Source organism: Oncorhynchus masou, chromosome 4, assembly GCF_036934945.1.
Source record: "Oncorhynchus masou masou isolate Uvic2021 chromosome 4, UVic_Omas_1.1, whole genome shotgun sequence".
Lineage (NCBI taxonomy): Eukaryota > Metazoa > Chordata > Actinopteri > Salmoniformes > Salmonidae > Oncorhynchus > Oncorhynchus masou.
The window spans coordinates 12,180,522-12,252,610 of record NC_088215.1 but is presented as its reverse complement, the minus strand read 5'-3'; the positions used below and the strand labels follow the sequence as shown (position 1 = coordinate 12,252,610).

General features: G+C 45.3%; 2 protein-coding genes and 1 pseudogene across 2 annotated transcripts in view; 1 reads left to right on the top strand and 2 right to left on the bottom strand.

Annotated features, from left to right (window-relative positions):
* Positions 1 to 20,920: 20,920 nt before the first annotated feature.
* Positions 20,921 to 22,914, bottom strand: LOC135520668 (C-X-C motif chemokine 11-like). Its single transcript, XM_064946390.1, has 4 exons — positions 22,647 to 22,914; positions 22,200 to 22,317; positions 21,951 to 22,034; positions 20,921 to 21,591 (listed from the first exon to the last, which is right to left on the bottom strand). The coding sequence occupies exons 1-4, from the start codon at positions 22,717 to 22,719 to the stop codon at positions 21,537 to 21,539; spliced, it is 330 nt and encodes a 109-aa protein (XP_064802462.1). The 5' UTR covers positions 22,720 to 22,914; the 3' UTR covers positions 20,921 to 21,536.
* A 1,302-nt stretch (positions 22,915 to 24,216) lies between these two features.
* On the bottom strand, positions 24,217 to 27,197 carry LOC135520408 (uncharacterized; annotated as a pseudogene).
* Positions 27,198 to 59,638: 32,441 nt separating this feature from the next.
* Positions 59,639 to 72,089, top strand: part of LOC135524086 (neuronal vesicle trafficking-associated protein 1-like) — a 13,684-nt gene continuing 1,233 nt past the window's right edge. The window contains exons 1-5 of the mRNA XM_064951287.1: positions 59,639 to 59,755; positions 69,209 to 69,356; positions 69,794 to 69,913; positions 70,118 to 70,231; positions 71,906 to 72,089. The exon at positions 71,906 to 72,089 is cut by the window's right edge and continues 1,233 nt beyond it. Coding sequence (XP_064807359.1) covers positions 69,228 to 69,356; positions 69,794 to 69,913; positions 70,118 to 70,231; positions 71,906 to 72,089 — 547 coding nt within the window. The 5' untranslated portion in view covers positions 59,639 to 59,755; positions 69,209 to 69,227. The remainder of the gene's footprint in view (positions 59,756 to 69,208; positions 69,357 to 69,793; positions 69,914 to 70,117; positions 70,232 to 71,905) is intronic.

The window sequence follows — 72,089 nt, the reverse complement described above, 5'->3', positions numbered from 1 at the left end:
AATCTTTTGCCCTAATTACCGTAGTCTGTCTGAGAAATACTCCAGCTTCTCCTCTTCCTAATCTGCATTCTGGCGGTGTCAAGTAGAATCAATGGATCTCACATTATAATTCCTTAAACGTAATTACTCAGATTTACATCTGCCGTTCTAAATTCGAGTCACACTTTGTGGCGAAGTTTATCGATTTGCACCCCAACAATTAATCTGCTATGTGACCATTGTAATTACCAAGGACAATTAGCACTCACTTAATGTGAACAGTTTCAAAAAGTGTGTTGAAAGTGTTCATCGATATTGTGATCTTTGCAGAAAAATAGAAAAACAATAGACAAATAATAACACGAGACACAAATACACAAGTAACGATAATTTGTCTATGTACACGGGGTACCAGAACTGAGTCAATGTGCAGGGGTACGCTGTACTTGAGGTAGACATCCTGAGGGTGAAGAGGCATTGTCGTGCCTTTTTCATGACTGTGTTGGTGTGAGTGGACCATGTTAATTCCTTAGTGATGTGGACAACGGGGAAATTGAATCTGTATTGATGCTTCATGGCTCGTCCGAGGTCATAGCGGGATTTCTTATAAACGCCCGAATTAGTGACCCGCTCCTTGAACGCGGCAGCTCTAGCCTTTAGCTCAGTACTGATGTTGCCTGTAATCTATGGCTTCTGGTTGGGAAATGTACGTACGGTCACTGTGGGGACGGCGTTATCGATGCACTTATTAATGAAGCCGGTGACTGATGTGGTAAACTCCCAATGCCATCGGATGAATCCCGGAACATATTTCACTCTGTGCTAGCGAAACGGTCCTGTAGCTTAGCATCCGCTTCATCGGACCACTTCTGTATTGAGCGCGTCACTAGTACTTCCTGTTTGAGTTTTTGCTTGTAAGCAGGAATCAAGAGGATAGCGTTATAGTCATATTTGCCAAACGGAAAATATCACAACAATGGTTTCTCTAAAAAAGCATTTCAAGGCTACATGCAAGCACAAAAAAAATCCAACAAATATACCCCAATGGGAACTAACCTCAACAGGCTGAGATATGAGACATCCTCATCTTTAACTTTAAATCAATAAACTATAGAGAAGATCTAAGCTCCTATCTGACAGGCATCTCAAGTGAATTGCCATTGTATAGTAGTACTTTGACAACCTTTTGCTGTGATTTCAGTTTGACTTTAATCATTTAAAAGTCAGGGTGCTGCAGGCACACTAAACTCTCATCTGGCATTCTCCCTGCCAAGAAACCGGGAACTTTTATGTCCAAAATGTATGATCGCCAATTTTTTGTTATTACATTATATATAAGAAGACAGTCATTAGAGACTGCATCTCGGAACATCATTTACCAGAATCCTAAGTAGAAAGTAGGGACTTCCAAGCAATCTAAGAAGTCATTTGAATAAAGCTGCTGAAAGTAGACCTAACTAGGATTCTTGTAACTCTGAGGTACAGTATTCAAACCCAGAGAAGGTAAGCTGACAAGCACCAATTGTAAACTGCTAGGAAATTATTTAAGCAATAAGGCACGGGGGGGGGTATATGACCAATATACCACAGCTAAGGGCTGTTCTTAGGCACAGTGCATCTTGGATTCAGCCCTTGGCCATATACCACAAACCCCAAGTTGCCTTATTAATATTATAAACTGGTAAAAAGTTTGTTTTTTTTAAACAGTAAAAATACATGTTTAGTCATACCAGTGGTATGCAGTCTGATATACCATGTCTGCCAGCCAAACAGCATTCAGGGCTCGAGCTATCTAGTTTATAATTATCTTCATTCACTTCCTAAAACTCTATAGTTTTAGTAATTTCACTCCAAGCCAACCGTCATTTCCTACACCTGACAGTCCCATGACATCCAAATAAAACCATCCAATAAATAAATAAATCAACTATAATGTACAGCATCTTTCAAATGGCACGCGACTGTGATTCAAAACATAACCTCAAGAAACCTTGCCTGCTATCCCTCTCCTCTCTTCCTCCCCTCTCTACCCTTCCTCTCTCTCTCCCTCTCTCCCTCCATTTCTCCCCAAACAACGTGAAGGATGCTGAACAGAAAACAGTGGGTATATACACGAGAACAAGATTTAACATGTTCATGAATGGGTCCTAGGTCGTTTTTAAAAGGGAGGCAGAGAATGGAATGGAGAATCACACACTTTCAGGGAGTCTATGAATAAAATAAACTCTCACACGTGAGCATGCTAAGACAACAACATGTAAAGCTGTTGGGATACAAATATGAATAATGAAGAAGATAGTTTTTAACTCCAACGATGACATACATAAAAAGATGCTGACTCCTTTGTAGACACATCAGATCATGTGGTTGTTGGGAAATGGCCATATTGCAAACAAACAAGGCAGGGAAGGCCGGCGGCCCTTATCACAATATCCACTCATTTCAGCGATCCATTTCATGTCGTGCTGTTCGACGTTTTATAGACTTTCCGATGGGAACCTTTTTACAATAAATGTTACAGTTGCATGGCTACAATATCATTTCATTTGTACAGGGCCAAACAAGGTCTCTCCGGTTACTTGACTCAGAGCATAAGATTTGAGAGTGTTCAGTCCAGTGGCTGCACCGCTAATTGACTGTGAAATACCCCACTCTTGGTTAAGACCAGACCGAAGGAGCTTTATCTCTCTTTTCATCAGCCATGTTTTCAAAGCAAATGGTTTGAAGCCACTAAAAGCCTATGGACTGTAAATTGTACTTCTTTAGCATTGTAAAGAGAACACATGTAGTTACAAATGTTAAGATTATGACATTTGAGGTGCACAGTATTTACCTATATACCATCATACCATAGAGAACATTGAACGTTAAGGGCCGCCACCTGCCCTGGGTTAACTCTGCCTTAATACATCTGTTCAGAGAAAGGGATAAAGCCTGGACTAAGTATCGTAGAACCAAAGATCCAACAGATTGGAGTCCTATAGAAAATGAAGAAATGCCAGTAACACTACAACTATAAATGCAAAAGCCTCCTTCTATATGCATAGTCTTCCAGCTCTGCCAGAGTCTCTCTCCTGTCCGTCAGGAGCTGCCAGAGCTGCCCGTCTGTCCCGAGCTGCCAGAGCCGCCCGTCTGTCCCGAGCTGCCAGAGCCGCCCGTCTGTCCTGAGCTGCCAGAGCCGCCCGCCTGTCCTGAGCTGCCAGAGCCGCCCGTCTGTCCCGAGCTGCCAGAGCCGCCCGTCTGTCCCGAGCTGCCAGAGCTGCCCGTCTGTCCCGAGCTGCCAGAGCCGCCCGTCTGTCCTGAGCTGCCAGAGCCACCCGTCTGTCCCGAGCTGCCAGAGCCGCCCGTCTGTCCCGAGCTGCCAGAGCCGACCGCCTGTACTGAGCTGCCAGAGCCGCCCCTCTGTCCTGAGCTGCCAGAGCCGCCCGCCTGTACTGAGCTGCCAGAGCCGCCCGCCTGTACTGAGCTGCCAGAGCCGCCCGTCTGTCCCGAGCTGCCAGAGCCGACCGCCTGTACTGAGCTGCCAGAGCCGCCCGTCTGTCCTGAGCTGCCAGAGCCGCCCGTCTGTCCTGAGCTGCCAGAGCCGCCCATCTGTCCCGAGCTGCCAGAGCCGCCCGTCTGTCCTGAGCTGCCAGAGCCGCCCGTCTGTCCCGAGCTGCCAGAGCCGCCCGTCTGTCCCGAGCTGCCAGAACCGCCCGTCTGTCCCGAGCTGCCAGAGCCGACCGCCTGTACTAAGCTGCCTGAGCCGACCGTCTGTCCTGAGCTGCCAGAGCCGCCCGTCTGTCCTGAGCTGCCAGAGCCGCCCGTCTGTCCTGAGCTGCCAGAGCCGCCCGTCTGTCCTGAGCTGCCAGAGCCGCCCGTCTGTCCCGAGCTGCCAGAGCCGCCCGTCTGTCCCGAGCTGCCAGAGCCGACCGCCTGTACTGAGCTGCCAGAGCCGCCCGTCTGTCCTGAGCTGCCAGAGCCGCCCGTCTGTCCTGGAGCTGCCAGAGCCGCCCGTCTGTCCTGAGCTGCCAGAGACGCCCGTCTGTCCTGAGCTGCCAGAGCCGCCCGTCTGTCCTGAGCTGCCAGAGCCGCCCGTCAATCAGGAGCTGCCAGAGCTGCCGGAGTCTCCCATCTATTCGGGACCCGCTGCAAGGGTCCCCAGTCCGAGGTCGGTGGCGAGGGTGGTCTGGTATGTTTCTCAATCAGAGGCAGCTGTCGATGGTTGTCGATGGTTGAGAATCATACTTAGGCAGCCTGTTTTCAGTTGTGGGTGATTATTTTCGGTTTAGTGTTTTTCGTCACCTTACGGGACGGTTCGTTTGTCGTTTTTGTTGTTTTGTTCAGTGTTCAGTTGTTTTATTAAAATAAGGGACACTTACCACTCTGCGCACTGGTCCTCCTCTCTTTCCCCAGGCGACAACCGTTACAGCATTTCTCTTCTATTAGCTCATCTGTTACATTTCTGATAATCATTTCACCCACAATTCCACCAATGCTAGGTATTACATGAAACCAGGAGACCAACACCCCAAATCCGACATTTAACTTTAGAAAGATTAAACCAACTGATATACTGCCTCTCCTCAATCAAATAAATACTGTATTTAGAAAGGATCTGGCCTAGATGGACTGGAACCCACATTTATAAAGTGGTCTGCTAATGTTAGAATGTATCCTCGAGCAGATATTTAACGACTGGTGAAACACCTTTTGTAAGGAATTGTGCCCGATAGACCCCTCTTCATAAAGGTGCAAACTCCTTAGAGCCAAATAACTATAGACCGATATCTATAATCTGTTCAATAGCATTATCAAATGTATCAGTACCTGGATTCATTGAATTGAATTTCACCCTGTCAATCTGGCTTTAGACCCAACTATGAGTGATACTCACTAATGATATAAATTCTTCATCTGACCAAGGCAAACTAACTGGTGCAACCTTTATATTTATTGATTTATCAAAAGTATTTGATTTAGTTGATCATTCTATCTTACTAGGACAACTTCAAACCATTGGTTTCAGTAACAGATCACCAAACTGGTTCCATGCAAATCTCAGCAATAGAAATAAACATGTTTTCATAGAAGGACACAAATCACAACTTCTTCTTCTTGGACTCAGTATATTTATAATTGGATTTCCTCTAATTTGTAAGAATATACATGTTCACTTACACGCTGATGATACAGTGCTCTGTGAATCGGGTTGAGATACACGCAACTCTACAAGATGATTTTAACATCACTTAAAAAATGGTTTCTAGCAAATGATTTGGTTATGAATCAAACCAAGTCCTATATCATGCTGTTTGGTACATGGCGAAGAATAAGCTCATTCTTGGCGAATTCAGAATTCATTCAAGTGATGAAACAATGCATGAAAGTGTTGATTGTTTGAAATATCTGGGTTTGAGGATAGACTCTGACTTATCTTTTGGAAAGCATATTGATCATTTTTGGGAAACAAATACTATAAGCTTGAGTTACTATACAGATCTAATAACAGATCAACTGCTGCTTCTTATCCTAGACTATGGTGACATCATCTATCAAAACACAACCAAGACATTACTTTGCCAATTAGATGTCATTTATAACAATGCTTGCAGATTCATACTTGGATGCCATTATAAGACACGAAATTGTCTGTCACTCCCAAACAGAAGACAACTGCATTGTTACCTGTTTCTTTTTAAATGTATCATCTTAAATGTCCCTGTATATACTAAGGAACACCGAACTTTACAAGACTCACGCTACTCAATTCGACAACAGCAGCAAATTTTTTCAAAGGGTACATCATGAGGATGGATTAAGATTTTTCAGATACAAAGGCCCAACTGACTGGAATCATTTACCTATAGAAATCAGGGCATTAAAATCACACAGTACATTTAAGAAATCCCTTTTTTAAATGTTAAGAACAAACTGTTTGTGTCACATGAAACATCACAATGTGAAGATATTTGTAAAATATATGTATATATAATAGGTACTTAATTTTATTAGTGGAATAAGTAGTTGTAGCTGTAGTTTGTATTAGTTGTAGCAGTAGTTGTAGCAGTAGTTTGTATTAGTTGTATTAGTAGTTGTAGCAGTAGTTTGTATTCGTTGTATTAGTAGTTGTAGCAGTAGTTTGTATTCGTTGTATTAGTAGTTGTAGCAGTAGTTTGTATTCGTTGTATTAGTAGTTGTAGCAGTAGTTTGTATTCGTTGTATTAGTAGTTGTAGCAGTAGTTTGTATTCGTTGTATTAGTAGTTGTAGCAGTAGTTTGTATTCGTTGTATTAGTAGTTGTAGCAGTAGTTTGTATTTGTTGTATTAGTAGTTGTAGCAGTAGTTTGTATTCGTTGTATTAGTAGTTGTAGCAGTAGTTTGTATTCGTTGTATTAGTAGTTGTAGCAGTAGTTTGTATTAGTTGTATTAGTAGTTGTAGCAGTAGTTTGTATTAGTTGTATTAGTAGTTGTAGCAGTAGTTTGTATTCGTTGTATTAGTAGTTGTAGCAGTAGTTTGTATTCGTTGTATTAGTAGTTGTAGCAGTAGTTTGTATTCGTTGTATTAGTAGTTGTAGCAGTAGTTTGTATTCGTTGTATTAGTAGTTGTAGCAGTAGTTTGTATTAGTTGTAGTCTTTTTTATGCTGCTAATCTATGTTTTTTAGTGTTTGTATTATTATTATTATTTAAATGTTATTATTATTAGACAGTAATTTTATTCTTGTTACAAATTTGTATTTGTTATTTGTTATTTTAGTTTATTTGGACACAATATCAAGATATCAAGATATTTCGTCCTGCAAAATTTCAAAGAAATAAATACCATCATTGTACAATATACATTTGGTCAGAACTTCACTGTAATCACTAGTGTAATGTTCTTTTCTGTCTTTAGTTTAAGATTTGCAGCCAAGCCTTTTAAAAGATATACCTCACTTGAGCCATACAGTAGAGAGACAGAGACAGAGAGTCATTAATTGTACTGATTAGATTGCCCAACGTGGGACAGATGAAGTGTCTGTTCTCTGATTGAGAGAAAACAGAACGTGGGCCGAGCCGCTCCAACGCATTACATTAATTGTGCTTTAAGTCCGCTAGCCCGTGGCGCTGCTAACACTCCTCTCTGCCCAGCATGCAATTTGTGTGTGATGTCTGAATGTCTGCTCACTGTTGCCTCACACACACACTCACACAGATGGAGACATACAGGCACAACCACACACACACTCAGGCATACACACTCCCTCCCTCCCTCACACACACACACACACACACACACACACACACACACACACACACACACCATTACTACCATCACACTGCTGGTGGTGATTAGGGACTGGTATAGCTAGTGGCTTCAGAATGGGTGTTCCACAGCCCTCGCCTGCCGCAGTACTCGAGTCCAGAGGCCATAGCATTAATCAAATTCTCATTGCTGATAGCCATCTTGTAAAAGTCTGTTATATTGTAATTGCACGGCACAGTGGTAATGCTTGTCTACGTCCCAAATGGTACCCTATTCGTTATGTAGTGCCCTATTTTTGTCCAGAGCACTTTGTGCCCTGGTCAAAAGTAGTGCACTAGGAAGGGAATAGTGTGGCATTTGGGACACATCCCTTGTTGCAGTTGTAAAGGAGTCAAGCCTCTTGTTCAGCTTCACCAGCCTCCTGTTAACAACTTTGTTTGTGTTGAAGATATACTACACTGTTGTTCGCCTGCCTCTAAATGCTTATTATATTCACAGATGCTCTAAGCACCGAATCCTATTATAGGATACTGTACAGTAAATCAAATAATGCATTGATGTCAATAGGAGCTCGGAGTGAAATGGGGTTACACACACATATCAGAAGTTCGGCCACAAGCTATTGTACACCACTCAGTTCAATCATTCAACTTCATCAAGCAGGTTACTATCCAAGCTCTGACTTGTTTTTGTTCTAGAAGTTACTTACAGAGTCTTAAGTACTATAGTACAATACAAATAAGTGGTTTAGAAGACAGATGGTACATGTAGCTCTCCAACAATGCCTGGTACTTGTCCTGATACTACAGTCTGTACCAGTAGCTATATGCAGCTCAGGGAGCCACAGGTGGTAAATTGGGCACAGAGGGGCTCCAAACCAATTATGGGTGTGGTTTACTTGTCAGTCAACAAGTGTTGCTATATTTAGCCTGTCTGTTGCTCACCAGCAACTCAGTGAGACTCATTTAGAAGGAAGGGCTGCAATGCAGTCAGGTAGCCAATCGATATTTTCCCTTTGAGATTGGCTTTGATTGTTTTTTGAAGACTCTTTTGTGAAGTTAAGTTTGTAAACTCTCTACGTTAAGATTTAACAGTTGAGTATAATAATAGAATATAGCTATCTGGTTGATTGTCTGCCATACATGAGCTACAGTAGTCCCTGAATTCCAATCAAAAGTTTGACTTTACAAGGGACAGTTTCTATTCTGGTGCCTCCTAGAGTCTTCTCCTCCTTGATCTCTCACTCCTCTCCTCCTCCTCGCTCATTAAATCCTTTTCTCTCTCGCAGGTTCCTACCTATTAACTCTGGAGCTGGCCTCTGTAACTTCAGTTCATCTCTCTCTTCTACTCTGTTCTCATTCCCTTAGCACTCCATTTTTGATCTCTCTCTTCCTACTCTCTTCTCCATGTCCCTCATTCACCAGAGGTTCCTCTCCTTCTCCGCTCTGGTTGTAATTCTTCTTGATCTCCCTCTCTTTCCCTCTCTCTGTCACTCTGTGATGTGTGTTGAAATCAGTGGATGTGCTCCTCAGAGGAGGAAGGGGAGGACCACCTTCCTTAGTGAATTTCATAAAAATAAAATAGTGAAACATTTTTAAATGTTTTAGATTAAACTATACTAAATATATTCACGTGCTACCAAATAATTGATTAAAACACACTGTTTTGCAATTTATTTATTTATTACAAAAGTAAGGAGAAGCGAGAGAGAGAGCTAGCTATATTTCGTAGTATATTTTTTAACTTTCACTTACTTAGCTAGCATCAAATGCAGCTAGCTAGTTTAGCCTACTCAAACAACCAGCTCAAACAGAGAGGGATGCTATGTTAGCTAGCTGGATATGGCTATCCAACACTGGAAGTCTTCCAAGTCAAGGTAATCTTTTGGTTTAATTAATTTACTGCCACCAGGACCTGCCGGTGTATCTGTGAAACTGCTTGCAGCTGACTGTACACTGTACTGCCAAATTGTAGAGGGTTTACTAACGTGTTAGTTCTCGTATATATATTGACTATGACCTGACAATGGTGTAGGCTGTGTGTAGTGGTTAGCGTTCATGATATGAAAGTTTGGCTTGGAAAGGTTTTTTCGCCTAGTCACATACAGCACTTGTGTTGAGCACTTAAGTCCACAAGCGAAGGAGGAGGAGGAGAGACTGTAGATAGATGCGGGAAGGAATTATATATACAATGAGCTGTTTGTATGTGGCTGCTATGAAAGTGAACTGTGTTTGCGTGGGATCAGGGGTGTATTCATTGTGCCGATTCTGTTGAAAATAAGCAAACAGAACAAAACGGGGATAAATTTACCTGAATTTGTCCAGTAGAAACTCTTGTTTGCAACTGTTGGACTAATGATTATGCTCTAGATCAGTAAGATGCAGGCAAAAGTGTGCAATGCGGTATTGAATGTGTCACTGTCTCACCTTGATTACTCAAAATACTCTCGACCTGTGCACCTACGTTGTAAACTTTCATTCATAGACTAGGTTGTAGCAACCTCATGGTGGGTACAGGGAAAGTTTGAGCATCATGTAGTACCCTAAACCTATTAATGTTACATTGAACTAGATGAATGGAATATGAATGACAGTCCTCCAATATGCTGTAATAGAAATAAGGCCATGTTCATAAAAACATGTATCATTCTCCCTCATCTTAAACGGCTCCAACCACCACTGGTTGAAATGCCTGAGGTCATATTGACTTGGTTACCACAGTTCACCGTTGAAACTGAACATGGTTGGCTTTTTTGGCTGCAGTAATGTAATAGTTGTGCCACTGTGCACTTCCTTGCTCATCAGAGCACCGAGCTCCCTCAGGCAATCTAAGTTGTCTGCTTTGTGCTGCTGCACATCACATATGGCATTTGGAACTGGAAGATTTCAGGGTTATCTTGAAAATGTTGATCAGATATTGCATAAATTATCGTCTCCTGCCTCGTTGTTCTGCCAAAATCAGACGTCAATATCTGAACTTTCACAGCGTTTTCGGCGCTCGTTATTGGTAGCCAAAAAAAGTTACATCCTCCTTGCTTTAACTTTTGGAAACCTTTCATTTACACATAATATTTAAAAGATTAAGATTCTATGATTTTATGATTTTCTATGAATATTCAACTTTAGGATGAAGCGATCTCTACCTCCATCTGTCTTTCCCTTAGTGGGCAATAAGTGGGGATTTACCTTAAATATGATACTCTGAGCTTTTTAACATACAGTATGAAGCTGTCAGTGATAACAGAATATGACATACAATCTAATGATCTTACACAAATAGAATGTTCCTCAAAGACTTCATGCCGCACCAGGATTGAGCAACACCCTGTTGTTAAGAAGTCAACATGCTCAAAGTGATCCGGCCAATAGCAATCGCCCGAACCCATTGAGATGAACTTGTCTCTCTCCGAGCCGAAGCCTCTTACTCCTTATGATGCCACGCTACACTGACTAACCTGACACAGACGCTAGCTGAACACTCCCTCTCAACTCCAGCGCCCCATCAGACGTTCTCCAGTGAGACAATTACCAAGTTTTTGTTCAAATTTGTCTCTTGTCCAAAAGTAGCACGTCAAGCGCAGGTTAAGGGGACGATAATGGGCGACGTAGTCGCTCCTATTATCGCACGGTGAGTTGCTGAATAACTAACCACCTGATGCAAGATGACACTTTTCGGATAAGTAACAAATAAGGGTGAGCCCCTTCTTCAGCCCCTCTTCTTCCATCCGTGACCCTTTCAATAAACTGTTTAAAGTGCAGAGGGGGTTATTTCCAACAATTGCGGTCCTGCTCCCATTTTGGACCAGAATGGAGAAAAGGTTAATGAATTCAATACTGCTGTAAGCCCTGTATCCTCCTTAACGGTGGGCACAACAGGAGTCCGTGGGTACAGGAGAACGTTCCAGCATGCTGATAAGGGGGACTAGTAGAGGAGAGTGTATATGCTGCCCCCTGTAGGTTAAGATTTGTAACTGCAACAATCTACTTTATTTCCAAGAAACAAGCAAAAAAACTAAGCAATGTCTGTGTTCGGTTTAATGTATTAGTTGAGGTTCGACCCACGAGCTCTGTTCAGCTGATTGCTTGTTCCCTTGTTGCGACGCAGGAATTAAACTTGCCTGATTGATTCTAACTACTGTGTCTCTTGGAAATGTGGATTTACCTACTGCAACTACTGTTGGGGCTATGGGGCTGAATACATTTCAATGATGTTTGGCTCATTCCTTTCGGTGTGTATCTCAGCAGAATGTTCCAGTGACTTTGTGATAATTAAATGGCACAGTGCAATCCCAGCTCTATGACCATATGAAAAGGATTAGCATACAAGCAAAGTATGAATATACCACAGTGTGGTGAGATCACCTCACACTCCATTCTCATCCTCCTGTAATCTTGTCAGTGAGCAGCATATGCAAATTTGCAACCAGCCTTATCCTCTGTGAGAGAGAAAGTGCGTGTGTGTGTGTGTGTGTGTGTGTGTGTGTGTGTGTGTGTGTGTGTGTGTGTGTGTGTGTGTGTGTGTGTGTGTGTGTGTGTGTGTGTGTGTGTGTGTGTGTGTGTGTGTGTGTGTGTGTGTGTGTGTGTGTGTGTCCATGTTTGTGTGTGTATAAGCTCCTGACACTGATTCTCAACACTTGACAGACAGAAGAGTTCAGTAGTCAAAGACCTGGACCGGTGTCCAGAAACAATCCCCTAGACAGACTTTGTATTTCTGTTTTCCAGGTGGTAGTTTCTCCCTCTCCCCTGCAAATGACAACCCTACCATTCACTCTGGACTTCAATGTTAGATGATCAGATGGAAGAAAATCCCATTTGTGTAATATCTCAATCAAAGATCCTTTGTCACAGTCCATTACCACGATGAATAAAACAATCGTTTAAATACATTTCTGTCCAAACCAGCTAGAGCAAAGTCATGTTTTGACGTATTTTCCTCAAATCTCCTATTCAAGCCTAACAAAGGTGAAGTATCAGAGGACATTTCATATCATGCCATGTTCACGCCATTCACCTCGATTCGTCTAGATTTCACATAGAGTTCAGTGTTTGGATTGATGGGACAACAGCTTGATGTATTTAAGATGGAGTTTCCCTGTGGTGGGTGCTGCCTTCTACATTAGCTCCTGTTCTGTTTATGCAAGTTACTCTGTGATATGTTCTCTCTCCCTGCCTGTATAGTAACCTCTATCTGCACTGAAAATGACATGTGGTCTGCATCTCTGCATCTGAGGAGCGGTGGGCCTTGGGCAGGCAGGCAGGCCCACTAGACAATGAGAGAGAGTAGCTGGGTGCGTGTGTCATTCTTTATTTCTGGGTCGAAGCTGGGTGATTGACAAGAAGGGACATGAGTTGTTTTCCTCTTAACCCTGAAGCGTCATTCATATACCCATGGTGACACATAAAACACACACACACACACACACACACACATGGATGTGTACAGTGTTTCCACACACACACATTACAGTGTACACACATATGGTTGTATACAGTGTATCCACACACACACACACACACACACACACACACACACACACACACATTGATGTGTACAGTGTTTCTACACACACAGACACACACATGCCAGTGTACAGACATATGGTTGTACACAGTGTATCCATGCACACAAACAAACACACACACACACACACAGTCTTTGAAGAGAGCCCCTAGCCAACATAGTCAAAGCAGGGCTTTCTAGAGTCGTTTGGCACAGTTGTTTATTTGTTTGTGTGTCGTTCCGTTCTTCACAGCGTTCTCTCTTGACTATTTTCATATAATTGATGCCCACTCTCTTCACGGCCTGTAGAGCAACAAAGAGAACTCATGAAAGCCATGTTATAGCAGTAGCTGTATGAATATTGCATGGGGATAACGTGTTAGGGGCAATTTACCCTCTTCCCTTTGTCTGACAGCTACATCAACAAGTGAATGGGCTCCACATGTATAAATAAAATATTAGGTTGCCATTTTTTATTTTTTATTTTTTATTTTTTTTACATCTTACGAACAGCATGGGTTTGTTGGATTCCAACAGAAGCCAGGCAGTGGCAGCTCTCACACATCTTTGATTTTAACAGCCGCTGCTGTTCTCCTATACGAGAGAGTATTACACTGTGGGAGACAGCCCAGTCCTTTTATAAAAGCTATATATAAGCTTTAAAGCAGGCGGGAACAACACATATCATGGAAATAAAATGCAAAATATTTCTCTCAGGATTTGTGTCTTTGCCGCAGAATGTTAAAAAATTTAACACACTCGACGGTGGGAGGCTTCTGCAAAAGTGCCAGACAAATTATTAGTAGCAATTTTGCTGAAACATGAAACGCCACCTATTGAAAATCCTACTGCTTTGTTGACAACATGCAGACGATAAATTGATGATGTATTTGTTGATCTAGTTTCTTAAGGAAAGGTTCTCTTACTCGGAGTTTCTTCTGTTTTGACAGCTAGAGTAAGGAACATCAGGCAACAAATGAAACAGCATGTAACCAGATTTGAAGCCTTTCTAACATCAAGTAATGTTTTCCACTTACCTAACCATGAACCTCAGGTGGAGATGATCAGGTGGAGATGATCAATGACCTATCAATGATCCTTTTAGTAAATGTCCATTTCTATCTTGTGTTCCAAATAGTATGTTGACAACAGTTCATAGAGGCCAGATCCCAAATGGCATCCTATTCCCTACATAGCCAATGGGTCCTGGTCAAAACTAGCTCACTAAATAGGGAATCGGGTGCCATTTGGGATCCAGCCATAGTAATGTAACAGGCCTCTCAGGTCTTCTCTCAACAACTTCACTGAGATATTGCTCATATCTGTCTTAACAGATGATTTAATTCCAGGAGATACTGTATATACTGCAGGGTATGCCACAGGCAGATATGCCTAAGCACTCTTACATCTGCCATGTTTCTAGGCTTTGTTTTTGGTTTATGATCTCATGCGGCAGGTTTTATTATAGAGCTTGTGTGTGTGTGTGCGTGTGTGTGTGTGCGCGTGTGTGTGTGCGCGTGTGTGTGTGCGCATGCGTACGTGTGCGTGTGCGTGCATGCGCGTGCGTGCGCGTGCGTGTGCGTGTGTGTGTGTGTGTGTGTTTGTGTGTGTGTGTGTGTGTGTGCGTGTGTGTGTGCGTGTGCATGTGTGTGCGTGCGTGTGCGTGCGTGCGCGTGTGTGTGCGTGCGCGCGCGCGTGTGTGTGTGTGTGTGCGTGTGTGCATGCGTGTGCGTGTGCGTGCGCGTGCGTGCGCGCGCGTGCGTGTGTGCGTGTGTGTGCGTGCGTGCGTGCGTGCGTGTGTGCGTGCGTGTGTGTGTGTGTGTGTGTGTGTGTGTGTGTGTGTGTGCGTGCGTGCGTGCGTGCGTGTGTGTGTGCGTGTGCGTGTGCGCGTGCGTGTGCGTGTGCGTGTGCGTGTGTGCGTGTGCACTCACACAAAAGGAAGCTCAGCAGCCTCAGAACTCTGGTATGGGAATAAGAAAGCTTATGGAGGATCTATTCTCTCCCACACTCCTTGGCTCTCGCTGACCACCAGCAGCACTTTGATTTCCCCCGAGTGAGAAGGCCAGTTCTGACACCCTCCAGCAAAGTTTATCTCCACAGCAAAGTAATGGTCAAAACGCAAGAAGTGTTGCCTTGGAGCTCATCACGCTGGAGAAACATAGTACGTCCCAAATGGCACCCTATTCCTTTTATAGTGCATTACTTTTGACCAGAGTCCTGGTCAAAAAAAAAGTGCACCATATAGTGAATGGGGTGCCATTTGGGACACATACATGGTGTATCTAGAAGGGAAGAAACTAAGCCGCTGCAGCGTTTCAGAAACACTTCAACAGCTGAAGTCGGAAGTTTGCATACACTTCAGTTGGAGTCATTAAAACTCGTTTTTCAACCACAAACTACAGTTTTGGCAAGTCAGTTGGGACATCTACTTTGTGCATAACAGTAATTTTTCCAAAAATTGTTACCAGACAGATTATTTCACTTATAATTCACTTTATCACAATTCCAGTGGGTCAGAAGTTTACATACACTAAGTTGCCTGTGCCGTTAAACAGCTTGGAAAATTCAAGAATGGCTTTAGAAGCTTCTGATAGGCTAATTAACATCATTTGTGTCAATTGGAGATGTACCTGTGGATGTATGTCAAGGCCTACCTTCAAACTCAATGCCTCTTTGAGAAAATGGGAAAATCAAAAGAAATCAGCCAGACCTCAGAAAACAATTGTAGACCTCCACAAGTCTGGTTTATCCTTGGCAGCAATTTCCAAATGCATGAAGGTACCACGTTCATCTGTACAAACAATAGTACGCAAGTATAAACACCACGGAACCACACAGCCATCATACCGCTCAGGAAGGAGACGCATTATGTCTACTAGAGATTTATGTACTTTTGTGCGAAAAGTGCAAATCAATCCCAGAACAACAGCAAAGGACCTTGTAAAGATGCTGGAGGAAACAGGTACAAAAGTATCTATATCCACAGTAAAACGAGTCCTATATTGACATAACCTGAAAGGCCGCTCAGCAAGGAAGAAGCCACTGCTCCTAAACCGTCATAAAAAAATCCAGACTACGGTTTGTAACTGCACATGGGGACTAAGATCATACTTTTTGGAGAAATGTCCTCTGGTCTGATGAAACAAAAATAGAACTGTTTGACCATAATGACCATTGTTATGTTTGGAGGAAAAAGGGGGATGCTTGCAAGCCGAAGAACACCATCCCAACCGTAAAGAACGGGGTTGGCATCATCATGTTGTGGGGGTGCTTTGAGGCAGGAGGGACTGATGCACTTCACAAAATAGATGGCTTGATGAGGAAGGAAAATTATGTGGATATATTGAAGCAACATCTCAAGACATCAGTCAGGAAGTTAAAGCTTGGTCGCAAATGGGTCTTCTAAATGGACAATGACCCTAAGCATACTTCCAAAGTTGTGGCAAAAAAAGGACAACAAAGTCAAGGTACTGGAGTGGCCATCATAAAGCCCTGGCCTCAATCCTATAGAAAATGTGTGGGCAGAACTGAAAAAGCGTGTGCGAGCATGGAGGCCTACAAACCTGACTCAGTTACACCAGCTCTTGTCAGTAGGAATGGGCAAACTTATTGTGGGAAGCTTGTGGAAGGCTACCCAAAACGTTTGACCCAAGTTAAACAATTTAAAGGCAATGCTACCAAATACTAATTGAGTGTATGTAAACTTCTGACCCACTGGGAATGTGATGAAAGAAATCAAATCTGAAATAAATAATTCTCTCTACTATTATTCTGACATTTCACATTCTTAAAATAAAGTGGTGATCCTAACTGAACTAAAACAGGGAATTTTTACTAGGATTAAATGTCAGGAATTGTGAAAAACGTTAGTTTAAATGATTTTGGCTAAGGTGTATGTAAACTTACGACTTCAACTGTATATTCAAGACCTCCTAGAGCCTTTTGTTGTTTTCAATGACACATTTAGAAAGCTATGTCATCTTGATTTATTTTGAAAGCTACATTATCTTGATTGATTTATAAAGCTACATTATCATGATGTCACGCTTTGGTCTTAGTATTTTGTGTTTTTAGTTAATTAGTTGGTCAGGCCAGGGTGTGACATGGGTTTATGTTATTGTGTTGTCGTATTGTTTTTTTTTGTAGGCATTGAGATTGTGGTTGATTAGGGGTGTGTTTAGTTTAGGTTTGGCTGCCTGAGGCGGTTCTCAATCAGAGTCAGGTGATTCTTGTTATCTCTGATGGGGAACCGTATTTAGGTAGCCTGGGTTTCACTGTGTATTTCGTGGGTGATTGTTTCTGTCTCTGTGTAGTGTTCACCAGATAGCCTGTAATAGGTTTCACGTTCCGTTTGTTGTTTTTTTTGTATTTATAAGTTATTTCATGTACCGCGATTCATTCATTAAAAAACATGAGTAACCAACACGCTGCATTTTGGTCCAACTCTCTTTCGACAAACGAAGAACGCCGTTACAGAATCACCCACCACACACGAACCAAGCAGCGTGTTAACAGGCAGGAGCCACAGGAGAGGCAACAGAAGCAGCTTCAGTGGGAGAGGCTGCACCACTTGGAGAATTGGACATGGGAGGAAGAACTGGACGGAAAAAGACCCTGGGCTCAGCCTGGTGAATATCGCCGCCCCAAGGAGGAACTAGAGGCGTCTAAAGCGGAGAGGCGCTGGTATGAGGAGGCAGCATGGCGACGTGGATGGAAGCCCGGGAATCAGCCCCAAAAATGTCTTGGAGGGGGGGGCTTTCAGGGAGTATGGCTACGCCAGGTAGGAGACCTGCGCAAACTCCCTGTGCTTACCGGGGGGCTAGAGAGACCGGGCAGGCACTGTGTTATGCAGTGGTGCGCACGGTGTCCCCAGTGCGGGTGCATAGCCCGGTGCGGTATATTTCAGCTCTGCGTATCGGCCGGGCTAGATTGAGCGTCGAGCCAAATGCCATGAAGCCGGCTCTACGCATCTGGTCCCCAGTGCGTCTCCTTGGGCCGGCTTACATGGCACCAGCCTTGTGCTCGCTGTCTCCGGTTCGCCTACATAGCCCAGTGCGGGCTATTCCACCTCGCCGCACTGGCAGGGCGACCGAGAGTATTCACCCGGGTAAGGTTGGGCAGGCTCGGTGCTCAAGAGCTCCAGTGCGCCTGCACGGTCCGGTCTATCCAGTACCACCTCCACACCCCAGCCCTCCGGTAGCAGCTCCCCGCACCAGGCTTCCTGTGCATGTCTTCGGCCCAATACCACCAGTGCCAGCACCACGCATCAGGCCTACAGTGCGCCTCGCCTCCCCTGCGCTGTCGGAGCCTTTCTTCTCTCCTGCGCTGTCTGCTCCTGCCAGTCTGCATGGAGCAGCCAGAGCTGCCAGTCTGCATGGAGCAGCTAGAGCTGCTAGTCTGCATGGAGCAGCTAGAGCTGCCAGTCTGCATGGAGCTGCCAGTCTGCAAGGAGCTGCCAGTCTGCATGGAGCTGCCAGTCTGCAAGGAGCTGCCAGTCTGCAAGGAGCTGCCAGTCTGCATGGAGCAACCAGAGCTGCCAGTCTGCATGGAGCAGCCAGAGCTGCCAGTCTGCATGGAACAGCCAGAGCTGTCAGTCTGCTTGGAGCAGCCAGAGCTGCCAGTCTGCATGGAGCTGCCAGTCTGCATGGAGCTGCCAGTCTGCAAGGAGCTGCCAGTCTGCAAGGAGCTGCCAGTCTGCAAGGAGTTGCCAGTCTGCATGGAGTTGCCAGTCTGCATGGAGCTGCCAGTCTGCAAGGAGCTGCCAGACTCTTCCAGATCTGCCAGTCAGCCAGACTCTTCCAGATCTGCCAGCCAGCCAGACTCTTCCATATCTGCCAGTCAGCCAGACTCTTCAAGATCTGCCAGTCAGCCAGACTCTTCCAGATCTGCCAGTCAACCAGACTCTTCCAGATCTGCCAGTCAGCCAGACTCTTCCAGATCTGCCAGTCAGCCAGACTCTTCCAGATCTGCCAGTCAGCCAGACTCTTCCAGATCTGCCAGTCAGCCAGACTCTTCCAGATATGCCAGTCAGCCAGACTCTTCCAGATCTGCCAGTCAGCCAGACTCTTCCAGATCTGCCAGTCGACCAGACTCTTCCAGATCTGCTAGTCAACCAGACTCTTCCAGATCTGCTAGTCAACCAGACTCTTCCAGATCTGCTAGTCAACCAGACTCTTCCAGATCCGCGAGTCAACCAGACTCTTCCAGATCCGCCAGTCAGCCAGGATCTGCCAGAACTGCCAGCCAGCCAGGATCTGCCGGATTCAACTGCCTGGCTGGGCTTCCTCTCAGTGCTGGGCTTCCTTTCAGTGCTGGGCTTCCTCTCAGTGCTGGGCTTCCTCTGTTCCAAGCTGCCCCTCTGTCCCGAGCTGCCCCTCTGTCCCGAGCTGCCCCTCTGTCCCGAGCTGCCCCTCTGTCTCGAGCTGCCCTTCTGTCCCGAGCTGCCCCTCTGTCTCGAGCTACCCCTCAGTCCAGTGGGGTTCTGGGTGAGGACTATTAGGCCATGGTCGGCGGCGAGGGTGGATTATCTCAGGACGCGTAGGGGAGGAACTATGACATTAATGGAGTGGGGTCCACGTCCCGAGCCGGAACCGCCACCATGGACAGACGCCCACCCGGACCCTCCCTATGGTTTTGAGGTGCGTCCGGGAGTCCGCACCTTAGGGGGGTTCTGTCACGCCTTGTTCTTAGTATTTTTTGTTTTTAGTTAATTAGTTGGTCAGGCCAGGGTGTGACATGGGTTTATGTTATTGTGTTGTCGTATTGGTTTTTTTTGTAGGCATTGGGATTGTGGTTCATTAGGGGTGTCTTTAGTTTAGGTTTGGCTGCCTGAGGCGGTTCTCAATCAGAATCAGGTGATTCTTGTTGTCTCTGATGGGGAACCGTATTTAGGTAGCCTGGGTTTCACTGTGTATTTCGTGGGTGATTGTTCCTGTCTCTGTGTAGTGTTCACCAGATAGGCTGTAATAGGTTTCACATTCCGTTTGTTGTTTTTTTGTATTTATAAATTATTTCATGTACCGCGATTCATTCATTAAAAAACATGAGTAACCAACACGCTGTATTTCGGTCCGACAAACGAAGAACGCCATCTAAATAATTTTCTGGTATTATCATTGACTACTTGGTAACACTTGACATTAAGTTGCTATTATACCTGTGTAGTTGACTATTAGGTAACACTTTATATTACGTTTGTCTTGTACCTTTAAGTTGATCTTATATGTTTATATTTAGTTGATCTTATATCTTTACATTAAGTTGATTTTATAACTTCATATTAAGTTGATCTTATAAGTTTATATTTAGTTGATCTTATAAAATCAACTTAATGTAAAGTTATAAGATCAACTAAATATAAACTTATAAGATCAACTTAATATGAAGTTATAAAATCAACTTAATGTAAAGATATAAGATCAACTAAATATAAACATATAAGATCAACTTAATGTAAAGTTATAAAATCAACTTAATGTAAAGTTATAACTTTACATTAAGTTGATCTTATATGTTTATATTAAGTTGATCTTGTACATTTATATTCATTTGATCTTATACCTTTACATTAAGTTGATTTTATACCTTCACATTAAGTTGATTTTATACCTTTATATTAAGTTTCTTTATGTTTGTTTAGTAACGTTATAATTACACAAGTCAATGATTATCCGAGTTTTGGTACTAAGGTTCTCCAGTAGATGGTGCACATTGATAGTATTGTAATGGCTGGAAATCAACATTATATGATGATGAACATTTATTTTGACATTTATTTCACATTTCTTTTGCGCCAATAAATCCGATATATGTAGGATTATTACACGTGACTGTAATATGTCTAACACTAGTGTGTTCAGTTCATGTATTCCAGTAGTTTAGAAACGTCACATGTGTCGAGGTTCACCCCAGGTCGCTATGGCCTTCGTTTCTCAGCCAACCCCTGCAGCTGTTGAGACCAGCTGTGTTTAAGTCATGATCACGGGTCTTATTGCAGTGTTGCCATACATGGGACCCCCTCTCTCTCCAGAGTGTGTCACACTCTGTTAAATGTTAAAGGAACGGTTCCCATAGCACTCTCTACCGACAGGCCCTATTCATTAATTGTGACAGTATTAATGCTTGTGTCACGCCATTTTGAATCATAAGTCTTGGTATAAGCGTTCATAACAAATGGAGTGTTGTGATTTAAGAGAACGTTGAATCTTTAAGTTGTGTCAAAAATCTTTTTTTATTTCAGTTGTATCAAAATCAGATTTATCTGTTCATTAATATACACTTATTTAAATATCAAATAGAAAAATAAATAAAGAGTTTTACATATGATATCTTTAAATGTCTCACAATTCGTGTTGTATACTTGTGGTTGTATACAGTGCTGTAAACCATAATCACAAAGGAAACTGATGAAATAGAAAGTCCCTCTTCTCTCTCTCTCTCTCATTCTTCCTTTCTTCCATTCTTTCTTTCTTTCTTTCTTTCTCTCTCTCTCTCTCTCTCTCTCTTTCTCTCTCTCTCTCTCTCTCTCTCTATCATTCTTCCTTCCTTTCTCCCTTTCTCTCTTTCTCTCTCTCTCTCTTTCTCTCTCTCCCTCTTTCTTTCTTTCTCTCTTTCTTTCTTTCTCTTTCTCTCTCTCTCTCTCTCTCTCTCTCTGTCTCTCTCTCTCTCTCTCTCTCGCTTTCTTTCTTTCTCTCTCTCTCTCTCTCTCCCTCTCTCTCTCTGTAAAGTGCAATGTCAGCCCCCAACATTCTTCTTGTGTGTGATTGGTCACATGACTTCAGGGAAAATCCAGCTGTTGGGTTTTCCATGCCCCTTCTCCCCTCCTCCGTTACGTTCACTCTGCTTTTCTCTTAAGACACCTCTTCTTTTGCTTGTCGTCCTTGTTTATTCTATTTGGAAGGAGGGAGAAGAGTGTTATTTTCAGAAGGGACTAATGTTACATGGATTATATTAAGTCAAATGGTGTAGGATGTTTCTAAAGTATGTGCTAAGGTCTTTTGCTTTTGCATGCTTTAGCCTCATGTCTGCTACTTAATGGTGTGATTAAACTATAATTACAGTAACTTTTATAATTACAGTAACTTTGCTTTTTTACCATTAGGTCTATATGTCATTAGATTGTGATAAATGTTGATCTATAAGTTATTACATTGTAATAACTGCAGTAAAGTTCTGCCAATGATATTATTTTATATATATTAAGGATTTTGTAAGGTGATGATGGGTCTGATGATTTGATCTATCTTACCTGTTCCAGCAGTTGACGAAAAACATGGCCTTTCTTCCAACAGGGTTCAGGCACCTTCTGGCTCCATCTTCTGCCAGTGTAACACTGAAAATAACAAACCACACATACACACAATTAATGCTTGTGTCACACAACTGATATAAGGCTGATAGAGGTGATGTCATGTCATAAGTTAATGTCGGAAACAGACAAACAAACAAAAAAAAGTGAGAGAAACCACTTTCTGCTTAAATGAATGCAGTTACTTACATGATTTCAGTAGTGTCACAGTAGTGGGTCTTTTCGATGATTTCAAAGTCATCAATGATTTCCTGAGTGTGCATAATGGTTCCTGGGCATTTGCATCTGGCACCTGGAACGTGTTGAGCTGTAATGAGAGTTATAAACATCAATTAACATGGTCAAACTTTTTAATGGAAAAGTCGTTTTATGAAAAATACGTTTTCAAATTGGATTTTGGACAAAAATTCAAATGAATGCATATTTGCACATTGCTTGTTCTAAGAAGAAACTGTACATAACTGCAATTTCTATAGTATTATACACTAATGTTATGCTATATGACAGCCACTATATGCACCGCAGCCTAGTCACTGCAAAATCCCTAGTCAGTCAGGTAACTGGTAAAGCATGCACACTGCACCTTACATTCCATATATCGTAGCTGACATTGTTGAAATTACTTTGAAATCTTACCTCCATTGAGCTGTATACAAACTCCCAGCAAAACCACCAGGAAAAGACTGCAGGCTTTTGGTGCGAAGGCCATCGTGAATGTAATTAGCGAGAGGTGAGAAGATGGGGAGGTGAGGAGTCAAGAGGCCGTGAAGTGAAAGTGAAAAGTGAAGAACTAGTGGGATCCATTGTCCTTTTTATAAACTGCAGAGGGTTTTCCCAAATCCCATGTTATTTCCCAGAAAACGTTCAAGAAACAGCAGACCTGCCCCTGGAATTTCCCAGCTCACTAGAGTAGAAATGAAGGAATGTTGGACTACAGAGCGGAGGGTGGAAGGGGCGGAGGGAAGATGGGAGTCTGCAGATAAATATGCGGCCACGAGAGCCTTCACTCCTAACTTCCTAACTCTGACTGGGGGAAAGTGGAGGCCAGGGTGAGTCCGTGTTGCAAGTCACTGTGATTCATGTCGAAGTGGCCTATTTGCAGGCAGAGCTGTCTGCAAACCTGTTCTTTTCAATCATGTAAATTAGGCTGTCTCAGATTCATTAGTTGGACAGATCCGAAGTCTCCTTCCAATGACTTCCTCCTTCTGAAAACTGCTCTTTATGACATCACAGATGTGGAGGTCAAACAAGAGGTGGTACTTCAGAAGACAAAACTCACCCCAAACTTCCTTGAATAGAAATAACCAAAAAAGGGAAAAGTGAAAGAAAAAGTGTATGAACCGCGTAGAAGGTTGATGGTTCTTCTCCTTCTTCTTCTCCACCAGCATGCCCAGGTCAGTAGTAACAGCAACGTCATGATGACACGATGACCAGTCATCTCTATTCTGTGAACCCACAAACCTAAATCTACCATGCCATACGAATCATGCTCGTCAACACTAGAAGATGTAGACCGACATGTGTTTTACCAGAAGTGAATGATTAAACCGAGGATGTTCCTGGTGTTTTCAGTCATTTGTGGTGTGGAGTCTTGTCAGAGATTAGTTTTCGGGCTTCTGTCCCCATATCGTTCTTTTATTTTGTGTTTTTTTCATTTAACCTTTATTTAACTAGGCAAGTCAGTTAAGAACACATTCTTATTTACAATGACGGCCTACCATAAGGCAAAAGGCCTCCTGCGGGGACGGGGGCTGGGATAATAAAATATATATATATGTTGTTGTCTTAGGTCTCTCTTTATGTAGTGTTGTGTTGTCTCTCTTGTTGTGATGTGTGTTTTGTCCTATATTTATATATATTATTTATATACTGTCTATAAATATAGGACAAAACACACATCACGACAAGAGAGACAACACAACACTACATAAAGAGAGACCTAAGAAAACAACATAGCAAGGCAGCAACACATGACAACATAGCATGGTAGCAACACAACATGGTAGCAACACAACATGGTAGCAGCACAAAACATGGTACAAAAAGCCTCCCAGGTGGCACAGTGGTCTAAGGCTGTGCCACCAGAGACTCTGGGTTTGAGCCCAGGCTCTGTTGCAGTCAGCCGCAACCAGGAGGTCCATGGGGTGACGCACAATTGGCCTTGCGTCGTCCGGGTTAGGGAGGGATATCCTTGTCTCATCATGCACTAGTGACTCCTGTGGCGGGCTGGGTGCAGTGCACGCTGACCAGGTCCCGAGGTGCACGATGTTTCCTCTGACACATTGGTGCGGCTGGCTTCCGGGTTGGATGCGTGCTGTGTTAGGAAGCAGTGCGGCTTGGTTGGGTTGTGTTTCGGAGGACGCATGACTCTCGACCTTCGTCTCTCCTGAGCCCGTACAGGAGTTGTAGCGATGAGATAAGACAGTAACTACTAACAATTGGATACCACGAAATTGGGGAGAAAAAGGGGGTAAAAAAACAAAACATGGGACAAACATTATTGGGTACAACACTACAGCACAAAGGGAAAGAAGGGAGAGACACCAATACATCACACAAATCAGCCTCAACTGGCCGGTTGAGATACTAAATGTCTCCTATTCTGTGATGTGATATGTCCGGTTTTAATTGATGCTGAAACATGTTTTTTCATGATAAATAACAAAAAACAGCTGTGTTTTTAAATGCAATAACACTAGATAGATGGCTTCATGAGGAAGGAAAATAAAATATAATATTAAATATAATTACACTACATATGATTACATCTGAAAAATGTAAAAAAAATCAGGCTACACTCTAGGCAGTCTCTTCTGCTGATGTGTGTGGGTCTGGTAGTGGTACTCTCTCTATTCTACTCTTTTCCTTTCGGCATGGTTAATACCTGCCTGGCGCCCGAACAAAATCTTTCTTTACCCCTCTCTAATAAATACCGCTACAGAATTGGCGCCCAAACAGGGACAACCATGATCTAAAGCGATCACACCGATGATTGAGTTAAATACTAAGTACTATAAACTACAAACGCTGAAAAACAAACAAAACTTCTGCAGCACAGCACACACAATCAAACTGTCGCGCCAGCCAAGAGCCCCTCCCCAAAGAGCTGAATGAGCTCTCTTTATCTCCTCCTTCCTTAGTGCTCATGCGCTCTTAAAGTGGCAGTGCACGGTGAAGGCTCCGAGCAGATTTCGCCACAATATAATGAATGATAAATGGTGTATGAACCAAAAAGTCAAATCAGGTCTTTACCACTCAAGTTGCTGAGCATGGTCCCACATGGTAAATTAATTTGAGCAGAATTGGTCAAATATCATACAACCACAGGAGGTTGGTGGCACCTTAATTGGGGAGGACGGGCTCTTGGTAATGGCTGGAGCGGAATAAGTAGGATGGTATCAAATACATCAAATACATGGTTTCCAGCCATTATTATGAGCCGTCCTCCCCTCAGCAGCATCCACTGAATAATACATGAACCAGATTTTTTTTACATTTTTCAGATGTAATCATATGTAGTGTAATTATATTTAATATTATATTTTATTTTCCTTCCTCATGAAGCCATCTATCTAGTGTTATTGCATTTAAAAACACAGCTGTTTTTTGTTATTTATCATGAAAAAACATGTTTCAGCATCAATTAAAACCGGACATATCACATCACAGAATAGGAGACATTTAGTATCTCAACCGGCCAGTCCCCAACTGCTGCACTACACGGTATGGACCTTTCCATCTCGAAGCTAGCTTGGCAGTGAACTTCTTAGATGCCTTTGACAGATGATGTGAACGTACCCAGACACGAGACTGGGGTGGAAAACACACGTCTCGTCTATGTTTGTCATAGTTTCTCAGCTGTCGTTGTTTGGCTTTGGTTTTGCTGGCCTCCACTCTGGCTAGCAAGGTGTGGTGGTGTTGTACGGCATCAAACGCTGGGCAGTCAGGTGAAGCATTCAAACTTTGCAAGACCCTGTCCATCGGACCTTTTAGTGGTCTTCCCAGGTGGAGTTCGGCGGGAGTGACCCCAGAAGTCTCCTGCACGGCAGAGTTCAGTGCAAAGCGAAATTCTGGAAGATGCTGATCCCAACTTGTGTGCTGATCCCCCACGAATGAAGCAATCATCCCCTTCAGGGTTCGGTTTACCCTCTCGGTCAGGTTGGTCTGAGGATGATAGGCTGTGGTCAACTTGGCAATTACACCCCAGTAGGTACAGAGCTCTTTGTAGATTCCTGATATGAACTGCGGACCTCGGTCAGAGAGGATTTGGTCTGGAATCCCGAATCTGGTAAAAACCTCCCTTCTCAGAATTAGAGCAATGGCTGATGCAGTGGCTTTGCGGAGGGGAAACAACTCCACCCAGTGTGTGTAGTAGTCCACTACCATCTCTTTCTCTATGGCACTCCACTCACTGAAGACTCGTCCATAGTTTCCATGCACTTTGTACACCCCATACAGTCGATCTGCTACCCTCGCCCGTACTCTCAGCAGCTGGGAGAGTACAGTCTGTAGCTCGTCACTGTAGTGTTTCAACTCTGTAAACCTTCCATCTGGATTCTTCACCCTGAATGCTGCATTCACAGCTTTCAACCTGGAATCAGCCTTTGCTTGAAATCCTGTCTCGTACACCATTTCCTTCCAATCTTTATCCTCAGTGAGGAAGATATAGAAGATATTGTCATTGCAGAGAACTGGGTGGGAGGCGACTCGGTGCAGGAAGTTTTCCAGTCCAACCCTTCTCCTCTCCACAAAGACTGGGTCCATGTTGTCCGCCGACAGCTTGTGCCACACAATCTCTGCCCTCTTCTCAGGTAATGGGGCAACAACGACAAAGGGATAGATGACCAATAGGTAGTTTCTGAGAAGCTCAAACTCGCTGTATCTTCACCATAAGGAGTCTGGGGTTATACCTTCTGTCAGAGCATCAACCGGCCGTGTCTCAATTAGATAAACAGTGTATATCTCCTGCATGTTGAGTGTATTCTTCCCAGTCCTTTTCTCTGCCTCTGCAACGCTGATCTCCATCTTTCGTAGAAGACTCGTCCCTTTTTCAATCTCAACCATCGTGTTTTTAATGTTGTTATCTAGTTCTGCCGAGGTGAGCTCGGTGTTCCCGATCACCGCTACTTCCTTGGGTCCGGAGTCTGCCATCATATCTTCCTGAGTTGTGTGTTGTTGTCAGGGGTATAGCAGCCAGACATCCTCAGACCAACCTGACCGAGAGGGTAAACCGAACCCTGAAGGGGATGATTGCTTCATTCGTGGGGGATCAGCACACAAGTTGGGATCAGCATCTTCCAGAATTTCGCTTTGCACTGAACTCTGCCGTGCAGGAGACTTCTGGGGTCACTCCCGCCGAACTCCACCTGGGAAGACCACTAAAAGGTCCGATGGACAGGGTCTTGCAAAGTTCGAATGCTTCACCTGACTGCCCAGCGTTTGATGCCGTACAACACCACCACACCTTGCTAGCCAGAGTGGAGGCCAGCAAAACCAAAGCCAAACAACGACAGCTGAGAAACTATGACAAACATAGACGAGACGTGTGTTTTCCACCCCAGTCTCGTGTCTGGGTACGTTCACATCATCTGTCAAAGGCATCTAAGAAGTTCACTGCCAAGCTAGCTTCGAGATGGAAAGGTCCATACCGTGTAGTGCAGCAGTTGGGACCAGTGAACTACTTGGTCTGTTTGGAGGACACTGGGGAAGATGTCAGGACAGTGCATGTTGTTGACCTAAAGCCCTGCTACCCTACGGCAGAAGAGCTGGATCGCAGGAAAAGCAACACCTGCAGGACCTCTTCGTGGAGGACTCTGATGATGAGGACTTCCCTGGTTTTGTGTAGCAGGAACATGAACCTGTCAAAGCCTGCGTCCTCTCTGATTCTACAGGCTTTGTTTTTTCATGGGGGGAGGAGTGTGGCGAAATCTGCTCGGAGCCTTCACCGTGCACTGCCACTTTAAGAGCGCATGAGCACTAAGGAAGGAGGAGATAAAGAGAGCTCATTCAGCTCTTTGGGGAGGGGCTCTTGGCTGGCGCGACAGTTTGATTGTGTGTGCTGTGCTGCAGAAGTTTTGTTTGTTTTTCAGCGTTTGTAGTTTATAAAGTATTTAACTCAATCATCGGTGTGATCGCTTTAGTTCGTGGTTGTTTTTGTTTGGGACCGCGCCCGTTATGGATCGCATGGATTAGTAGCAACATTGTTGCGAAGCTTTACCATACAAACCAACAAACCATCGGACAGTCAGACCGTACACCGGCAGGCCTGAAGACCACAGCTAAGATTTCTCTTTTTCTCTCTCTTTCTCTTCCCTCTCGTTCCAGTGCTTTACCCTGCAACAGACTCTCTATTTTTCAAATGCACTTCCCATTGAAGTTCATTAGAGCCGGACTATAATTGCCCTGCCAGAAGTATTTTGATGGACATTTATGTTAAAAGGGAGGTTGCTTGCAAATTGTGTATTGTAATGTGAACTGTATTGAGGTGAGGTGTACTAATGACATGTGGCCGAGAAGACTGTGGACATTTTTAAGGCCTTTGTTGTGTCGATGAACACCCCCCACATTCATACCCTCTGCACTCATCCACTAGAAAATAATACAGATTATTGCAAATCCTCTGTGGATGACTGGGTTCGTTCTTGTATGAAGTTACTGTTGAATTGCTCTGCCAATATTAGTATTAGTATTATTGTATGAGGTATTCTTGTTGGGGTTACCCCTGTGCTGTGATGTGGGTTTTATATGGTGTGTATTCTCTTTTCTCTCCACTGGCTATCTGGTAAACAGGCTACACTCTAGGCAGTCTCTTCTGCTGATGTGTGTGGGTCTGGTAGTGGTACTCTCTCTATTCTACTCTTTTCCTTTCGGCATGGTTAATACCTGCCTGGCGCCCGAACAAAATCTTTCTTTACCCCTCTCTAATAAATACCGCTACAATATGACCAATACTGTACTCTGACTACCCCTCCAAGTATGTGAGCCACTGCTAATGAGTCAAGTCCAAGATCATGACTGACACAAATTAGGCAATAGTTCACAAGTTGGGGGTTATCGCAAACACTGTGGCTCTTTCTCATAAAGTGTCATTTCATGGTACTGTCCACTGAAAAACATTTTTACTCAACATCTTAAAATGAGTGGTGTTTCTTTGGAACAGGACCTAATGACGCTTCAGTAGAATCTGTACAGTGCAAGTCATCTATATTCTGGGTGTTGTAAACTTTAACTCCCTGTCTCCTCCCTCTGTCTTGATATGAAAGGGGGATGGACCTAGGCCAAGGTAGCGTTATTGCTAATGCGCTGTAGTGCCAACTGACTTTGCTCACCATACGCGTGCAACATTTAGAAGAAACAGAAACTTAAGGAACCTAACAGACCAGAACCAGAGCACAGAGCAGTGCTTTAAGAAAGACGATAGATAGCATTTGCTGTCACATCAAGAAGAAAAATAAATCTCCGTTCTTGAAGACAAAGAGAAAATAATTGCCTTGATTGTGAGTGAGAGTCAATGACTGTGATAACAATGTTTTTGACTACCATTGTTGTTTTAATTGTGTTGGTCACACAAAGAGATTTACAGACAATCATGTGCAGTACTTACAGCTTCTATTTACAAAATAGTTCCTTACAAAATACTATCATTACGAGGATATCCAGAGAGATAAAGCAGCTAAGGTGTAAATGAATTGGGCTTGAATCCCTCTGCCCCCTCCTTGTTCACACCTCACTTTGTAAGGTGTCTTCTACGGTGTCCATATTAGGACACCCTTCAACTCTGGTCATACCTGGAGGGACTCAGTTCATACAGTAGAATACATGGAAGAGTTAAGACAACATTCACAAATCATCCCTGACTAACTCAACCTCCAATCTCCAATCCCACGCTGACTACCTCAACCTCCAATCCCACGCTGGCTTAATCCAGTAATGTAATCCAGTAATGTAATGCTTTCTGTTCACCAGAGTTCAGCAAAGCCCCGAGGCCTTCGCCACTCCAGAAGCCTGGGACTTTCTTAGTCACGTCAACCCGGAAAACTGGGCCTGCGCAAACAACCAATTCAGGGGGTCTCGGGCCGGTGCATACCCGGGTTACACAGTCCAAAGGATGGGCGACCATGAGTGACACATCCGATAGACCACTGGGGATCTGAGGAGCATATGCCATGGATTTGTTATAGGGCGCCAGTGGGGCTACAGTGGGGCATCTTCTGACGGGATGGGTGGCCGAGTGGGTTATCCATCGCCGGTGCCCCCGGAGTGGGCCGTGGAGGGGGTACGGGGCGGTCTGGGAGACTTTCTTGATGGAGTCCACATATTCCTCCATAGTGGGGTACTCGTCTTCCCCGTCCTCCAAAATTCCTTCCTGCAGCTCACTGATGGTAGGCAACATCTCCTCGGAGGGAAGCAAGCGTCTGGCCTTCATCCTGGAAAAACAGCCTGGAAAAACATTGACATTTTTAAAAATAGTTTTGATACAGTTTAGTTTTGATACACAAACTAAGGAGATGTGTTCCTGTTGATACATTAGCTACGATTTGATTGCTATGCTCTATTGGAACACACACTGTACAGTACATATCCACTAACTGAAAGAATACTGCTCATCATCCTTCAGACGAGCATTACGTCATAAAATAACAATCCTACAGGGTTTAAAGAGAATCTAAAAGATGAAAGATACTGGATTCTTACAAGGAGTTTAAGCCCCCCGGCCCCGCCACCACCATCACCACCCTCAAACAATACTAACGTTGTCTTACCTCTATTGTCTAGACTATATCCCTCTCTTGTTGGTATTCCTCTGTGCATCGCAAACTCTCTTTCTCTCTCTCTGTGTCCTGTATGCCACTAACCACTGTCTCAATGGCTAACAGAGAGGTAACCGACAGGTCTGTAGTACTATACCGGGATCAGTGAATCAGGTGAGGCTTTTATATCTCATTATCCCAGACTAGACCAATGGGGCTAATTATAGCACGGGCATGGAAGTGCTGTCGTTTACTCTTAACTCGGCTCAGAGTGTGTCTGTGTGTGAAAAGAGGTGAATGACAGGTGGGTATTCAGCTAGGTGTTATGTCTATGACATCAACTTGTTTTCTCTGTCATATCGGGCTACAGTATAGTAGTCAGAAGAACAGGAAGTATAGATGAAACAGCTATACAGTCGAGGATTAACTGTCTGGATTATTATTGTTGTGCTCCTGTGTGTGTGTGTGTGTTTTTCAAATCAAATCAAATCACATTTTATTTGTCAACTGTGCCGAATACAACAGGTGTAGACCTTACCGTGAAATGCTTACATTAAAGGGAGTTAAGAAAATATTTACTAAATAAAATTACAATTAAAAGTAACACAGTAGAATTACATAACACCTAGGAGGCTATTTACATGGGACACTGGTATCGAGTAAATGTTGAGGGGTACAGGTTAATAGAGATCATTTGTACATGTAGGTACGGGGAAAGTGACTATGCATAGATGATAAACAGCGAGTAGCGGCAGTGTAAAAACAAAAAGTCTGGGTTGGCCATTTAATTAATTGTTCAGCAGTCTTATGGCTTGGGGGTAGAAGCTGTTAAGGACTTTCTTGGACTTAGACTTGGCGCTTCGTTACCAATTGCCGTGCGGTAGCAGAGATAACAGTCTACGACTTGGGTGACTGGAGTCTTTGACAATTTTTTGGGCCTTCCTCTGACACCGCCTGGTATATAGGTCCTGGATGGCAGGAAGCTTGGCCCCAGTGATAAACTGGGCCGTACACACTACCCTCTGTAGAGACTTACGCTCAGACACCGAGCAGTTGCCATACCAGGCGGTGATGCAACCAGTCAGGATGCCCTCGATGGTGCAGCTGTAGAAGTTTGAGGATCTGCGGACCCATGCAAAGTCGTTTCAGTCTCCTGAGGGGGAAAAGGCCGTGACCTCTTCACAACAGTCTTGGTATGTTTGGACCATGATAATTTGTTGGTGATGTGGATACCAAGGAAACTCTCGACCCGCTCCACAGCCCCATCGATGTTAATGGGGGCCTGTTCGGCCCTCCTTTTCCTGTAGTCCACCATCATATCCTTTGTCTTGCTCACATTGAGGGAGAGGTTGTTGTCATGGCACCACACTAACAGGACGGGACTAAGAACGCACCCCTGAGGGGAACCGGTGTTGAGGATCAGCGTAGCAGATGTGTTGTCTACCCTCACCACCTGGAGGCGGCCCGTCAGGAAGTCCAGGATCCAGTTGCAGGGGGAGGTGTTTAGTCCCAGGGTCCTTAGCTTAGTGATGAGCTTTGTGGGCACTATGGTGTTGAACGCTGAGCTGTAGTCAATGAACAGCATTCTCACATAGGTGTTCCTTTTGTCTAGGTGGAAAAGGGCAGTATGGAGTGGAGTTAAGCAATCTGTGACTCTGTTGGGGCGGTATGCGAATTGGAGTGGGTCTAGGGTTTCCAGGATGATGGTGTTGATGTGAGCCGTGTGTGGGTGTGTGAGAGAGAGACAGAGAGAGAGAGAGAGACTAACCACAAGTTGCAGCCCTAATGTATCATTTTCTCTCGTATTGACTGACCATATTTGAACTGTGAATGTTAACTCATGACGTGTACGTTACTGTACATCTGAATTGGGTTATTTCAGAGCCATGCTAAGTACAGCACTGGGAACAGAAGTGATGTTGTTTACTGTAACTTGGCTCCAAGTGTGTCTGTGTGTGTGTAAAGAATGAGTGTAAGGTGGGGTTTTGGCTAGGTGTTATGTTGATATGTGAGGGGGAGAACTCAAGGGGCATGTGCGTTTAGAACAGGGGTGTCGGTGGGTTTTCTCTCCTACCTTGTACTTGATTGATCAATTAAAGTCATTGATTAGTTAGGACCTCCCCACACCTGGTTGTCTAGGTGTTAATTGAAAGGAAAGCCTGCAGAAACTCGGCCCTCCAGGAAATAAGTTTCACACCCCTGATTTAGAACATATTGCTGGGCCATGAAAATGATTTCTTTGTCATATTGGGGTTACAGTAAAATAATCAGAGGAACAAGGAGTAGATATGGGACACACATACTATTCTGTTCCTGTCACGCCCTGATCTGTTTTCACCTGTCCTTGTGCTTGTATCCACCCCCCTCCAGGTGTTGCCAATCTTCCCCACTTATCCCCTGGGTATTTATACCTGTGTTTATATCTATTAGATGAAATTTCAATAAGCATTTTTCGACAGCTGGCCATGCTTTCCACCTGGCTACCCCTACCCCGGTCAACAGCCCTGCGCTCTCCACAGCAACTCACCCAAACCTCCGACAAATCAGACCCCTACAAATCAGCCGGGCTAGACAATCTGGACCCTCTCTTTCTAAAATTATCTGCAGAAATTGTCGCAACCCCTATTACTAGCCTGTTCAACCTCTCTTTCGTATTGTCTGAAATTCCCATAGATTGGAAAGCTGGCGCGGTCATCCCCCTCTTCAAAGGGGGAGACACTCTAGACCCAAACTGCTACAGACCTATATCTATTCTTGTCACGCCCTGGCCATTTATTATCTATTTTTGTTCGGCCAGGATGTGACTAGGGTGGGCGTTCTATGTTGTTTTTGTATTTCTTTGTTTTTGGTCGGGTATGGTTCTCAATCAGGGACAGCTGTCTGTCGTTGTCTCTGATTGAGAACCATACTTAGGTAGCTCTTGCCCACATGGGTTTTGGAGGTAGTTGTTTTCTGTTTTGTGTTTCTGCACCTGACAGGACTGTTTTGTTTTCGTTCATTCCCTTGTTATTTTGTTTTGTGTTCAGTTTAAATAAAAATTACATGAAAACTTACCACGCTGCACATTGGTCCGATCCTTCCTACACCTCGTCAGAAGAGGAGGAAAACCGTTGCAATTCTATCCTGCCTTTCTAAGGTCTTTGAAAGCCAAGTTAACAAACAGATTACCGACCATTTCGAATCTCACCGTACCTTCTCTGCTATGCAATCTGGTTTCAGAGCTGGTCATGGGTGCACCTCAGCCACGCTCAAGGTCCTAAACGATATCATAACCGCCATCGATAAGAGACATTACTGTACAGCTGTATTCATCAACCTGGCCAAGGCTTTCGACTTTGTCAATCACAACATTCTTATTGGCAGACTCAACAGCCTTGGTTTCTCAAATGATTGCCTCGCTTGGTTCACCAACTACTTCTCCGATAGAGTTCAGTATGTCAAATCGGAGGGCCCGTTGTCCGGACCTCTGGCAGTCTCTATGGGGGTGCCACAAGGTTCAATTCTCGGGCCGACTCTCTTTTGTATATATCAATGATGTTGCTCTCGCTGATGGTGATTCTTTGATCCACCTCTATGCAGATGACACCATTCTGTATACCTCTGGCCCTTCTTTGGACACTGTGTTAACTAACCTCCAGATGAGCTTCAATGCCATACAACTATCCTTGCGTGGCCTCCAACTGCTCTTAAATGCAAGTAAAACTAAATGCATGCTCTTCAACCGTTCGCTGCCCACACCTGCCCGCCCGTCCAGCATCACTACTCTCGATGGTTCTAACTTAGAATATGTGGACATCTAAAAATACCAAGGTGTCTGGTAAAACTGTAAACTCTCCTTCCAGACTCAAATTAAACATCTCCAATACTAAATTAAATCTAGAATCAGCTACCTATTTTACAACAACGCATCCTTCACTCATGCTGCCAAACATACCCTCGTAAAACTGACCTTCCTACCGATCCTTGACTTTGGCGATGTCATTTACAAAATAGCCTCCAACACTCTTCAACAAATTGGATGCAGTCTTGCACAGTGCCATCCGTTTTGTCACCAAAGCCCCATATACTACCCACTACTGCGACCTGTACGCTCTCGTTGGCTGGCCCTCGCTTCATACTCATCGCCAAACCCACTGGTTCCAGGTCATCTACAAGTCTCTGCTAGGTAAAGCCCCGCCTTCTCTCAGCTCACTGGTCATCATAGCAGCACCCACCCATAGCACGCCCTCCAGCACGTATATTTCACAAGTCACCCCCAAAGCCAATTCTTCCCTTGGCCGCCTCTCCTTCCAGGTCTCAGGTGCCAATGACTGGAACGAACTGCAAACATCTCTGAAGCTGGAGACTCTTACCTCCCTCACTAGACTTAAGCACCAGCTGTCAGAGCAGCTCACAGATCACTGCAGCTGTACATAGCTCATCTGTAAATGGCTCATCCAATCTTCCTCATCCCCATACAATATTTATTTATTTATCTTGCTCCTTTGCACCCCCGTATCTCTACTTGCACATTCATCTTCTGCACACCCTACCATTCCAGTGTTTAATTGCTATATTGTAATTACTTTGCCACCATGGCCTATTTATAGCCTTACCTCTCTTATCCTACCTCATTTGCACATGTTGTTTATAGATTCTTTTACTGTATTATTGACTGTATGTTTGTTTATTCCATGTGTAACTCCGTGTTGTTGTATGTGTCGAACTGCTATGCTTTATCTTGGCCAGGTCGCAGTTGCAAATGAGAACTTGTTCTCAACTAGCCTACCTGGTTAAATAAAGGTGAAATAAAAGATAAATAAAGAAATGCCAGTGTGCAATCACAGCAGCAAGATGTGTGATCTGTAGCAACAAGAAAAATGCAACCAGTGAAGAACAAACAATATTGTAAATACAACCCACATTCGTTTATTTTCCCTTTTGTACTTTAACCATTTGCACATCGTTACAACACTGTAGACAGCCATAACGTGACATATGAATCGTCTCTATACCTGTTGAAGCGTTTGTGAGTGCAATGTTTATTTATTTTTATTTTTATTTATTTCACCTTTATTTAACCAGGTAGGCTAGTTGAGAACAAGTTCTCATTTGCAACTGCGACCTGGCCAAGATAAAGCATAGCAGTGTAAACAGACAACACAGAGTTACACATGGAGTAAACAATTAACAAGTCAATAACACAGTAGAAAAAAGGGAGTCTATATACATTGTGTGCAAAAGGCATGAGGAGGTAGGCGAATAATTACAGTTTTGCAGATTAACACTGGAGTGATAAATGATCAGATGGTCATGTACATGTAGAGATATTGGTGTGCAAAAGAGCAGAAAAGTAAATAAATAAAAACAGTATGGGGATGAGGTAGGTAAAAATAGGTGGGCTATTTACCGATAGACTATGTACAGCTGCAGCGATCGGTTAGCTGCTCAGATAGCAGATGTTTGAAGTTGGTGAGGGAGATAAAAGTCTCCAACTTCAGCGATTTTTGCAATTCGTTCCAGTCACAGGCAGCAGAGAACTGGAACGAAAGGCGGCCAAATGAGGTGTTGGCTTTAGGGATGATCAGTGAGATACACCTGCTGGAGCGCGTGCTACGGGTGGGTGTTGCCATCGTGACCAGTGAACTGAGATAAGGCGGAGCTTTACCTAGCATGGACTTGTAGATGACCTGGAGCCAGTGGGTCTGGCGACGAATATGTAGCGAGGGCCAGCCGACTAGAGCATACAGGTCGCAGTGGTGGGTGGTATAAGGTGCTTTAGTGACAAAACGGATGGCACTGTGATAAACTGCATCCAGTTTGCTGAGTAGAGTGTTGGAAGCAATTTTGTAGATGACATCGCCGAAGTCAAGGATTGGTAGAATAGTCAGTTTTACTAGGGTAAGTTTGGCGGCATGAGTGAAGGAGGCTTTGTTGCGGAATAGAAAGCCGACTCTAGATTTGATTTTCAATTGGAGATGTTTGATATGAGTCTGGAAGGAGAGTTTACAGTCTAGCCAGACACCTCGGTACTTATAGATGTCCACATATTCAAGGTCGGAACCATCCAGGGTGGTGATGCTAGTCAGGCGTGCGGGTGCAGGCAGCGAACGGTTGAAAAGCATGCATTTGGTTTTACTAGCGTTTAAGAGCAGTTGGAGGCCACGGAAGGAGTGTTGTATGGCATTGAAGCTCGTTTGGAGGTTAGATAGCACAGTGTCCAAGGACGGGCCGGAAGTATATAGAATGGTGTCGTCTGCGTAGAGGTGGATCAGGGAATCGCCCGCAGCAAGAGCAACATCATTGATATATACACAGAAAAGAGTCTGCCTGAGAATTGAACCCTGTGGCACACCCATAGAGACTGCCAGAGGACCGGACAGCATGCCCTCCGATTTGACACACTGAACTCTGTCTGCAAAGTAGTTGGTGAACCAGGCAAGGCAGTCATCAGAAAAACCGAGGCTACTGAGTCTGCCGATAAGAATATGGTGATTGACAGAGTCGAAAGCCTTGGCAAGGTCGATGAAGACGGCTGCACAGTACAGTCTTTTATCGATGGAGGTTATGATATCGTTTAGTACCTTGAGCGTGGCTGAGGTGCACCCGTGACCGGCTCGGAAACCAGATTGCACAGCGGAGAAGGTACGGTGGGATTCGAGATGGTCAGTGACCTGTTTGTTGACTTGGCTTTGAAGACCTTAGATAGGCAGTGCAGGATGGATATAGGTCTGTAGCAGTTTGGGTCCAGGGTGTCTCCCCCTTTGAAGAGGGGGATGACTGAGGCAACTTTCCAATCCTTGGGGATCTCAGACGATATGAAAGAGAGGTTGAACAGGCTGGTAATAGGGGTTGCGACAATGGCGGCAGATAGTTTCAGAAATAGAGGGTCCAGATTGTCAAGCCCAGCTGATTTGTACGGGTCCAGGTTTTGCAGCTCTTTCAGAACATCTGCTATCTGGATTTGGGTAAAGGAGCACCTGGAGAGGCCTGGGCGAGTAGCTGCGGGGGGGGTGGAGCTGTTGGCCGAGGTTGGAGTAGCCAGGCGAAAGGCATGGCCAGCCGTTGAGAAATGCTTGTTGAAGTTTTCGATAATCATGGATTTATCGGTGGTGACCGTGTTACCTAGCCTCAGTGCAGTGGGCAGCTGGGAGGAGGTGCTCTTGTTCTCCATGGACTTCACAGTGTCCCAGAACTTTTTGGAGTTGGAGCTACAGGATGCAAATTTCTGCCTGAAGAAGCTGGCATTAGCTTTCCTGACTGACTGTGTCTATTGGTTCCTGACTTCCCTGAACAGTTGCATATCGCGGGGACTATTCGATGCTATTGCAGTCTGCCACAGGATGTTTTTGTGCTGGTCGAGGGCAGTCAGGTCTGGAGTGAACCAAGGGCTATATCTGTTCTTAGTTCTGCATTTTTTGAACGGAGCATGCTTATCTAAAATGGTGAGGAAGTTACTTTTAAAGAATGACCAGGCATCCTCAACTGACGGGATGAGGTCAATGTCCTTCCAGGATACCCGGGCCAGGTCGATTAGAAAGGCCTGCTCACAGAAGTGTTTTAGGGAGCGTTTGACAGTGATGAGGGGTGGTCGTTTGACTGCGGCTCCGTAGCGGATACAGGCAATGAGGCAGTGATCGCTGAGATCCTGGTTGAAGACAGTGGAGGTGTATTTGGAGGGCCAGTTGGTCAGGATGACGTCTATGAGGGTGCCCTTGTTTACAGATTTATTTGTAACCTGGTGGGTTCCTTGATGATTTGTGTGAGATTGAGGGCATCTAGCTTAGATTGTAGGACTACCGGGGTGTTAAGCATATCCCAGTTTAGGTCACCTAACAGAACAAACTCTGAAGCTAGATGGGGGGCGATCAATTCACAAATGGTGTCCAGGGCACAGCTGGGAGCTGAGGGGGGTCGGTTGCAGGCGGCAACAGTGAGAGACTTATTTCTGGAGAGAGTAATTTTCAAAATTAGTAGTTCGAACTGTTTGGGTATGGACCTGGAAAGTATGACATTACTTTGCAGGCTATCTCTGCAGTAGACTGCAACTCCTCCCCCTTTGGCAGTTCTATCTTGACGGAAAATGTTATAGTTGGGTATGGAAATCTCCGAATTTTTGGTGGCCTTCCTGAGCCAGGATTCAGACACGGCAAGGACATCAGGGTTAGCAGAGTGTGCTAAAGCAGTGAGTAAAACAAACTTAGGGAGGAGGCTTCTGATGTTGACATGCATGAAACCAAGGCTTTTTCAATCACAGAAATCAACAAATGAGGGTGCCTGGGGACATGCAGGGCCTGAGTTTACCTCCACATCACCCGCGGAACAGAGGAGTAGTAGTATGAGGGTGCGGCTAAAGGCTATCAAAACTGGTCGCCTAGAGCGTGGGGACAGAGAATAAAAGGAGCAGATTTCTGGGCATGGTGGAATATATTCAGGGCATAATGCACAGACAGGGGTATGGTGGGGTGCGGGTCCAGCGGAGGTAAGCCCAGGCACTGGGTGATGATGAGAGAGGTTGTATCTCTGGACATGCTGGTTGTAATGGGTGAGGTCACCGCATGTGTGGGAGGTGGGACAAAGGAGGTATCAGGGGTATGAAGAGTGGAACTAGGGGCTCCATTGTAAACTAAAACAATGATAGCTAACCTGAACAACAGTATACAAGGCATATTGACATTTAAGAGAGACATACAGCGAGGCATACAGTAATCACAGGTGTTGAATTGGGAGAGCTAGCTAAAACAGTAGCTAAAACAGTAGGTGAGACAACAACAGCTAATCAGCTAGCACAACAACAGCAGGTAAAATGGCGTAGACTAGGCAGGGAGGGTCGGATTAACTACACACAGAGCCTGAGTGCGGCTGGGGCCGACTGATAAAACATAAACCAGCAGAGTGGAGTACCGTGATTAATGGACAGTCCAGCATGCATCAGCTATGTAGCCAAGTGATCAGTGTCCAGGGGGCAGCGGTGGGTGGAGCAGGGAAGCTAGACTGGCGAGTATTATCCAGGTTAAGAAAACTGGCTGGCTGTGCAGAAGGTAAAGGCCGTTAGCAGTGGCTAACAATGACTAAATAGCTTGTAGCTAGTTAGCTGGTTAGCTTCTGGAGGTTCTTGAATGTGTTCTAAAAATTTAAAATAATAGCGATTCCGTATCACATTGGGTGAGGCAGGTTACCGGAAGGTATAATCGAATTAAAAATCGAAAAGAGATTGAAAGTAGATATGGGTCCGGTGAGTGGTTGGGACGCGGCGATTCAGACGGTTAGCAGGCCTGTGCTAACAAGCTAACAGTTATTAGGCCGGGCTGAACAAGGTAGCAGTTAGCGGACCGGGGCTAAACAAGCTAGCAGTTAGCAGGCCGAATTAGCAAGCAAGGAGATAGCAAGGGCTAGAAAGTTAGCCTTTGGGGGACGTCGCGATGGGGTGAGTCTGTTTATGCCTCTTCATGCGGTGACATTGATAGACCGGTCGTGGGTCCGGATATTGTAGCCCAGGAGTATGCTTCGGTGGTAGCACAGGAGCACTGGCCGGGCTAGCTTCAATCTAAATGGATGGAAACGCTAGCCAGGAGTAATCATCCGGGGTTGCAGTTAGCTAGTTAGTTGGTTGTGAAGATCCAGCTGAAAATGTTCCGTTTGCGGTGGGAATCCGGTGGGAATCCGGGGATAAAAAATAATAATAATAGGTCCGTTATGCTAAAGGTTAGCTGATGACCGGTTATCTGAATACCGCTAGCAATAGTTAGCTGGCTAGCTTCGGTTGAGGGGTTCCGGATCCGAAGTAAATATAAATACTTTAGAAAAATATGTTTTTAAAAAACAAAACGATATATACAAGGGACACGACAAGACAAGACATCTGACTGCTACGCCATCTTGGGCAGTGTTCATTTCTGTTTGTTCATTTGTCTATTATCTATTTCACTTGCTTTGGCAATGTCAACATATGTTTGAGAACGAGAGAGAGAGAGAGAACGTTGCGGCCCGATCCACCGGATATGTACCATTTTTTCTCTAATATTGACTGACCATGTGCCTTTCCTGTAACTGTGACTCATAACTCGTGACATGTAAGTTACTGTGCACCTGAATTGGGTCATTTCACAGCTCATGGTCATGCATGCATGTCACAAACAAAAAAACTTCCCTTGTGACTTCTCGTAAAACAGCAAACTACTGCTGATTCTGTATGCATAAAATACTTTTAGGGCAACATTTTAGGGGAAAAGTTTGGGTCGCACTTTGAATGGTGTCTCCAGAGAAGGCAAAGCATGAAAACATGACATGTTCCATGTTAAGATGGAGTCAGGGTGACATCACTCATCATATCATGAATAATTATTCTTGTCATTTCAGCTTCCTTTGCTGCTATAGAGTCATAGAGTCCAGCCACAATATCTAAGTCAATCGGCGGCCAGATGAAAGAAGAAACTGTCGCTAAAATCCTCGTTGACACCAGTCTCTGCCTTTAATGTTGAAGCAAATGGAGTTTAATTGGGTCACTACATTCCTTATAACCTCCAAAGAGGCCCCTACACACAAACACACACACACACACACACAGCTCTCAACACTAACCTTTCTTTAGTCATGTTGAACTACTCCACTCGCCGCATATTGAGCTGATTAGACCCGGTGATGATGGGTGAGCCGAAATATGCAGAGTGCTGCGGTCACACTGCAATGGAAGACCAGGCTACTGCTCTTCCCGTAGCCTTGGATCAGGTAACAGTCTGCCTTCAGCAGGACTTTCAGTATTAACTGTACAAACCTGTCTCAGAAGGTGGTGAATAGCATACATTTAGTGTGGACTTACAGTATCTCAATGTTGTTTTACTGTATATTTCTCAAATCCTCCTCGGGTGAGTTGGTCACTGTTACTTAATAACAGATTTATCCATTTTAGGTGACTTTGTGATATAGGAGCCCATGTGCGATTCTATGGAGTTTTGACAATGTATCACTTTTTTCATTTTCCAGGCTTATATTTTGTCAATAGACAGTAGAAATAAACCCAGGGGTGAAGGTTCTGTCTCTAGGCTCATCCTGCCTGATCAGCATGTATTGTATTTGCCCATCTCCTAGTGCTCTATGTATAGCCTTCAAGGTCGAATTGCAGCTTTATTGAGTATACTGCAGTAGACAACTTGTCGGTCCCCATGTGAAAATAGCCTATCTGCAATATATGCTGTTCGGTAACACTTTACAATTTAGTCATATTTTGCTATAATCAGTGTAGTAACGCTGTAATTACTCTACTAACATGTACATTTGAGTTACTTAGTAAACGCTCTTATCCAAAGTGACTTACAATTAGTGCATTCATCTTAAGATAGCTGGGTCAAACAATCCCATAGCAGTCGTAGCAAGTTCATTTTCCCTCAATAAGTACGGGATTCATTTAAGATACTCTTTGAAGAGGTAGGATTTCAGACGTTTTCGGGAGATGGGCAAGAACTTTGCTGTCCTAGCTACAAGGGGAAGCTGGTTCCACCATTGGGGTGCCAGGACAGAGAAAGGATTTGACTGGGCTGAGTGAGAGATGACGGGGTGAAATGGCCAAAAGACCAGATGCGGCAGAACGGAGTGCTCAGGTTGGGGTTTAATACATAACACATTGTAATAACATTGCTGGTGAGTCATTTAAAGCAAGATTGCTGTTTTGGACTAATGGCGCCAAAGTCGACCTCCCCCTCACTGGGCAAGAAGGGTCAATATCAGGGGATATCTTTATCTATATATATCCGGATACCTTACATTTGATTAAATATAAGGAGTAGACATTCTCCAGAATGTCCTTAATTTCATATATGGAGCTAGGATATTCTCCGTAATGGGACAGTTTCTACATGCATCCAATCCGGACCTCAGAAATCTCACTGCTACCAGATTTATCAGGTTTTAGATAAAAACCAAGTGCAGACTGTGTTGAAGTAACCATGTTTATTGTAACAACAGGGGCAGGCAAACGACAGGTCAAGGCAGGCAGGGGTTGATAAGCCAAGGTACAGGATGGCAGGCAGGCCCAGGGTCAGGGGCAGGCAGAGTGGTCAAGCAGGTGGGCTCAGAGTCAGGACAGGCAATGGTCAAAACCAGAAGGACGAGAAAAAGAGAGACTGGGGAAAAGCAGGAGACAAAACGCTGGTTGACTTGAACAAACAAGACTGGCAACAGACAAACATTCAGGGGATAACGGGGAAGATGGGCGACACCTGGAGGAGGGTGGAGACAAGCATAAGGACAGTGGAAACAGATCAGGGCGTGACAATATGAGTCCAGGGAGTACAGTTGGAAGTCTGAAGTTTACATACACCTTAGCCAAATACATTTAAACTCAGTTTTTAACAATTCCTGACATTTAATCCTAGTAAAGAATCCCTGTTTTAGGTCAGGTAGGATCACCACTTTATTTTAAGAATGTGAAATGTCACAATAATAGCAGAGAATGATTAATTTCAGATTGTTTCATTACATTCCCAGTGGGTCAGAAGTTTACATACACTCAATTAGAATTTGGTAGCAATGCTTTTCAATTCTTTAACTTGGGTCAAAAGTTGTGGGTAGCCTTCCACAATAAGTTGGGTGAATTTTAGCCCATTTCTCCTGACAGAGTTGGTGTAACTGAGTCAGGTTTGTAGGCCTCCTTGCTCGCACACGTTTTTCCAGTTCTGCCAACAATTTTTCTATTGAGGATTGAGGTCAGGGCTTTGTGATGGCCACTCCAATACCTTGACTTTGTTGTCCTTAAGCCATTTTGCCACAACTTTTGAAGTATGCTTGGGGTCATTGTCCATTTGGAAAAACCATTTGCGACCAAGCTTTAACTTCCTGACTGATGTCTTGAGATGTTGCTTCAATATATCCGCATAATTTTCCTTCCTCATGATGCTATCTACAGTGCCTTGCGAAAGTATTCGGCCCCCTTGAACTTTGCGACCGTTTGCCACATTTCAGGCTTCAAACATAAAGATATAAAACTGTATTTTTTTGTGAAGAATCAACAACAAGTGGGACACAATCATGAAGTGGAATGACATTTATTTGATATTTCAAACTTTTTTAACAAATCAAAAACTGAAAAATTGGGCGTGCAAAATTATTCAGCCCCTTTACTTTCAGTGCAGCAAACTCTCTCCAGAAGTTCAGTGAGGATCTCTGAATGATCCAATGTTGACCTAAATGACTAATGATGATAAATACAATCCACCTGTGTGTAATCAAGTCTCCGTATAAATGCACCTGCACTGTGATAGTCTCAGAGGTCCGTTAAAAGCGCAGAGAGCATCATGAAGAACAAGGAACACACCAGGCAGGTCCGAGATTTGGATACAAAAAGATTTCCCAAGCTTTAAACATCCCAAGGAGCACTGTGCAAGCGATAATATTGAAATGGAAGGAGTATCAGACCACTGCAAATCTACCAAGACCTGGCCGTACCTCTAAACTTTCAGCTCATACAAGGAGAAGACTGATCAGAGATGCAGCCAAGAGGCCCATGATCACTCTGGATGAACTGCAGAGATCTACAGCTGAGGTGGGAGACACTGTCCATAGGATATTTGTTGTATATTGCACAAATCTGGCCTTTATGGAAGAGTGGCAAGAAGAAAGCCATTTCTTAAAGATATCCATAAAAAGTGTCGTTTAAAGTTTGCCACAAGCCACCTGGGAGACACACCAAACATGTGGAAGAATGTGCTCTGGTCAGATGAAACCAAAATTGAACTTTTTGGCAACAATGCAAAACGTTATGTTTGGCGTAAAAGCAACACAGCTCATCACCCTGACCACATCATCCCCACTGTCAAACATGGTGGTGGCAGCATCATGGTTTGGGCCTGCTTTTCTTCAGCAGGGACAGGGAGATGGTTAAAATTGATGGGAAGATGGATGGAGCCAAATACAGGACCATTCTGGAAGAAAACCTGATGGAGTCTGCAAAAGACCTGAGACTGGGACGGAGATTTGTCTTCCAACAAGACAATGATCCAAAACATAAAGCAAAATCTACAATGGAATGGTTCAAAAATAAACATATCAAGGTGTTAGAATGGCCAAGTCAAAGTCCAGACCTGAATCCAATCGAGAATCTGTGGAAAGAACTGAAAACTGTTGTTCACAAATGCTCTCCATCCAACCTCACTGAGCTCGAGCTGTTTTGCAAGGAGGAATGGGAAAAAATGTCAGTCTCTCGATGTGCAAAACTGATAGAGATATACCCCAAGCGACTTACAGCTGTAATCGCAGCAAAAGGTGGCGCTACAAAGTATTAACTTAAGGGGGCTGAATAATTTTGCAAGCCCAATTTTTCAGTTTTTGATTTGTTAAAAAAGTTGGAAATATCCAATAAATGTCGTTCCACTTCATGTCCCACTTGTTGTTGATTCTTCACAAAAAAATACAGTTTTATATCTTTATGTTTGAAGCCTGAAATGTAGCAAAAGGTCGCAAAGTTCAAGGGGGCCGAATACTTTCGCAAGGCACTGTATTTTGTGAATTGCACCAGTCCCTCCTGCAGCAAAGCACCCCCACAAGTTGAGGCTGCCATCCCCGTGCTTCACTGTTGGGATGGTTTTCTGTGGGCTTGCAAGTCAACCGCACACCATTTATGAACTCGTTTGTGGCACCCAAATTAAAAAATGACAGTTGGAACTCAGCAGAAAATAAGTGATTATTGGTGCTATAGGCTACCAGATACAGGGCTTTTAGTTTGCAGTTTGCGCGTGCCCATGCAGATTGCATACAAAAAGTTAGCTGGTGTCCGAAACAATTATATGGATTTATTATTTGTCCAAATATTGAACATGTCCTGAAAACACAAATAACTCAAACATTATTTAGCATATCTAAAATCATATCAAGTACCTGATATGGACCTCAGTCAGGAGCATATGCATTGTATTGAGAAAACATACTAAGTAGGCCTACTGTCAGTATTTGTCATCCTATAGAGAAAATAACATGTACACATAGGCCTATATCAGGATATCTAATGAGTCAATATCCGGCCCTACCATGTGTGATATCCTGGAGGGAATCCCAAAATGATTTGTGCATGAAAGAAATATATGGATTTCACATTTGACAAATTATTGAGCGTGTGCTGAAATCTCAGAAATCGTCCTTATTTTCAACATATCGAAAAGCCTATCAAGATCCGGATATTGAACTCAGCCAAGAGAAGCATATCTGGAATCAATAGAGCTTATTATCTTGAATGTGCTGAGAAAACACAGTTATGTGATGTATTCAGACGGTATTTTGTCAACACGGAGAGAGACAATAGGATGCCACATATCTCAGGATATTAATGTGTCCATATTCGGCCAATGGAAATATCCATGTGTGATGTTCAGAGTAATCCCAATATGATATATGTCTAAAAGACACATCTGGGTTCAGAATTTTGTCAGGATATGGTGCAAATCCACAAAACTCAAAATGTGCATTGGAAATGGCCTGTATTATCTAGAATATCAAAAACGTGTCATGTAAAAGATCTTCCTTCATATGGACCCTTTTCGCCCAGTGCCTGTGTTGCTTCATGTCCACCTCCTGTTTACTTCTCTGCTTTGAAGCTGTTACGGGAACAGGAGCAGTATGATTCAGTATTGCATGACTTACACATTCAATGACCAGACTGATCCCAGCCAGCACATAACATTCTGAAAGCCATATGCTTCTTAGAGCTTGGTTGTCATATTGTTATTTTTACATACAACCTTCCCACAACTTTCTGAATATGGTGCAGGATAGTTACTTGGCTTTGGAACATTTCAGCACTTTTAAGGAACTTCACAACAACAACAAAAAACATTTTTTCTTGGTATTTCATTACTTTAACAGAACGTTTTCTAAATGTACAAACATGGTTAGAGGGATAAAAAAATAAATACTTTGTGGATGGGTATAATTTGTATGTATAAAATGTATAATAGTCATATTTTAAATTAATAAATCAGGTAAGTTTGTACACATTTTTTTAAATTTGCATTGGCTGCTTCTGGGGGGATTCTGGTAAGATGCTGGCAAAGTCGGCTAAATTCCGGTAGATGGAAACGGCCCGATGTACTTGGGCCGATTCTGGGCAGTCATTCAATCTCCGCTGTGGAGCTTTGCAGCTCCTTCAGGGTTATCTTTGGTCTCTTTAATGTCCACCGTGCCTGGTCCATGAGTTTTGGTGGTGGGCAGCCTTCTCTTGACAGGTTTGTTGTGGTGCCATATTCTTTCTATTTTTTAATAATGGATTTAATGGTGCTCTATGGGATGTTCAACGTTTCTGATATTTTTTATAATCCAACCCTGATCTGTACTTCTCCACAACTTTGTCCCTGACCTGTTTGTCGAGCTCCTTGGTCTTCATGGTGCCGCTTGCTTGGTGGTGCACCTTGCTGAGTGGTGTTGCAGACTCTGCGGCCTTTCAGAACAGGTGTAGATATACTGAGATCATGTGACAGATCATGTGACACTTAGATTGCACACAGGTGGACTTTATTTAATGAATTATGTGACTTCTGAAGGTAATTGGTTGCATCAGATTATATTTAGGGGCTTCATAGCAAAGGGGGTGAATACATGCACGTACCACTTTTCCGTTTTCTATTTTTCTGAATTTTTTGAAGCAAGTAATTTTTTTCATTTCACTTCACCAATTTGGACTATTTTGTGTATGTCTATTACATGATATCCAAATAAAAATCAACTTAAATTACAGATTGTAATGCAACAAAATAAGAAAAATGCCAAGGGGAGTGAATACTTTTGCAAGGCACTGTAGACCGCCATCATAAACCATGTTGGTGATAACATCTCTTTTTATCTTATGTGGCTTGTTTTGCCATATGAAGTTGTACAAAAGCCTAAGGTACAGCAAGTGGATTTAGGAATGTCAATAGATGACAAAAGTTAGGATGCACGAGATAGCCCCTCAGCCTTGGAAGAAAGCACCCTTCCACAAAGACCACAATACCTCCCTAAACTTGAGGATATTTGTTTTTTTGACAGATTCAGCTACAGGGTTCAAATTAAGATCATTCACAACCTTAAGATTTTTTGTGGTCTTTACACCGAGGTAGGTTACAGTATCAGATCTTGGAGGGCTGGTGCCCTGGCGGTTGGGAGCTTGGGCCGTTGGCTTATAGGTCACTGGTTCGGGTTCCTGTTTTGACCTTGTGGGAGATCTGTTGACGTGCCCTTGAGCAGGGCGTTGACCCTGTTGCTTCTGTGGGTCGCTCTGGATTGGAGTCTGTTAGATGACTGAATGTAATGTAATGTACTGCAAGTAGATTGTATATTTTAATATCCAATAAAAAAATATATATAAATATAATAAATAATTGTGCTAGGTACGTTCTCCAACTGGTTTAATGTTGCAAATGTTTTCAAATAGTTAAGAAACAGCGTTCTTCAGTAGGAATTTCAGTAATTCAGCACTCATTGTTCTATTTAAAGTTATGTTCTCAAATTGTTCCCAGAATGTTAAGAAAACGTTCCATCAAAACCACATGAAAACTGTAGTAAGAATGTTCTCAGCATTAACAAAACACACTCTATCCTCTATCTTGTTAAGTGTGTTCATGTGTGTTGACCATGCCCACTAATTGTCCACACCTGGTCTTAATCAGTGCATGTTTCCTTCGAAACGGAAATATCACATTTACATAAGTATTCAGACCCTTTGTTCAGTACTTTGTTGAAGCACCTTTGGCAGCAATTACAGCCTCGAGTCTTCTTGGGTATGACGCTACAAGCTTGGCACAACTGCATTTGGGGAGTTTCTGCCATTCTTCTCGGCAGATCCTCTCAAGCTCTGTCAGGTTGGATTGGGAGCGTCACTGCACAGCTAGATGCAGGTCTTTCCAGAGATGTTCGTTCGGCTTCAAGTCTGGGCTCTGGCTGGTCCACTCAAGGACATTCAGAGCCTTGTCCTGAAACCACTCCTGCATTGTCTTGGTTGTGTGCTTAGGGTCGTAGTCCTGTTGGAAGGTGAACCTTCCTCCCAGTCTGAGGTCCTGAGCGCTCTGGAGTAGGTTTTCATCAAGGATTTCTCTGTACTTTGCTCCGTTCATCTTTCCCTCGATCCTGACTAGTCTCCCAGTCCCTGCCACTAAAAAACATCACCACAGCATGATGCTGCCACCACCATGTTTCACTGTAGGGATGGTGCCAGGTTTCCTCCAAATGTAACGATTGGCATTCAATCATAAGCGTTCAATCTTGGTTTCATCAGACCAGATTAAAAAAAATCTCATGGTCTTTAAGGTGCCTTTGGCAAACTCCAAGTGGGCTATCATGTAGCTTTTACTGAGGGGTGGCTTTCATCTGGCCCCTCTACCACAAAGGCTTGATTGGTGGAGTGCTGCAGAGATGGTTGTCCTTCTGGCAGGTTCTCCCATCTCCACAGAGGAATTCTAGAGCTCTGTCAGAGCGACCATCGGGTTCTTTGTCACCTCCCTGATCAACGCCTGTCACGACTTCCGCCGAGGTTGGCTCTCCTAGCCACTACCGATCCCTTTTCGTGTATCTGTTGGTTTTGTCTAATTGGTTTCACCTGTGTGTTGTTTAGTTAATTAGTGTCGGTATATGTAGTAGGTTGTCCCGCCCCTGTTTTGTGCGGGATTGTTATTTGTGTATTCATGTCAGTCGGTGTATCTTGTGTTTTTATTCTCCGGTCTGTCTTTATCCTGTGTTGGATTGTTCACCCTGTGTGTGTTGGGTTGACCGTGTTTCTTGTTCGCCGGAGAATAAACTGTAATATCGCTATCTGCTCTCTGCGCCTGATTCCACCCACCTTGTTTAGACGTGACAGAATCCCGCACCACCATGGAATCAGCAGGAGCAGCCGCGTCTCCTCTCCCATCGATGGAAGAGAGGGTCCTCCATCATACCAGCGTGCTTCACCGGATTGGTTCTGCCATGGACCAAATGATGGAGAGAATGGATCGATGGGAGAGGAGTGTCCTCCCCACCTCATCTCTAGCACCCCCTTCTCCAGCACCTCCTGTTTCTGTGACCACATCTGGCTCCGGGGCTCTTCGGCTGACACTCCCACGGGAGTATGACGGATCGGCGGCTGGGTGCCAGGGTTTCCTCCTTCAACTGGAACTATACTTGGCTACCGTGCGTCCTGCTCCCTCTGGAGAGGAGAGCATGTGCGTCCTCGTCTCCTGCTTGACTGGCCGAGCCCTCGAGTGGGCCAACGCAGTGTGGAATGGTCCGGATTCAGCGAAGGATAATTACCCAGAGTTCACCCGCCGATTCCGAGCTGTTTTTGACCATCCACCAGAGGGTCGGGCGGCGGGTGAACGGCTGTTCCACCTGCGTCAGGAGACGAGGAGCATACAGGAATTTGCCTTAGAGTTCAGGACTTTGGCAGCAGGAGCTGTATGGAACGACAGGGCCTTGATTGATCATTTCAGATGTAGTCTCAGGGAGGACGTCCGCAGGGAGCTGGCATGTCGGGACACCACATTCACACTGGATGGACTTATCGATCTGGCTATCCGTCTCGACAACCTGCTGGCTGCTCGCGGGCGTTCGGATCAGGTCCTGTCGTTTCCAATCCCCAGCCCCCCTGCCCCTATCCTTATGGAATTAGGAGGTATGGCTTCGAGGGGGACCGGAGGAGGAGTGTCCTCCTGCACCAGTTGTGGTCGACGAGGGTACACGTCCGACCGGTGCTGGAGGAACTCGTCTAGGAGTCGGAAGGACAGGCGGAACACTGCTCGATCACCCCAGGTGAGTAAGCACCAAACTCATTCAGAGCTTCCTGTCGGTCATGTGTATGTATTGACTTCTTTCCCTGGGTTTTTTCCCTCTCTACAGCATAAGGCGCTTGTCGATTCAGGCGCAAGCTGGGAATTTTATGGATCATGGGCTTGCGTTAAGGCTAGGGATTCCACTGGTGTCGTTAGATCGACCTTTCCCCGTGCACTCCTTAGATAGCCGACCATTAGGGTCAGGAGTAATTAAGGAGGCTACGGTGCCGCTGGACATGGTAACGCAGGGTGATCATAAGGAGCAGATTAGTCTGTTCCTTATAGATTCACCTGGGTTTCCAGTGGTGTTGGGGGTTCCCTGGTTAGCTCAACACAACCCGGTGATTTCCTGGCGACAGGGGGCTCTTAAGGGGTGGTCAGAGGAGTGTTCAGGTAGGTGTATAGGAGTTGCTGTTGGTGCGACTACGGTGGAGAGTCCAGACCAGGTTTCCACCGTGCGCATTCCCTCTGATTATGCCGATTTGGCTATCGCCTTCAGTAAAGGGAGGGCGACCCAATTACCACCTCATCGTCGAGAGGACTGCGCGATAAACCTTCTGGAGAACGCTGCACTTCCTAGGAGTCACGTGTATCCATTGTCCCAGGAGGAGACAGTTGCGATGGAAACATATGTTTCTGAATCGCTGGGACAGGGGTACATTCAGCCCTCTGTATCACCCATCTCCTCAAGCTTCTTTTTTGTGAAGAAGAAGGATGGGTCCGTGCATTGATTATAGAGGTCTAAATTCCATCACAGTGGGGTTTAGTTACCCACTACCTCTCATTGCTCTCAACTGGACCTGAGGAGCGCGTATAATCTGGTACGTATCTGGGGAGGAGATGAGTGGAAAACCGCATTTAGTACTACTTCTGGTCATTATGAGTACTGCGTCATGCCATACGGGTTGAAGAATGCTCCAGCCATTTTCCAATCCTTCGTAGATGAGATTCTCCGAGACCTGCTCGGGCAGGGAGTGGTAGTGTACATTGATGACATCTTGATCTATTCTGCCACACTCGCGGAGCATGTTTCTCTGGTGCGTAAGGTACTTGGGCGACGACTGGAGCATGACCTTTATTGCAAGGCGGAGAAATGTGAGTTTTTCAAACAGTCCATTTCCTTCCTGGGGTATCATATTTCCACCTCCGGGGTGGTGATGGAGGATGATCGCGTTACAGCCGTGCGTAATTGGCCGACTCCGACCACGGTGAAAGAAGTGCAGCGGTTTTTAGGGTTTGCCAATTACTACCGGAGGTTTATCCGGGGTTTTGGTCAGGTGGCTGCTCCCATCACATCACTGCTGAAGGGAGGACCGGTGCGCTTGCGCTGGTCAGCAGAGGCGGGCAGAGCTTTCAGTCGTCTGAAGGAGCTGCTCACCAATGCGCCCGTGTTGGCGCATCCGGACCCCTCTTTAGCGTTCATAGTGGAGGTGGATGCGTCCGAGGCTGGGGTTGGAGCCGTGCTGTCCCAACGCTCGGGCGTGGCATCCAAGCTCCGCCCGTGTGCTTTCTTTTCGAGCAAGCTCAGCCCAGCGGAGCGAAACTATGATGTGGGGGACCGGGAGTTGTTAGCTGTAGTCAAGGCTCTGAAGGTGTGGAGACATTGGCTTGAGGGGGCTAAATACCCTTTTCTCATCTGGACTGACCATCGTAATCTTGAGTACATCCGGGCAGCGAAGAGACTAAATCCACGTCAGGCTATATGGGCCATGTTTTTTACCAGGTTCCGGTTTACCCTCTCATACCGGCCAGGCTCCCAAAACACCAAAGCCGACGCACTGTCTCGCCTCTATGATACCGAGGAACGGTCAGTTGAGCCAACTCCCATCATTCCACCATCATGTCTCGTGGCACCGGTGGTATGGGAGGTGGACGCTGAGATAGAGAGGGCCTCACGGTCAGAGCCGGCTCCTCCTAACTGTCCAGTGGGGACTAAGTACGTGCCGAGGGTGGTGCGGGACAAGCTGATTCGGTGGGCTCGTACTCTTCCCTACCCCGGGTCATCCTGGTATCGAGAGGACAGTGCGGAGTCTGAGAGGGAGATACTGGTGGCCCACACTGGCTAAAGACGTGAGATTTTATGTCTCCTCCTGCTCAGTGTGTGCTCAGAGCAAGGCTCCTCGGCACCTGCCTAGAGGGAAATTACAACCCCTCCCCGTTCCACAACGGCCGTGGACTCACTTATCGGTGGCTTTCTTACCGACCTTCCCCGTCCCAGGGAAGTACTACGATCCTGGTTGTTGTAGATCGGTTTTCTAAGTCCTGTCGTCTCATTCCGTTGCCCGGTCTCCCTACGGCCCTGCAGACTGCTGAGGCTTTGTTTACCCATGTCTTCCGGCACTATGGGGTGCCTGAGGACATCGTCTCTGATCGGGGTCCCCAATTCACGTCCAGAGTGTGGAGGGCGTTTATGGAGAGACTGGGGGTCTCGGTTAGCTTAACCTCAGGTTTTCACCCCGAGAGTAATGGGCAGGTGGAGCGCGTTAATCAGGATGTAGGCAGGTTTCTGCGGTCCTATTGCCGGGACCGGCCTGGTGAGTGGGCAAGGTATGTTCCATGGGCCGAACTAGCCCAGAACTCCTTACGCCACTCCTCTACTAACTTGTCTCCTTTTGAGTGTGTGTTAGGTTACCAGCCGGTCCTGGCTCCATGGCATCAGAGTCAGACCGAGGCTCCTGCGGTGGAGGAATGGGTACAGCGCTCCAAGGACACCTGGAAAGCCGTTCAGGACTCATTGCGGTTAGCGGGAGAACGGCAGAAGAGGAGTGCTGACCAGCACCGCAGTGAGGCCCCCGTGTTTGCACCGGGGGACAGTGTCTGGCTCTCGACCCGAAACCTGTCCCTCCGCCTGCCCTGTCGGAAGCTGGGGCCGCAGTATGTGGGGTCGTTCAAAGTCCTGAGGAGAATAAAGGAGGTGTGTTACAGGTTACAACTTCCTAGGTATTACCGTACTAACCCCTCGTTTCATGTGTCTCTCCTCAGGCCGGTGGTGGCTGGTCCCCTGCAAGAAGGTGAGATGCCTGAGGTCCCTCCCTCCCTGGACATCGAGGGGTCCCCGGCGTACACAGTTCGAGGCATTCTGGATTCGAGACACCGGGTGGGGGCCTACAGTACCTTGTGGACTGGGAGGGGTACGGTCCGGAGGAGAGATGCTGGGTTCCGGTGGGGGACATTTTGGACCCTTCTCTCCTGATAGATTTCCACCGCCTCCACCCGGATTGCCCAGCACCTCGTCCTCCGGGTCGTCCTCGAGGGTGGTGGCAGGCGCGCTGCGGGAGCCGCGCGTCAGGGGGGGGGGGAATGTCACGACTTCCGCCGAGGTTGGCTCTCCTGCCTGTTCAGGCGGTGCTCGGCGGTCGTCGTCACCGTCCTACTAGCCACTACCGATCCCTTTTCGTGTATCTGTTGGTTTTGTCTAATTGGTTTCACCTGTGTGTTGTTTAGTTAATTAGTGTCGGTATATGTAGTAGGTTGTCCCGCCCCTGTTTTGTGCGGGATTGTTATTTGTGTATTCATGTCAGTCGGTGTATCTTGTGTTTATATTCTCCGGTCTGTCTTTATCCTGTGTTGGATTGTTCACCCTGTGTGTGTTGGGTTGACCGTGTTTCTTGTTCGCCGGAGAATAAACTGTAATATCGCTATCTGCTCTCTGCGCCTGATTCCACCCACCTTGTTTAGATGTGACAATGCCCTTCTCCTCCTATTGCTCCATTTGGCTATTGGGGACATTCAATGCTCAAAAATGTTTTGGTTCCCTTCCCCAGATCTGTGCCTCCTGTGTTCGGAGCTCTACAGACAATTCCGACGACTTCATGGCTTGGTTTTTGCTCTGACATGCATAGTCAACTGTGGCACCTTATATAAACAGGCATGTGCCTTTCCAAATCATGTCAAATCAATTGAATTTACCACAGGGGGACTCCAATGAAGTTGCCAAAACATCTCAAGGATGATCAATGGAAACAGGATGCACCTGAGCTCAATTTCGAGTCTCATAGCAAAGGGTTTGAATAATTATGTAAATAAGGTATTTCTGGTTTTTATTTGTATTAAATTTGCAAACATTTCTAAAAACCTGTTTTTGCTTTGTCATTATGGGGTATTGTGTGTTGATTGATGCGGGAAAACATTCATTTAATCAGTTTTAGATTAAGGCTGTAACGTATCAAAATGTGGGGAAAAGTCAAGGGGTGTGAATACTTTCTGAATGCACCGTAGTAATAATTCAATTGGAAACAGTGTTACAGTTCACCCTTCCATTGGGGCTCCCAAGTGGCACAGCAGTCTAAACTCTGCTTCTCAGTGCTAGAGGCATTGGTTCGATCCCAGGCTGTATCACAACCAGCTGTGATTGGCAGTCCCATAGGGAGGTGCACAATTGGCCCAGCGTCGTCCGGGTTAGGGTTTGGCCGGGGTAATCTGACATTGTAAATAAGAATTTGTTCTTAACTGGCTTGCCTAGTTACATAAAGGTTCAATTTAAAAAACTGTAAAAATCAATTGACCTTTAATTGCAAATCGTTCAACACCCCCATTGTCACAGTTTACAACACCCCCTCACTGACTAACAGGGCTAACGGGCTCCTGGTAATCAAGACAGATTAATATATTCAAAGACAGACTGTGACCTTAATCTAAACTCATCAAATGACTCTGTCCCATTGAACCCACTCGTAATCTAATCTCAGAGATTAATTGTAACATGCTGCCCTGAAGTCAAGGACCACAAGTGTTTTTATTAATCATATAATATGCTATCCTCTGGAATCAAAAGTATTTTAAAAACCTCAAAATGAATTAATAAAACAGTCTAGCAAAATGCAGCAAATTCAGGGACATGACAGATGCTAAATGACAATGCTACTTATTTTTGTTTATAGTAGCCTAGCTAGTTACATTAGATTTCCTGTTTATGTTTTCCAATCAATTCTCTTACAGCATAGGGTGACAGAGAAACTTTGGTAACTCCTCTCTAAGCAGGGCTATACTCATCATTTGTACCAGCAATAGCATCCTGATGTGGTCCTATTTAAAAGGCCCTTTTCCTCATTACCAGGGCCTGATACAGACATGTGGATTAAGGCCAGGTCAGGAATAGTGACTCCTGATGGATAATAATAGGATAACAGGCTAGGTGTTGGACACACGGGTAATAGCCAGACAGGATAACACAGTCTGAAGTGAAATTATCCAATTGCCCAGAGGGAGGGAGGGTGGTGCTGAGTCCCTCCTGAATTCCACTTGTAGTCTAGAGAAACAGTCACCGGTAAGAAGCCTAGTTCTATAAACCTGGTCCCTGTACTAGACGGTATGTACTGATGCCAGCCAAGTCATCATGCTGTGTACGTGATTTAACCGAGTCATGTTGAATCACTGGAAGCAAGCTTCCTGCCATCCAGGACCTCTATACCAGGCGGTGTCAGAGGAAGGCCCTAAAGATTGTCAAAGATTCCAGCCATCCTAGTCATAGACTGTTCTCTCTGCTACCGCACAGCAAGTGGTATCGGAGCGCCAAGTCTAGGTCCAAGAGGCTTCTAAACAGCTTCTACCCCCAAGCCATAAGACTCTTGAATACCTAATCAAATGGCTCCCCAAACTATTTGCATTGTCCTCCCCTTTTACACCGCTGCTACTCTCTGTTATCATCTATGCATAGCCACTTTACTAACTCTACCTACATGTACATATTGCCTCAACTAACCAGTGCCCCCGCACACTGACTCTGTACTGGTACCCCCCTGTATATAATCTCGCTATTGTTATTTTTCTGCTACTCTTTAATTAGTTGTTACTTTTATTTCTCATTCTTATCCTTACTTTTTTAAACTGCATTGTTGGTTAGGGGCTCGTAAGTAAGCATTTCACTGTAAGGTCTACACCTGTTGTATTCGGCGCATGTGACAAATCCAATTTGATTTGAAGGTCTTTCTATAGTCAGGTGGCAGGTGAATTGGGCACACACGTATCTGAGACCAGGCTAAAGTTAGGTTTCCTAATAAACAGGCTCACACAGGACATAACATTTGTTTGACCTGACCATCATGATCTATTGAATAGTTCATCCCCATTTAATGCATTATTTCTAGCCAAGTTGGTGAACATACAGAACTGAGCTGAAGCGTGGCTCTATTGACTGTCACTGTGCTGCCATCTGTTGATAACCAGCATAATAACACTGTGAATAGTGTAGGGAGTCTGTACATACATTAGAGAGTTAGTCATATTATCATTTCAATGCTGTCAAAATCGGGAGATGATTTGAGACTCCAGTGCAAGATTAGAACGTTTTTGTTGTTGTTGCCATTTTTGCATTGTAATTTCTATTCCCATGCTGAAGAGAAGTGAATTTACATGAAAATACATCAACATTGTTTCCAAGACTTGGTAGCCTAGTGGCGACAGGTAGCAGTTAGCATAGTGGTTAGAGAGTTGGGCCAATGAGCCGAAAGGTTGGTGGATCGAATCCCCAAGCTGACAAGGTAGAAATCTGTCATTCTGCCCCTGAACAAGGCAGTTAACCCACTGTTCCTAGGCTGTCATTGTAAATAATAACTTGTTCCTAACTGACTTGCCTGGTTACATATTTTTTAAATTGGTTGGTAACTAACAAACATCATGAAAGTTCTTAGAGTTTATAAAACAAACCACATTCACAGAAGTGCGTTCTTACCGAGCATGTTCAAATTACTTAGTGAGCTATACACCTTGTGTATATAGTACGCTATACTAGGTACAGTCCTGTAATAGTATTAAAGGGATTTGAATGGATTCGTCACTAGGTGGCAGTATTGTTAATCATTTCGCACTAAGAATAATTTCGGGCCATTCAGTTACCACGACCAAGAAGAAAGCCAGGCTGGTCGGTCACCCGTGATACAAGTCAGTATTCAACACCTCTCCATCAGAAAGCATGACTTGATTCAATATAAACACTGCATGTCTCAGAATGCTGCATATGGTATACAAATAAAAATCATTTTGACATCATTAAGTGACATGACTGTTGAATAATCACTAATCAGGTTGCATTTTTGAATGTATTATTTTTTTAAACGATAGAACCGGTTATAGCACAAGCTTGGCAATGTTATGTTGTATCACTTTTATAAAGACTTTATTAATGCATATTTTATTCTAATAGCTGAATCTCTTACGTGTGTCATGTTTCTTATTGCAATGCTAAAGACATGATGTATTCCATTGATACAATGTAAACCTCCATAGAATGTATAGAATTCACCACTCCACTTCGATGCTTTATTTACCCACCTGTACTTCACTGGTGACACTCTCCGTCTGTACTTCATGTGCAGTTCTTAATGCAGAACACCCTTCTATACACACACACACACACACACACACTGAATCTCATTCACTCTTGTGTTCTCTCTCACACAAACACACACACACACACTCCCCCTCACCCTTCTTCCCTTCTAACTCTAAAGACCATAACCTAATTGATTCTCATTTTCATTATGTTCTCCCAGGGTCCCTCTCTCTCCATCTCCCAGCGAACAACAAAACCCGAGGAGACAGAACAGAACAGTCTGCCTCTCACACTGTGAGGATGACACAACCCTCCCCCTAAAGAGGAAGAAATAGAGGGTCTGCTTTGATGTCCCACCCCCGCAAAGCAAAGGTCAAAATAATAAATGTAGGTCCAATTGAAGGGTATGCAGGGGGGGGACAAAAGGCTCCAAAAGGGGGGTGAACGGTGTATTTTGGTCAGGCAGTCCCTCACAGTCCCTCACAGTGTACTAAAGGCATGATGAATTCATAGAATCAGGCATAACCAAAGACAGAGTAGCAGGGGTCCTCGCGGAGAGAATAGGGTTTTTTAACTGGGCAGACGGGCCTGGCTCCTGCATCCTACTCTTTTTGTAGGCCATCAGTCTTTCTTTCATCCCCTCTTTCTTTCTCTCGCTCTCTGTCTGTTTCTCCTTTGCTCGCTTAACCTCTCTGAGACACACTCTCTCTCTCTCACACAAACACACATACACACATTCACACACACTCTCTGACACACACACACACACACACACAATTTATCTCTCTCTCACACACACATACAACAGACACCCTCTCTGTCACACACACAAACTCTCACACATAAAACACACACTCTTTCTGATACACACACTCATTCTCTCACTCTCTCTCTCTCACTCACACTCAGATACACACATATTCTCGCTCACTCTCTCTTACAAACACACACAACAGATGCTCTCACACACACACAACAGACACTCTTTCACACACACACACACACACACACACAACACACACACACACACAACGTGTTTTCCCTTTTTCACTTGTTTGGCTTCTGCATCACCTCTTCACCTCTATTGAAAGGCATAATTAGAGGCACTGATGAATCCCAGAGCCATCCCATAGACAGGCCCCATCAGCTGCAGCAGCTGCTGCATGTCACATTGTGGCCATTGTGGTTCACAACAAGTCACTTTCGTTTATGTCAGTCTTTGAGGAACTAGGGACTATGTCATTTAAATATGAGCAAGTTTGGTGCAGGTAGTGTTTGATTGGATTAAAAAAGCATATTCATTTACATTTGCATTAAAACATTTTTGTCAATGATTGAACGGTTGAATGATTTAACCAATCATACATATGAATGGTTTTATTTCATCTGTAGGCCTAGATATTGTTTTTCAACAAATATTGCATGACATATCTATATGAGTATCACAAGCTGATTTAGGGTATACCACACCAATGCGGTCTCAAAGTCAATATATACAATAATTTGTAGTTATTAAATGTGCATAGAACATTTTGTGGAATTCAATATAGTAGGCCAATACATTTTTCCCATGTGAGAAGTAAATAAACTGCGTCAACATGTGTAAAACTGTTGATCTGACTGTATGGGGCATACAGTAGGTATATAGACAGTGCTACGTTGGGACACTACAGCCTGACCTTTTGATGTTTTAATTACAGGCCTACCCATCTAAAAACGTTCACCTTTACAGTAACATATCAGAGTTCATGTGTAAAATATTCATTCCCTTTTGCTTAATTATTCCCAACATCTCCCAGACACATTTAATATGAGGCGCATCATCGAGGCTCCAATTTCCTCTGGAGGATGCAACCAGTACCGAATTACATGCGCAATCCTGCCGTGAATCAGACATCACCACGGTAACCGAACGGTATTCACCATTCTCTGCTTTGCCCGTGAACGTCCGCGACGCAACCCTACCGATCGTCATCCTCGCACGCAGTAAGTCATTTTTCTCCCTTTGTTATAGCCTATGTGGAATTTATTGTCATCGTTTGTGTGAGCAATTTTATTGATAAATCTGCTTACGCTTACGTGAATAAATCCGTAGCCTACGGTGTCCTATAGTCTGCATCGCAAATGACATGACATCGATTGTCTCAACAACAAAAACATTGCCTGACGTGAAAACGACATTGGTTGCTCATGTCTTTGTGTCTATTTGAGTATCAATAATGGCTGTATATTTCAAGTATATTGATACGGTTGAGAGCCCCCTCGATATTAACCGAATGCGTGAAAGGAGTAAACTCAAATTCACAATGGTCTAAACGATTTCAAAGATGACATTGTCATTTGCGACAATGTATCGGTGTTCAAATTAGCCTTCACAACGAATTCTTGAATGTCAATTTCTTCTTGAAATCCATTGCCCTTGTAGCCTATGCAAAGAGCATCTCGAGCAGTCTGTGCCATGGCATGAGGTTATAGGTTGTGTATGGTGCTTATCGAAACGTATGTGGTGTGGGATGAGTTTCACCAGTCATGTCCATGTCATTTCTCTGTCTTGTTTGTTTTCAGGGATGTTTGCTACCTGGCCGTTGTGCTTATCAGCAGAATCTCTGCTGCAGCAAACGCCGTTTTTTTCAATGCAGCAAGTTGAGACCAGATGCCTGATTAGTGAACCGTGAAGAAAAAAGTTAACAGGCCTAGATACTATTAGTTTATAGAATCATTATATTTGGGGGATTTGTAAGACTATGTTTTATGTTGTGTTATGTGGTTTTAGCATATATAAAGCATTAATACACATCACCTCCGTAATGTACTTTCCAATCAAAATATTCAGAGAATATTGACCAAAAAATATGATTAGAAAAGATTAAGGAAACTATACTGTTTGTCTAGTTATAATGCCATCCACATTCATCTAAACCTTGTTTCACTCCTTGCTGATGGGGGAACAGATTTGACAGCTGGCTCTCAGCTCATTCTGCATTGATATAGCATCAATCAGTCATCTGAATCACCATGGCACCCACAACTCCCTCCTACAGTAGGTTGCAATCTACAGTCTGAAGATGGTGGGCTGTAGTTCTGTACAGACAACTACATTAGCCATTATAGCCACCCACTCACTCCACAGTGCAACAATAGCTAGGCTAATGGAGCCTGGAGTAAGTGTGTGTGTGTGTGTGTGTGTGTGTGTGTGTGTGTGTGTGTGTGTGTGTGTGTGTGTGTGTGTGTGTGTGTGTGTGTGTGTGTGTGTGTGTGTGTGTGTGTGTGTGTGTGTGTGTGTGTGTGTGTGTGTGCGTGTGTGTGTGTGTGTGTGTGTGTGTGAGAGAGAGAGAGAAAGAGATAGCTAGAGAGGGAGAGTGTGTGTGTTTGCGTGTATGTTTTCGTGCTCGTCTGTGTTCCTGCCTGTCTGTATGATTGAACCTGCGAGGAGCTGAACTTCGCCCCCTTGTTAGCATCCCCGTTATGAGTCATCCTCACAGCGGTACAGGATGGCGAGCTACAGAGAAGGGGGTGTTGCGTTTCACACGGCGTCAACGAGCTCAGTGGCTTTCTCACCTTGTGTTCCACATTCAGATGGTGCGCTGATCGAGGAGGAGGGGGAACAGCACAGTTAGACCAACATACACATAGGATATGAAGCAAACACACCGCTTATGTTCCTGTGTGTAGCCCACGCAACATCTTTACATGACTCACCTTGGAATTACAGCCAGTATGGACATAATAAACTCTATGCACATTGCTGACTGAAAGAGACACTGTAGGACTACTTATGGAATTGGACATAATGACGATGACACCTGGTTTGACACAAACCTCCCACATAGAGCAGGACGAAGACAGTCGGGCATATCGTGGCAGCCATTTGAATTAAGCTCTCGCCATCATCATCATCACCACCACTATCGTTTAACATCATCTTCAACTTCCGCCACACAAGGAAACAGGGAGCAACTAAGTGGAATAAAATCAAGCTGCGTTACCATGTACCTTGCCCTCTGCACAGTAAAGCCAAACCGAGTTGCGTTACCCAGCATCTAATCGTTCAGCACTGTTTGTATTGCAATCCATATCGTCCAGACAGACAGTCATTGAGAAGTAGTTTGAACCCAACAGAGCTGTGTTACCCAGCATCTAATCGTTCAGCACTGTTTGTATTGCGATCCATATCGTCCAGACAGACAGTCATTGAGAAGTAGTTGGAACCCAACAGAGCTGTGTTACCCAGCATCTAATCGTTCAGCACTGTTTGTATTGCGATCCATATCGTCCAGACAGACAGTCATTGAGAAGTAGTTTGAACCCAACAGAGCTGTGTTACCCAGCATCTAATCGTTCAGCACTGTTTGTATTGTGATCCATATTGTTATGTACTTGAGTGAAGACCCAAAAGCGGTTTTAACAGAAAACAGAGTTCTTTAATGAAAAAACAGGAATGGCATAAATCCTCTTCCAACGTAGTCAATGGAACAAAAGAACGTAGTATAATGCAGGATGCACCTGCCAGGCAGACTCCGACAGGATAGGACAAGGTGGAAGCAAACGGGACGACAGCTTGCTTCTGGCATCAAAAAACACAAACAAGAATCAGACACTGAAAGTAGCAGGAACAGAGAGAGAAATAGAGACCTAATCAGAGGGGGAAGAGAGAACAGGTGTGAAAGAGTGAATGAGCTAGTTAGAGGAGATGTAGAACAGCTGAAGAATGAGAGACAGAGAAGGTAACCTAAAAAGACCAGCAGAGAGAGACAGAGTGAAGAGAAAGGACAGGAACAGACATAACAAGACATGACAGTACCCCCCACTCACCGAGCGCCTCCTGGCGCACTCGAGGAGGAAACCTGGCGGCAACGGAGGAAATCATCGATCAGCGAACGGTCCAGCACGTCCCGAGAGGGAACCCAACTCCTCTCCTCAGGACCGTACCCCTCCCAATCCACTAGGTACTGATGACCACGGCCCCGAGGGCGCATGTCCAAAATCTTACGAACCCTGTAGATGGGTGCGCCCTCGACAAGGATGGGGGGACGAGCGGGGGCGCGAAGAACGGGCTTAACACAGGAGACATGGAAGACCGGGTGAACGCGACGAAGATAGCGCGGGAGAAGAAGTCGCACTGCGACAGGATTAATGACCTGAGAAATACGGAACGGACCAATGAACCGCGGGGCCAACTTGCGAGAAGCTGTCTTAAGGGGAAGGTTCTGAGTGGAGAGCCATACTCTCTGACCGCAACAATATCTAGGACTCTTGGTCCTACGCTTATTAGCGGCCCTCACAGTCTGCGCCCTATTACGGCAAAGTGCCGACCTGACCCCCTTCCAGGTGCGCTCGCAACGCTGGACAAAAGCCTGAGCGGAGGGGACGCAGGACTCGGCGAGCTGAGATGAGAACAGCGGAGGCTGGTACCCGAGGCTACACTGAAAAGGGGATAGACCGGTAGCAGACGAGGGAAGCGAGTTGTGGGCGTACTCTGCCCAGGGAGCTGTTCTGACCAAGACGCAGGGTTACGAAAAGAAAGACTGCGTAAAATGCGACCAACAGTCTGATTGGCCCGTTCGGCTTGACCGTTAGACTGGGGATGAAAGCCGGACGAGAGACTGACGGAAGCCCCAATCAAACGGCAAAACTCCCTCCAAAATTTAGACGTGAACTGCGGGCCTCTGTCGGAAACGACGTCAGACGGAAGGCCATGAATTCGGAAAACATTCTCGATAATGATCTGAGCCGTCTCCTTAGCAGAAGGGAGCTTATCGAGAGGAATGAAATGAGCCGCCTTAGAGAATCTATCGACAACCGTAAGAATAACTGTCTTCCCCGCTGATGAAGGCAGTCCGGTGATAAAATCTAAAGCGATGTGAGACCACGGTCGAGAGGGAATGGGAAGCGGTCTGAGACGGCCGGCAGGAGGAGAGTTCCCAGATTTAGTCTGCGCGCAGACCGAACAAGCGGCGACAAATCGACGCGCGTCACGTTCCCGAGTGGGCCACCAGAAACGCTGGCGAATGGAAGCGAGCGTACCCCGAACGCCGGGGTGGCCGGCTAACTTGGCAGAGTGGGCCCACTGAAGAACGGCCGGACGAGTAGGAACGGGAACGAACAGAAGGTTCCTAGGACAAGCTCGCGGCGACGGAGTGTGAGCGAGTGCTTGCTTTACCTGCCTCTCAATTCCCCAGACAGTCAACCCGACAACACGCCCGTCAGGGAGAATCCCCTCGGGGTCGGTGGAGACCTCAGAAGAACTGAAGAGACGAGATAAAGCATCAGGCTTGGTGTTTTTGAGCCCGGACGATAAGAAATAACAAACTCGAAACGAGCGAAAAACAGAGCCCAACGAGCCTGACGCGCATTAAGTCGTTTGGCTGAACGGATGTACTCAAGGTTCCTATGGTCAGTCCAAACGACAAAAGGAACGGTCGCCCCCTCCAACCACTGTCGCCATTCGCCTAGGGCTAAGCGGATGGCGAGCAGTTCGCGATTACCAACATCATAGTTACGTTCTGACGGCGATAAGCGATGAGAGAAAAACGCGCAAGGATGGACCTTGCCGTCAGAGAGAGAGCGCTGAGAAAGAATGGCTCCCACGCCCACCTCTGACGCGTCAACCTCAACAACAAACTGTCTAGAGATGTCAGGTGTAACAAGAATAGGAGCGGATGTAAAACGATTCTTAAGAAGATCAAAAGCTCCCTGGGCGGAAACGGACCACTTAAAGCACGTCCTAACAGAAGTAAGGGCTGTGAGGGGAGCTGCCACCTGACCGAAATTACGGATGAAACGACGATAGAAATTAGCGAAGCCCAGAAAGCGCTGCAGCTCGACGCGTGACTTAGGAACGGGCCAATCAATGACAGCCTGGACCTTAGCGGGATCCATCTTAATGCCCTCAGCGGAAATAACGGAACCGAGAAAAGGGACAGAGGCGGCATGAAAAATGCACTTCTCAGCCTTCACATAAAGACAGTTCTCCAAAAGGCGCTGGAGGACGCGTCGCACGTGCTGAACATGAATCGAGAGAGACGGAGAAAAAATCAGGATATCGTCCATGTAAACGAAAACAAAAATGTTCAGCATGTCTCTCAGGACGTCGTTAACTAGTGCCTGAAAGACAGCTGGAGCGTTAACGAGGCCGAAAGGAAGAACCCGGTATTCAAAGTGCCCTAACGGAGTGTTAAACGCCGTCTTCCACTCGTCCCCCTCCCTGATGCGCACGAGATGGTAGGCGTTACGAAGGTCCAATTTGGTGAAAAACCTGGCTCCCTGCAGGATCTCGAAGGCTGAAGACATAAGAGGAAGCGGATAACGATTCTTAACTGTTATGTCATTCAGCCCTCGATAATCCACGCATGGGCGCAGGGACCCGTCCTTCTTCTGAACAAAAAAAACCCCGCTCCGGCGGGAGAGGAGGAGGAGACTATGGTACCGGCGTTGAGCGAAACCGACAAATAATCCTCGAGAGCCTTACGTTCGGGAGCCGACAGAGAGTATAATCTACCCCGGGGGGGAGTAGTTCCCGGAAGGAGATCAATACTACAGTCATACGACCGGTGTGGAGGGAGAGAAGTGGCCTTGGAACGACTGAACACCGTGCGCAGATCGTGATACTCCTCCGGCACCCCTGTCAAATCGCCAGGCTCCTCCTGTGAAGTAGAGACAGAGGAAACAGGAGGGATAGCAGACATTAAACAGGTCACATGACAAGAAACATTCCAGGATAGGATAGAATTACTAGACCAATTAATAGAAGGGTTATGGCGCACTAGCCAGGGATGACCCAAAACAACAGGTGTAAAAGGTGAACGAAAAATTTAAAAAGAAATGGTTTCGCTATGATTACCAGAGACAGTGAGGGTTAAAGGCAGCGTCTCACGCTGAATCTTGGGGAGAGAACTACCATCTAAAGCGAACAAGGCCGTGGGCTCCCCTAACTGTCTGAGAGGAATGTCATGTTCCCGAGCCCAGGTCTCGTCCATAAAACAGCCCTCCGCCCCAGAGTCTATCAAGGCACTGCAGGAAGCAGATGAACCGGGCCAGCGGAGATGGACTGGAAAGGTAGTGCGTGATCCAGAAGGAGAGGCCTGAGTAGTTGCGCTCACCAGTAGCCCTCCCTTTACTGATGAGCTCTGGCTTTTACTGGACATGAGGTGACAAAATGACCAGCGGAGCCGCAGTAGAGACAGAGGCGATTGGTGATTCTCCGTTCCTTCTCCTTGGCCGAGATGCGGATACCCCCAGCTGCATAGGCTCAGCATCCGAGCCGGCGGAGGAGGGTGGCAGTGATGCGGCAGGTGGCAGTGATGTGGAGAGGGGAGCAACGGAGAACGCGAGCTCCCTTCCACGAGCTCGGCGACGAAGATCAAACCGTCGCTCTATGCGAATAGCGAGAGCTATTAAGGAGTCCAGACAGGAAGGAACCTCCCGGGAGAGGATCTCATCCTTAACCTCGACGAGGAGACCCTCCAGAAAACGAGCGAGCAAAGCCGGCTCGTTCCAGTCACTAGAGGCAGCGAGAGTGCGAAACTCAATAGAATAATCCGTTATGGATCTATTCCCCTGACATAGGGAAGACAGGGCCCTGAAGCCTCCTCGCCAAAAACAGAACGGTCAAAAACCCGTATCATCTCCTCCTTAAAGTCCTGATACTGGTTAATACACTCAGCCTTCGCCTCCCAGATTGCCGTGCCCCACTCACGCGCCCGTCCGGTAAGGAGAGAAATGACGTAGGCGATGCGGGCTGCGCTCCTGGAGTAAGTGTTGGGCTGGAGAGAGAACACCACATCACACTGAGTGAGGAATGAGCGGCACTCAGTGGGCTCCCCAGAGTAACACGGCGGGTTGTTGATCCTGGGCTCTGGAGACTCGGAAACCCTGGAAGTGGGCGGTGGATCGAGGTGGAGTTGGTGAACCTGTCTTGTGAGGTCGGAGACTTGGACGGCCAGGGTCTCAACGGCATGTCGAGCAGCAGACAACTCCTCCTCGTGTCTGCCTAGCATCGCTCCCTGGATCTCGACGGCGGAGTGAAAAGGGTCCGGAGCCGCTGGGTCCATTCTTGGTGTCTGATTCTTCTGTTATGTACTTGAGTGAAGACCCAAAAGCGGTTTTAACAGAAAACAGAGTTCTTTATTGAAAAAACAGGAATGGCATAAATCCTCTTCCAACGTAGTCAATGGAACAAAAGAACGTAGTATAATGCAGGATGCACCTGCCAGGCAGACTCCGACAGGATAGGACAAGGTGGAAGCAAACGGGACGACAGCTTGCTTCTGGCATCAAAAAACACAAACAAGAATCAGACACTGAAAGTAGCAGGAACAGAGAGAGAAATAGAGACCTAATCAGAGGGGGAAGAGAGAACAGGTGTGAAAGAGTGAATGAGCTAGTTAGAGGAGATGTAGAACAGCTGAAGAATGAGAGACAGAGAAGGTAACCTAAAAAGACCAGCAGAGAGAGACAGAGTGAAGAGAAAGGACAGGAACAGACATAACAAGACATGACACATATTGTCCAGACAGACAGTCATTGAGAAGTAGTTTGAACCCAACAGAGCTGTGTTACCCAGCATCTAATCGTTCAGCACTGTTTGTATTGTGATCCATATCGTCCAGACAGACAGTCATTGAGAAGTAGTTTGAACCCAACAGAGCTGTGTTACCCAACATCTAATCGTTCAGCACTGTTTGTATTGCGATCCATATCGTCCAGACAGACAGTCATTGAGAAGTAGTTGGAACCCAACAGAGCTGTGTTACCCAGCATCTAATCGTTCAGCACTGTTTGTATTGCGATCCATATCGTCCAGACAGACAGTCATTGAGAAGTAGTTGGAACCCAACAGAGCTGTGTTACCCAGCATCTAATCGTTCAGCACTGTTTGTATTGCGATCCATATCGTCCAGACAGACAGTCATTGAGAAGTAGTTGGAACCCAACAGAGCTGTGTTACCCAGCATCTAATCGTTCAGCACTGTTTGTATTGTGATCCATATCGTCCAGACAGACAGTCATTGAGAAGTAGTTGGAACCCAACAGAGCTGTGTTACCCAGCATCTAATCGTTCAGCACTGTTTGTATTGTGATCCATATCGTCCAGACAGACAGTCATTGAGAAGTAGTTGGAACCCAACAGAGCTGTGTTACCCAGCATCTAATCGTTCAGCACTGTTTGTATTGCGATCCATATCGTCCAGACAGACAGTCATTGAGAAGTAGTTGGAACCCAACAGAGCTGTGTTACCCAGCATCTAATCGTTCAGCACTGTTTGTATTGTGATCCATATCGTCCAGACAGACAGTCATTGAGAAGTAGTTGGAACCCAACAGAGCTGTGTTACCCAGCATCTAATCGTTCAGCACTGTTTGTATTGTGATCCATATCGTCCAGACAGACAGTCATTGAGAAGTAGTTGGAACCCAACAGAGCTGTGTTACCCAGCATCTAATCGTTCAGCACTGTTTGTATTGTGATCCATATCGTCCAGACAGACAGTCATTGAGAAGTAGTTGGAACCCAACAGAGCTGTGTTACCCAGCATCTAATCGTTCAGCACTGTTTGTATTGCGATCCATATCGTCCAGACAGACAGTCATTGAGAAGTAGTTGGAACCCAACAGAGCTGTGTTACCCAGCATCTAATCGTTCAGCACTGTTTGTATTGTGATCCATATCGTCCAGACAGACAGTCATTGAGAAGTAGTTGGAACCCAACAGAGCTGTGTTACCCAGCATCTAATCGTTCAGCACTGTTTGTATTGTGATCCATATCGTCCAGACAGACAGTCATTGAGAAGTAGTTGGAACCCAACAGAGCTGTGTTACCCAGCATCTAATCGTTCAGCACTGTTTGTATTGTGATCCATATCGTCCAGACAGACAGTCATTGAGAAGTAGTTGGAACCCAACAGAGCTGTGTTACCCAGCATCTAATCGTTCAGCACTGTTTGTATTGTGATCCATATCGTCCAGACAGACAGTCATTGAGAAGTAGTTGGAACCCAACAGAGCTGTGTTACCCAGCATCTAATCGTTCAGCACTGTTTGTATTGCGATCCATATCGTCCAGACAGACAGTCATTGAGAAGTAGTTGGAACCCAACAGAGCTGTGTTACCCAGCATCTAATCGTTCAGCACTGTTTGTATTGTGATCCATATCGTCCAGACAGACAGTCATTGAGAAGTAGTTTGAACCCAACAGAGCTGTGTTACCCAGCATCTAATCGTTCAGCACTGTTTGTATTGCGATCCATATCGTCCAGACAGACAGTCATTGAGAAGTAGTTGGAACCCAACAGAGCTGTGTTACCCAGCATCTAATCGTTCAGCACTGTTTGTATTGTGATCCATATCGTCCAGACAGACAGTCATTGAGAAGTAGTTGGAACCCAACAGAGCTGTTACCCAGCATCTGATCCTCTGCACTGCTTCTTTTCCCATTCAGATTGGTCAGGCAGGCAGACATGGTGAAGCTGGGCAGTAACCTAGCTGATAAGCTGGATAAAGAACAGTCTATGGACGATGGCTTTGATAACATCCCTCTCATCACCCCTCTGGAGGTGAACCAGCTGCAACAGCCATACTTAGACAAGGTAACAACGTGTGTGTGTGTGCGTGTGAGTGTTTGTGTGTGTGTGTGTGAGCATGTGTGTATGTGTGTGTGCGTGCGTGTGTGTGTGTGTGCGCACCCAGCAATTATTAAACATGTTCAGTACATCCTGTCTGTATATTACATTACACTACACGTCTGGACAAACATCAAGCCTATATAATTCCTGAGCCTGCCATTGGTCCCTGTACTGTGCCTTGACCCAGCCTCCCTGTTATCCCAGTGATTCAGAGTGCTGTGACATCACCCCACACTATCTCAGAGCCTCTTAGATTACATAGTAGATCACACACGCACGCACGCGCACACACACACACACACACACACACCCCTTACAGTTCTATTTAAGGCAGCAGCCCGGTTCCAAACCAGCGATCTGACTCAGAGAGCTCTGTGTGCTATGCCGCTGTTCATCCTCAGGTAATCGTGAAGACCACAACAGAGTATCAGCTGCAGCAGAAGAAAAAGAAGAAGCTGTACGTGCCGGGAATCAAGAAGCTGAATATAAAACTGTACAACGAGGTATCAGAGAAGGTCAAGGTAAAGTCTCATCTAGGGGCCAGTAGTATGTTTACTGAAATACTACTGGGAATGGTGATATTCATGGTCGTGTGTGTGTGTGTGTGTGTGTGTGTGTGTGTGTGTGTGTGTGTGTGTGTGTGTGTGTGTGTGTGTGTGTGTGTGTGTGTGTGTGTGTGTGTGTGTGTGTGTGTGTGTGCGTGTGCGTGCGTGCGTGCGTGCCAGCTCACAGGTTTGATCCTCATCACCCTTGGGTTCCTGGCTTGTCTTGTCCTGCTGATCATGTACAAGGCTCTGTGGTACGATCAACTTACCTGCCCAGAGGGCTTCGTTCTCAAGGTAGGCATCACTAACACACACACACACCTTCTATCCGAACGGCTTACGTCCCGAGGGCAAGACAGACGACTGAAAGCATCATCATCACATACACACATAAACACACACTGCCCTAGAGGTTTTTATAGATTTTTTATTTATACTTTTTTTAACTAGGCAAGTCAGTTAAAGAACAAATTCTTATTTACAATGACGGCCTACACCGGCCAAACCCAGGCGACGCTGGACCAATTGTGCGCCGCCCTATGGGACTCCCAATCACGGCCGATTGTGATACAGCCTGGAATCAAACCAGGGTGTCTGTAGTGACGCCTCAAGCACTGAGATGCAGTGCCTTAGACCGCTGCGCCACTCTGGGTTACATGAATTAAAATCACAGACAAGAAGCAGAGGTTGTTTCTCGAGCGTTCTCCCACAGAGACCAACAGAGGACTATTATGTAAGTTCTTATAATCGCCTTCACAAACATAATTATCATCCAGTCCCAATGACTTACTAATACACCCTCTCCGATAGTCCGTACTTACTGTACACCTCATCTAGTACATATTTTCCCACCAGAGACTTCTAAGGGATTCTCTCCCACTCTTTCTGTCTCTTCACTCTGGGAACATAAACTCATTATCTCCTTAGGACACCTACCAGGCATCGTGTGCTCAGGCAACGCTCCCCGCCTGTTACCCTCTATAAAGGCCCCCTGTCTTGAAAGAGCGAGAGGGATGCAAGGCTTTTTGGTCAGGCAGTAGATTGGACGCCCGTGAATCAGAGAGGGGCCTTTCATTAAGGCCGAGCGTGACTAAACTGTGATTAAAGGCTGAAGACGAGAGGAGGGAGATTGGCGACGGGACCTTCCCGGCAGAGGCTTTTGATGTAGACGGGTACAGTGTAGCTCGTAGCGGTTTTCCGCGGCTAATGTGTTGTTGGAGATATGAAAAGGGGCGGGAAGAAGGAGAGTCAAGTGGAGGGTGTCGTGGCGTTGTCTTCCGTTTAGCAGAGCGTAGGCAGCCAGGGTTCTTGTGAGAGGTCATTTCTCACAATACTGATGGAAGGTCGTCTGTCATGAAGCCTTGGATTTCCCTCAGGGGTTTCCCTCAGGGGTTTCCCTCAGGGGTTTGTTCAGTAGGCCGATGCTACTCAATGGGAAAACGCTCTTAGGGAAAACTCACCTGAAGCTTCTCCTGTCAGAGCTTGGCAAATTGGAGGTGGAGTTCATTTATCTAAGGATGCCAACTCAGGTGTCATGTATCTAATGAGACGCTGGCACATCTAAGGTTGAATATGAAAAATCATTTCCCTGAAAGAACCTTCCTCATGCTCCCCCTACGCTGTGGAATAAAGACGTTGTATGACTCACTCGTAATAAGTCGTTTCAGTGAAGGGTAAGATAGTAACATGTGACTTGCCCTCATCATTTCCCGAGTCCTGCCACAACCCATTATGGTGACCAGAATCCCTGCTGTCCCTAACCGTAAATAGAGGCAACAGTATCATACGTCATCACTTTGCACACCCTCTTCACTAATGCTTCTGCCTCCCGGCTCCTGTCTCTTACAGGGCTGGGGATCACTTTCTATTCACTCAATTCAGGAAGTGATTTAAAATGGAAGGTTTTTCACATCCTGACGTAAATAATAAAATTGACACCAACCGTCCTCTCTTCTCTTCCCCATGCAGCACAAGCACTGCACCCCAGCAGCGGTCCTGGAGCCCTGGTACTACACAGAGCAGCAGCAGCAGGAGGACCCAGGCGTGCCCCCCCGCTCCAGCAGTCTCTACACCGCCCTGGGTCACCTCAACCAGGCCAAGAGGACCGCCGGCGGCGGCATCATCCCCGAGCTGCCCCCGTCACCATGGTTCC

Coding starts and splice junctions, on each gene's coding strand:
- LOC135520668 (XM_064946390.1), bottom strand. CDS start 22,719: ATGGCCTTCGCACCAAAAGCCTGCAGTCTTTTCCTGGTGGTTTTGCTG. Junction 22,318..22,646: donor TTGTATACAGCTCAATGGAG/GTAAGATTTCAA, acceptor CTCTCATTACAG/CTCAACACGTTCCAGGTGCC. Junction 21,592..21,950: donor TTCGTCAACTGCTGGAACAG/GTAAGATAGATC, acceptor CCTTCCAAATAG/AATAAACAAGGACGACAAGC.